The sequence below is a fragment of the Lonchura striata genome, chromosome 11, assembly GCF_046129695.1.
Source record: "Lonchura striata isolate bLonStr1 chromosome 11, bLonStr1.mat, whole genome shotgun sequence".
Lineage (NCBI taxonomy): Eukaryota > Metazoa > Chordata > Aves > Passeriformes > Estrildidae > Lonchura > Lonchura striata.
This window is the reverse complement of record NC_134613.1, coordinates 10,997,908-11,058,855: the sequence shown is the minus strand read 5'-3', so window position 1 is coordinate 11,058,855 and position 60,948 is coordinate 10,997,908. Positions and strand designations below refer to the sequence as shown.

General features: G+C 36.6%; 1 protein-coding gene across 6 annotated transcripts; it reads left to right on the top strand.

The window, feature by feature from the left end:
- The first annotated feature begins 3,894 nt into the window (after positions 1 to 3,894).
- CGNL1 (cingulin like 1) lies at positions 3,895 to 56,508 on the top strand. Of its 6 annotated transcripts, none has more exons than XM_021532071.3 (20): positions 3,897 to 3,974; positions 14,151 to 14,214; positions 17,811 to 19,410; positions 19,926 to 20,020; positions 20,927 to 21,020; positions 21,923 to 22,024; positions 22,411 to 22,559; positions 23,055 to 23,190; positions 24,838 to 25,050; positions 39,714 to 39,920; positions 40,209 to 40,313; positions 43,551 to 43,703; positions 44,334 to 44,504; positions 45,597 to 45,758; positions 46,558 to 46,647; positions 52,208 to 52,291; positions 53,460 to 53,584; positions 54,136 to 54,244; positions 55,125 to 55,288; positions 55,851 to 56,508. In XM_021532071.3, exons 3-20 carry the CDS (start codon positions 17,830 to 17,832, stop codon positions 55,990 to 55,992), a joined length of 3,882 nt encoding a protein of 1,293 aa, XP_021387746.1. In that variant the 5' UTR covers positions 3,897 to 3,974; positions 14,151 to 14,214; positions 17,811 to 17,829; the 3' UTR covers positions 55,993 to 56,508. The 6 variants fall into 6 exon arrangements, with proteins under 6 accessions (XP_021387745.1, XP_021387741.1, XP_077642012.1 ...); XM_021532067.3 differs by having other exon boundaries at positions 3,902 to 3,974; positions 14,138 to 14,214; XM_021532070.3 differs by lacking the exon at positions 14,151 to 14,214 and having other exon boundaries at positions 3,895 to 3,974; positions 55,854 to 56,508.
- Positions 56,509 to 60,948: the final 4,440 nt, after the last annotated feature.

Genomic DNA, 60,948 nt, shown 5'->3' with positions numbered 1-60,948 from the left:
AGAGAAATGGGAGAAATGTAAAAGATGGGCTACCACCAACCAGAAAAGGGGGAGGGGGGAAGAAGGGAGGAAGAGAGGAGAGAGAGAAGGTTCCCTGTGAAAAGAGGGGAGTAGGGAGTAAAAGAAAGGTAGAAAACAAAAGGCCTCCTTTTTTGGTTAGTTGTATTTGAAAAAAAACCAGAGATCATACATTAAAAAGCATCTGATAAGAGTGTAAAATTTCATTTCTTCAAATGCCTCATCTCCTTCTCAGAAAGTAAAGACCTGAATTTTTAAGATTGTTTCTTGAAATAAGAAATAGATTAAAATGTCTACTTAATAGTTTACTGAATATAGTAGTAAGGATAACTGCTATTTATTAAGCAACTGACATCTAATCTTTGATAATAAAGAAAAATTCTAAAATATATTGTAAAAGATAAGTCAGAAGCAGTGCTTCAATGGAATTATATACCAGACTTTTTTCCTCTACTTTCTACTGTGATTATTGGATTAGATCCTTTCCTGAAAGAAAATGGGGGATGATAATGAAGAGCCAATACTCAGTTAAGTGTGTAGTGGAAGAGCAGAGAGCTAGAGGTGCATCTTGCTAGGAGCCAAGCACAGCACTGATGCACCAGGCTTTCAACACAGATACTCACTGCACAAGCAGAGCTGGATGCAGGAGCACTGCTCAGCTCCCGAGTGTGCTGGAGTAGCCAGCAGCTGGAATTCATCTACAGCACAGGCTGCTGGGGCATTACTGTTTGTTTTTGCTCGAGCTGCAAACTCCATTTTGTATTGTGTTTCACAAGTGCCTGAACAGAGAGACATCAATCATAGTGTCAGAGCAGTTCTGTAGACAAGGACCAAAACCTTTACTTAAAGGTAAGGAAAAGAAAAATAATTGGCTGAGGAGTGGGAAAGGAAATGGCAGCCTGCACAGAGATGATATTCTGTATATGACCTAAGTCTGTCCTCAGTGCAATTTTAGCTTATTGCTGGGTTTGTATACATTCCTTCAAAAAATTCTTACCTCACTGGATAACCTTGTATTTTTGCAGTATTACAGCTGGACTATGGCTCTTACTGAACAGTTCATGCTTGCAGCATTACAATAACCAAGTACTTGTAAAACTCATGTTCAGAATATGCCAAAGATCTGTAAGAAACTGTTTGACAAAATGTTTGACGTAAACTACAGTTTTAATGAAATATGAAAGGCTCAAAGGTTTAAAATAAACTTCTCTCAGAGACTCAAGAAGTGTAGGATAGAGCTTGTGAAAATCCAGCCAAAACTTCAGTTTGGGATGCTCACAGCCAAGACAAGTAATTTAGTAATTGTACTTGTCCTACCTTTTTCTTTTTTTTTTCATCCCCCCCATCTTTAATACAGAAAAATAGAGTTAAATGAAGGAAAGAAATAATAGAAAGAAAAATGCTTTGGCATATTTTTCTGAAACTCAGTACAGGAGAAAGGTTTTCTGAGCATTTTAATGCTAAACATAACAGATAGCAAGTGAATTGTCTCCTAAGCTGTTACCTGAGAGGTGGATAAGAAAAAAAGTTATAGACTATATAGTAACATCTGGTAGTCATCTAGACTGCTGGTTTTAGCAAGAAATTATTCTTATGTTTTTTCTTTTTTTGGTTTGCATCTAAATTCAATGGAAATGTATTATTATACATCATTGATTAACGCTGTCTTCATTAACCTTTAACAACAACATGAAAATTACAGGTGTATAGACCTCTTTAATTAAGCATTTTGTTTTCTATTAAGTGCAATTCCTTCACATCTTACCAAATGACAATGTGAGGCTGGACAAACTGTCAGCATGTTTCTTAACACTTTTGTTGTAATAAAATACAGCCATTATAAATGTCTGTATAATATCTGTGAGTTCAACTGTAATGTTGCCACACAGCTCATGTAACTGAGAAAAAAAGTTTAATTACTTTCTTTTCTACTCATTGTATCCCAGTTTTTCAGGTAGGGTGAGGGTATAAGCTTCATGTGCTTTCTCAAAAACTACAGGGAAAGGAGCTAAGCAAACTCTATGCATCTTTTACTTAAACAGTTCCAAGATTATGGGGTTATGTGGAAAAAATGCATATGAAAAGCAAATATTAAATGGCAAAGTATGTAAAAGATCAGATGGCAGCACAAGTTTGGGTTGTTCTGTCTCATGAACATATTTTTTGTTAATATTAAGGGCAGAAAACTCCATAAATCTATGCCTTTCTTCTCAATAACCATTTTGAGGGAGAATCAATTTACTGTGTTATGTAGACGTGCAGCAGAAGTCTTTACAGACCCTGTCACACTGAATACTTCCATCCTCTCAGCAAACACTGTCAGTTATCTGCAAATACCTCACTAGCTGCCTCCTTTGAACTGTTCATAATTTGTGCAATTCCTACAGTTTACAGCTCTTCCTACTGATCACCCATCAAAATAGTATTTTATCACAAGTAGTTGTTGCCAGACATTACTGTCTCATTGTTTTGCTTTTGACTGTTTCTTCCAAGACCCAACAGATCCTCATGGAATACTGACTTTTAATACTACCTCATGGAATACTGACTTTTAATACTACCAAAATTCTTAGAATGTATTTAATCTTATGGGGTAGATTTGTGAGCACTTTAGCTTTTTTTCCCCCAACACAGAACCCAAAGCTGAATACAGTGTCTCAGCAGTGTTTAAACTGATGTTGCATTTGGAATACTGCCTTTTCCAGTTGAACCTATTCTGTTTATACATTCTAATGAAGACAGGGCCATTCTCTACAGAAGATCCATACAATTATATAGAATTCCATATATATATATACACACATACAGTAGTCTTTGCTAATTGAGCTTGTTTTCACAGACATGTAACGGGTATCAGAGCAGCTGATAGCAATTTGAGCAGTGACCTCCAGTAGTGACTGTTGGATTTGAGAAGAGGATGTGTTCCTATCCATGCTCCTCCTGTTGAACAACTTTGACATGGCTTCCATGACTCATATACTAAATTCTTCCTTCTCATGTTCACTGCCCAGCATTTTTCTGTTGTAGACAAGGATATATCACATTTTGTTGTGTTTTTTTTTCCTCCCTGTAGATTCACTAGAGCCTTTCTTCTGACTATGGTCCTTGGTTAATGTTGTTCAAACCTTGAGAACAACTTTATAAACATGGAATTGTCTGAGGCCCATTTTTTGCGACACGGTTACAGACAGTGTTTTGGGTTTTTTTGGATGACACCTGAGAACCCCCACCTACCTTTCCTTCACTGATGATCAGGGAAAGAGACATGCCGCAGTACGGCGGCACTTCAGTTCGCACCCTATGTGTAGAATATTCTGGAATCACCTTGTGATATTTCCAGTCTAGCTGAAGTCAGCGTGGCAATCGCCCAAAGTGCCCGAGGCACCGAGGTGTGCCCAGAGGCGCTTGTGCCGCCGTGTGGGAGCAGCACGGCCCCGTCGGAGCGCGGCGGCCCCGCGCTTCCCGCTCCCCTCACGCCCGCCCTGCCCCGTCCCGGCGCTGCCGCAGCCTTTCCCGCCGGGCGGGCGGCTCGCCAGCCGCCCCCACACGGCGAGGGAAAACCAACCCCACTGTCAGGCGCCCTCCAGCCGACAGTACCCGGGCCCGGGGCTGGGTTTCTTCTTCGGAGGGCTGTTGTGGCCGGCCCGTTCCGTCCCGGCGCGGTTCGCCGCAGCCCTCGCTGAGGGGGAGCCGGGCGCCCTCCCCTCAGATTGCGGCGGTCGGTGTCCGTCGGGGGCCGCGCGCTCCCTCAGGAGGCCGAAGGCCGCGGGCGGGACGCCGGGGTCACCTGCGGGAGCGCCCCCCGCCTGGCTCCTCCCCGGCCCGGCCCGGCCCGGCCGCGGCCCCCTCCCCCGCTGGAGGGGGCGGGCAGTGCGCGCTCGGCTCCGGCGGCGAGCGGGGAGAGCGGCGCGGAGCTGGCGGGGATCCCTCTGCAAGGCAGAGGCGGCTCGGGACGGGTGAGGAGAACGGCGGCGGGCGGTCTGGGAGCCGAGGGCGGCACTGAGCGGGCACGTCGCCCACTTTTCCCTGCCGCGATGGCTGGGGCCGGGCGGGCAGAGGACTGTGGCGAGACCGGACCGGACCGCGGCGGGCACGGGAGCCGTCGCCGTGCGGTGCCGCAGGCGCCGTCGCCCGCGGCTGTGGCAGTGGCTCCGGGCGCCGAGGCGTCCTCGGCTCCGTTAAACATACGCCTTTGCAAAGGCCGAGGGCGCCGGGCCCTCCCGGGCGTTTGGGGAGAGCGCGGCGGCTGTCCCGCAGGAGCGGCGGATGACGCGCGGGGAGCTGGCGGAGCGCCGGCCGGGCAGCGCTTCCCCCGGGCGCTCCTCGGGGCTGCGCCGGCGAGCGGAGCGGGGTCGCCCCGGGGCGGGCAGCTCGGCGGTCGAGTTGAGTTGACTGACTCCCGGAGTCCTTCGTTTGCGGCTGCCAGGAGCGGGCGTTTTCCCCCCGAGCGGGCCGGCCGCGGCTGCCCCGGCGCTGCGGAGCCGCAGCTGGAGGTGCTGCTGCCGGCCTTGGGCTCCAGGTGCGCGGGCGGGGCCCGGAGCCCCCGCGGGGCGCCGAGACCGCCTGCTCGCACGCATTCCTCCGGGATTCCTGGCATTCCTGGGCAGAGGGCACTCTTGACTTCTTTATCTCCCCTTTTATCCTGCGAATTAGCGTGTTTTTTGCGAAAGGGTGTGTCCGCGTTGTGTGTGTTCTTTTTCATGGGAAAAGTTTAGAATGGCAGTTCTGCCATTTGTTCTTCTTCCAATTAACTTTGTATCTGATATAATTTATATCCTTCCAATTTGATGACAACTTTATGGGAAGATCAGGGCTGCGATAAAGCTTCTGTGGTGAGTTTGCACTTGATTGGCAATTGACAGAACAGTTCTTGCCGATTTTATCTTCCCCTTTTCTTTAGCATGCAGGTATTTTTTAAAAGCTATTGCAATGCAGGTTGAATGATTATCAGAATAGAAAAAGTGGAAACCTCTTGTTGGAAGTTGTTCTGATTTTCTGAACATCTATACTGTGTTTATCTTGTGCAGACTCCTAGAAGTGAATCCTGTAGGTGAATGGGGAATCCCCTAAGTGTATCCTGACTTCTGGTACTCCCATGGGAACTTGATAGATTAAGTGTCTGACGCCTATGCTGACAACTGTCTTGTAGTTATGAACCTCTTTATATAGCTTGTTTTAGCAGACCCTTAAAACTTATATAAAATATAATTTAAATGGCAAAACCAAGCTACTGTTTACTTTTTAAGGTGCTTGGTAAGAACTTGTTTGACTAGCAATTATATTTTCTAGAAGTGTCATAGTCATTGAATTGTCTTGGGGTTTTTTTCTCATGTTAGACCTAGGAGAAATCTGCTTATGCTCACAGTGTGTTCTAAGCCAGATGTGGTTACAGATGATTAATGTAAAAGTGTAACAAGTTGCTATAAGTTTTTGGTTGGTTGTTTTTTTTAATAATTAGTTTGAACTTGGGTCTTTACTTTTGGAAAAAGACAATAAATTGAAATGAAAACTTTCATACAGTATTGAAGCCTATGATTAACAGTGTAGTAAGCATGTTTTAGAAGTTTGTCATGTTATGGGAGGCAACTAAACTGCTTTTTATTTTATGTTATTAATTTTGAGACACAGTTACATTTTTAAAACAGAAAGCTCTGTAAAACAGGAAAGCAATGCTTCTAGTTTTTGTTAAAATTCTCTTGAGATATTAAGATAATCTTTCACATAAGAGAAGATGGTTGTTTTTAGCACACAGTTGGTTGTTTAATATTCATGGGGTTTTTTAAAATAATCTGAGATAAACAAAAACTGCAGTGCTTCAAATGAACTATCTTACAAAGTGACTGATATTTTTACATGCATGTGTTTACAACTTAGAGGTGTTTCTGAAATGTGTTCATCATAGGAAAAGTATTCCTAGCTGGTTTACATACACCTTGAATTGCAACTGACATTAACTGTTTCTAAATGCTGCCTAAATGCAAATACACACTACAAAGGTAACTAATGTTGTGACAGTGCTAAAAAGGCCTTATATTGCTACCCCCCTTGATTACTGAATTTGTGTTGATATTTCCAAGAACCTCTCTACTCCATGAGTCTATCACACAACTGTTTGGGTATTTTTATTTTATTCTCATTATCTGACTTTTTGCTTTTAAATCTAATGAATCTAGACTGCTTAGGCTGCCTGAATTGCCTCAAAGCAAACCAGCTTGTTTTAATTTCTGTTAATTGCATTATTAGATCACACTGTCATTACTAAAATGTCTGAGAACACACTTAGGTTCCCCTGGCAGGGTTTTTATGGGAGATGGAGAATTTAATTTTCCACAGAAATAGCCTACAGTATGTCCTGTATAAGGAATTTTACCTCAGCGAAAGGATGACAAAGTTGCAGAAAAGAATTGGTGACAGTTCCTTCTTCTGGTCTACATTGTGTAATAGGAAGTTGCTCTTTCTGGGAGTATTGGTGAAACTGGTTTGTCTGGGTTCTGCAGTGTCATCTGAAATGTGCAGGTGAAACAACATGACCTCAAATGTGAGTTTTTAAATATTTTGTCATGGAGTGATGCAAGTTGAACATATATCCTGTGTTTATTAATAAACTGCTGAGTTTATTCAGCCTGGATCATAGTGGTCAGGTTGTTATTTAAAAACAGCTACTGAACTATTTTGAGGCCAAATAATTCTGCAGATGCAAAAATTTAAACAAAAGTAGACCATCACTCTGCTGTTTTACCATTTCTGCTTTTTGAAGTCATCGTGATGATGATGTCATTATTATTGGAGCCTTTTTACTGTGGAAGTAACCTGAAATCTGTATATTAATACCAAGTACACAGGCCTGATTATGCAAAGGAACATTCAGCCCATGGCAGCATCTACCTATGTTGATAGAAAGGAACTGCAAAGAATCTGGTCAAGATGACTGGTACTAATAGATTTCTGAGAAATGGCAATGAACACTAAAATAATTGGGCATTTTTTTCACTTCTGCACCCTCTCTGCAACTCTGAATGGCATCAGAAATGTTGCAGCTACCTGCTGCTCATGTCATCAGCTAAAGCAGGCTTAAGAAATTTTTGTTTCTTCTCTCTGTCCCACTTCATTTTTTTTAGAGGTGGGAGGAGGTTATCTTCTACCTGATCAGTTCAGTGATACCATTGAGAGGCAGGTTTTGCAAGGAATTACATCCTTACAATATTGAGATTATCAAATGTTTTGAATGGTCAGGGTGAGATGAAGGTGTTAGAATTTCTCTGATTTTGTTGCTAGGTCTCGGCAAACTGTGCACAGAGGAAGGTGGTACAGACTTGACATATCTTGAACTTAGTAATTACTTACCAATTACTTCGGTAATTCTGTTTTTAATGCATCTTGAATGATGTGTTGGAAGGATGTACAAAAGCATAATAAATAGGTCGTTTTTGCTATTTCTGTTCTTATTTGGCAGAAGAATGGAGAATCCACTCATTCACTCACCAAGTTAATGTATGAGGGAAGGTGATTCACGTGTCCATGGAATGTTTATTCCAGGCATGTTTATCTGGAAACATGAACACATTTCAGAAACTGCTTTGACCTTGACTCTGAATGGTATTAAATCAAAATGGTATTTTTCAGTATAGCCAAGAATGAAAACTTAATCTTAAACCCAAAAAAATTAACATGTTAAGAATGTATGTGCTAAAGATTTAGTGGGTCAGTAGTCATGGAGTTGCCACTGTTTGGGATTAGAGCTCACTGTATTTTTTGTGATCTTGTACCATCTTTGCCAACACAGCTGGCAGCCTCCTTGGAGGAATTTATCCAAATGTAGGCTTATAGCCTTTCATTTGATATAAAGTGAAATAAAATGGATGACAAGATTCATAACCAGACATTTTAGGTAGATAGTTTCATTTTTCCAGGATCACCTCTACATTTTAGCCAAATGATATGTTTTAATTTCTATTGGCCAATCTTTTCTATTTCTGAGTTTCCTTAACCAGGCTGACAGTATGAGATTTAAAATTAATATTCTGGAATCTTTTCACATTCTTCTTAGTTTTGGTAAAAACAGCAGCAAGGAATAAATGTGATTGGAGGAATGTCTCAGAAAGCACTTAGACTGCAAAAAGCCACCAGGGAGCTTGGTAAGACTGGAAGATGCTGCAATGATTACCACTGTGGCCCCTTTCTTTGAGGGTCCCCAGGCATGCAAGGAGTCATGATCATTCAGATATTCTCAGCAGTCTGAGCGTGACCATATTTTGACTCCAGGCACTTGCAGCAGTTCATAATACTTTCGTTTCATGTGCATTGCATGCACCATTTAAAAGTAGCTAAAATGTGGACATGGAAACTAAATACAAAAAGGAAAAAGAGAAAAAGTGAAAAGGAGATCTATTGTCTAGGCTGCCCATGCTTACATAGCCATACTGACATGTGTTTATGTGTTTCTGTGAGTGTATATATAAACACACTTGCAGAAGCCTGGTAATTACCAGCCTTTAGGAATGTTTTAACTCTATTCTGAATTCTGTTGAAAGATACCTCTAAGAACTGTTGGAGTTCATTAGAATGGGAGATGTATTTCATGTACATAAAGATGTGCAAAAGGTTGTAGTTATTTGCATTCTGCTTCAACAAAAGCATAATGCAGAAGTAGGGTAAAATTTAAGCTTTCATATAGAGATGGGGGAGTGTTTTCAGTGAGTAAATCAAGCTCAGTATATTTTGTTGGCCTTGTTGTAAATGGTTGGGGTATGCCTTCATACATTTATTTGCACACCATTAGCTGCTATATGCAGGGAGTAAACGTTCAGCAGTAGCAGCCTTTATTTACAAGAACAATTGGCATGTAATGTTACATTATAATTCCACAAACACTTCAAGCTTCATAAAGAAGCAGCCCTACCTCTCTCATTTCCCTAGTAATTATGCTATTCCAGTATGAAGGTGAGAAGTGTGGCAGCTTAGGATAGCTAGTTAAACCTGTGCTTGCAGGGCCCACACCAGGTCACTTTGGCTGCATAGGCTTTGTAAGCCCTTCTAAGTGATTCAGACCAGCTCACCATGAAGCTCCTTTCCTCTGAGTTTTCTAACCTCTCTTTTCTATCCTCAGCTCTTTGCTCTCAGACAGTGTGATGATATCATCTTGTCTGGTGGGGCCTGGGCTCAGGGCCTGCAGTTCTGACTGCATATTTAAATTTGAAAACGCATGGCTGAGTTAGTTGAAAGAACCTAGATGGGTATGAAGCCAAGTGTTTAAGGAATACAATGTAATTAAGACAAAGTTTAACAGTAGAAAAATGGAAGGCATAACTAGCTTGAATACACATGAAGCTGTGGCCTGATGTTGGGTGTGTAAATATGACTCCTACAGCCTATTTTACATGTAGTTTTTGTACTTAAATACTTGCATCTCCATAGAGATTAACCCTGCTCTTTGTGTCTTTATATATGTGAGACCTTGGTCTTTGCAAGCAGCTGTACTCATAGTTCATTATTAATTTTGTTCAGGAATAAGTTACACATATATAATCAAGGTCATGCAAGTTCCATCTGTTGTGTTGCTGTAAAAGTAGTTCCTGTAGACAACATATAGTTTTTGCATGGGAACAATGAGAAGAAGGTCCACTGAAACGTCACATTTAAAGTGAAGGAAAAATGTTTGCAGTATAGAAACATTTTATTATTTAATTATGTTAGATAATTTTATAAATAACCTCTTCCTGAAGCCCTTGTAAAAATTCTTAACAAAGGTTGCCCTAGTTGTGTCCATTCCTTTAAGAAGGGCTTTCTAAGAGACTTAACAAACCTGAGATTTTTTGCTCAAGCCTTTAAAAGGATACTCTCTTCTATTTAAACAATAATGATATCATTGGGATGTACTAAGATAATTTCCTTTGGAACAAAATACAGTTTCTAACACTGACAATTGGAGGAAAATGTGATGAAGCAACACAGAATCTCTTGTGGAGTAGATGTATTCATGTCAGATGTTTGGATGCAAACCAGCTATTGTATTTGAAATCACAAATCTCTTTTAGAATCTGAGTATCCTCGTGTCTCTCAGCCATCTTTTCTGTCAATACATAAAGATATGAACATCAAGAATTTGATAAACTAGAAGAGAATATATAATATTTCCCTTTTAGTGACTTCATTACTTTTTTTCCTGTTTTTAACCTTTTTTGCAACTTTTTAGGAAAAGTTGGGGAAATTGAGTATTGTGTGTATATAGTCAACTCTGAAATAAATATTTATAAGGTTTTGTTGTTTGCTTGCTTTTTGTGTTTGAAGTTTGTAAGTATTAATTGTAGTGCAATGCAGTCAGATACAAGATAACCCCAGTAACTGGATCCTGTTAGTGGCAAAAGCCAACTTGTTCAGGAGCTTTATCTGAGCCTGTATGGGAGATGAAAGAGTAGCGTGGCACAAATACACTCAGGCAGGTGTTTGTACCACAGGAACCACGAATGAACAAGTGCAGCTCCCCATCTCCCTCCAGTGACTTAGCTACTGTCACAGTCTGCAGGGCCTGGGGCTACTCACTGCAGATCACATGAATTTATTTCTTGGAACCTTATTTCAGATACAAGTTGATTTCTGTTTTAGTATACTTTGAATATGTTTGATTTTGTTTCTGATTCCCTTTTGTTTATGATTTGGGAAAATCTGAAAATATTACTTCAGTAGAGAAAAAGAGAGCTCTTAAATAATGATACAAAGTATATAATGCAGTGGTAATAGTTTAGAATATTAGATGAGAAATTTGGAGGTTTCTTAGCATTTTCATCATAAACAAAATTAAGGCTTTACTTTGCACTCAGGAAGTTAGTAGGTCATGTGTTCTTTCCTCTGGGGATAAATCCTGTAAAATTATGACTGCATGAATTCATACATAGCAAACAAAGAAAATGGGATATATGTATTATGTCCTTGTTTTCAATAAAACTGAAAATTTTTGAGATCTGAGTATCTGCCAAAATATGTTGTCATTGACTTACAGCCATTGAAGCAGATTTTAATTTGGAAAAAAAACAACCAACCAACAAGTAAGCTGACAAAACCTGCTAGTTGTCACACAGCTCAAGCATTTGGCTGATCTGTCACATACTTTCATAGGACTAACAAGATGTTTTACATTTCAAACACTGAGACTTCCTCACACGCAACATTTTTCAGCCAGAGGGAGTATGAACCCAGTTGTAAGCAAGTGAACAGTATCTTTTGCTCTAACTGCTTTTAATTGTTCCTTCTACTGACAGACTTTATTAAATACAGCCTCTTCCTCTCCTTGAAAAGGTGACTACTAATACTCTGTTTTGCTGGCTGTCTGAATAAGGTTGTTTAATACTTGGGTGGAACTGAAACTGAACTTCTCCTTTCACAGGCAGCAAACCCAAAGATCATCTGCATTTTGGGGAGAAATTAATAAAATAATATCTGTAATGTATATTAACTAAAGCATGGCTCTTGGCTTTTACTAACAGCTATGGAAGAAAAGTATTATTTGGAATTTTCATCCTGCAGGAAGTTCTAACTTGTCATCTATAGGCTGCCATCTGAAATCAGAAGAGAAAGTGGTTTTTTTTCACAGAATAGAAATGAAAGCAATTAATTCAGAAATGTTGAAATACTTCCTATAAAAAGGTATTTCTCTGAGTCAGTGTTCCTGGCTGGACTTCATGTTTCATTCAAGGCTATATGATTCCCATACTTAATCCCAGCTTGGTCAAAGGAGAAAAAAAACCAACTCGTCGTGTTTAGGGAAGGCACAGACGTGCCTGGCTTCTGGTGTGGGGGCTGGAATTCCTGCTCGCAGAGGGAGGCCTGCGTGGCCCACTGGCAGTGTGGGTGGGTGCTCCTGCAGCATTTGCTTTTCTCCATGGCCTGGCAGTGGCTGGGAATCTCCCTGCAGGAGCAGTGCAGGGTTGGATCCACAGCCCTGGAAGTGCAGTGGATGCAGCAGCTCAAACCTGCTTGTCTCCTCTTTGTACTGCACCAGTCACTAATGCATGTGCATGGGGGACTGGAGCTAAGGTGGTGCAGGGCATGGAGTGCTAAGTGCATTTGGGTACAGTGGTTTTGGAAGAATATAACTGCTAGCTTTTTATGAAATATGTAAGGCTAATTCTGCAGTGAGAGGTCAGCCCTGTCTTGGACACTGAAGAGATGCCTTGGTTTGGTCTTGTGTCTGTGATACCAAGCATTAGTCCTTGCAGTCTAACACTGGTATGTGGAGTTTTGAAAAATACATGCTGTGTGGCTTAGGTTCACAGGAACTCCCGATTCTTTTCAAGCATAGAATTTGTCACAGTATCCTTCCTTTCAACAAGTAGGAAGAAGAGATGGGACATGAAGCTTTTGGGCTGGTTTAAAAGGGAATAAATATTTAAAAACTCAATAGTTTGTTTTTTATTTAATTTATAGAAATTTTAGGTAAGTCTTCGATGCTGACATCAGAAACGCCAACAGCAATAATAAAATAAATCTGAGTAGTTTTTTTTCCTCACTGATGCCTGCAGATATAGAATGACACAATATAGTGTAGAAAATCCTTTGTTATAAACTTTTTGAAAGTTTTGGATTTTGATCACTATATAGGGAGTGGCAGTTTGCAGACAGTGCTGGGGAAAAACAAAAAGTGACAGTTTCATTGTATACTGTAACTATCATAATTTTTTTTCTAATGACTGGGAGGAGTAACTGCCACATGTGCTATATAATTTTATATAGACAAAAAAACCTCAAGGAGAAAAAATCTTAAATGGGAATAAGGAATCTGTTGGAAAAACAGCAGACTTTTTTCAGATGTCTTCTGTTGCTGAATATTGTCAGTTTGCTCTTAAATGAGTTCTACTGTCTTTTTTTACAGCCCCATATCTAGCATTTTAAAATTGCACTTTTATCCCTTCTGCTCTCTGTAAGCAGTAGATCAAATACATTTATCCTGCTCCAGAGCTGTCTTCTACCTGGACTAAAAGGGACGGCAACCCAGGCCCACTTTTCTTTGGCAGGAGCAAATAGGATTGACATTGATGAAGTTTCCCCTCATACTTGCGAGGCATGTTTGTGAGAATGTTTTCCATCAAGTGTAAAAACATTACAGTTTTGGTCTTTCCATAAATTATCCTGTCTGCTTCCTTTTCTTTACCCTCACACTATGTAAGTTTTCCTTCCTGTTCTCTCTTGAAGTTATTTCCTGTCCTTTTTCCATAATGCTGTCATTTATTATTGACCTAACACCCACTTTGTGTGATGTTGCTGATACTTTCTGAATAGTCAGCTGCACAGAGAATCTATTATTTAGCTTGGAGGGCAAGCTCAGTGTTATGTAAGGTTGGAGAACAAATTTTATAGTTCCTTCCTGACATTTTGCTGGGCGTGTGAAATATCTGAAGTAAACAATCATAAACTGTTACATCCCATTTTTTGAAAAAAGACACTGATTAAATAATGGGGACCATGAGGATTTTTTTTTTTCTTCTGGTAATAAAAATTTTGAAATAAATTACATGGAACCAAATATAATTTGTAATTTAGCTTGAAATAGTTTAAAATTCTCAGAATTCTCAAAGTTCTCTCCTCCAAAGAGGACATAACAGGATATTCCCGCATCTTCCTTTAATGAAAAATCTTCAGATAATCCAGTCTTAGGAGACTCAGGATTGTGATATTGGATGTGTGGGAGTTTCTGGTTTTCTGACATTAAGGAAGCCAGGAAGGAGTCCTAGTGCCATAAAACAAGTCAGATCTCTTTTATTCCTCCATATTCCCTCTCATGCAGAGTTTGGCATTTAACAGGATTGGGAAAGCAATTTTTCTGAATAAATCTGCCTTGTAGTTTTGGTTAAAGAAGAACAGAAATGAGTTGTGGAGACAAGTCCATGCCTTTGTGATGGTGTAATGTTAAGAAGGGAAGAGACATGTCTGGCACAGGAGTATGTTTCTCAAAGGCACTCTTTTCTGTCCCTTGTTTTCAGGGAGGGCAGCCAGGATTCCACATGACAGAGGTTTTATTTTTTGTGAGCAGGTCTCACATAGCTCTTGTTAGCTAGCTATAAAATAGCTGTGAAAGGAAATGTTTTCAAGGAATTAAAAAAAAGTTTTTGACTTGTTAAACCTTCAGTGTTCTTTTGTAGAGTATCATATCACCACTGAACAACAAAGTGCTACAGAAGAACATGCAGAGTGTTGGATTTTCAGGTTTGAAAACCTCTGTTGACAAGTTCTCTTTATAAACAACAAATGTCATAGTTTCTATTTTTGGCAAAAAGAAGTTGTTCAGAAAAATGGAACCATTTCTGAGTAATGATAAAATGTGGGACTTCCATACCCACTGAAGTCCATATTTAAAATGAATGTTTTAAATACCTTTATGAAGTCTTACTTTAGGAAGAAATCTCAAAACTGAAAGGCTTGAGCAGCTTGGAGTGCCAGTTTTGTTTATTTGTTCACAGAAGTTTTTAAAGATTGAATTTGTGTTTTAACTTCATTGTCAGGGATAGCAGTTTGAAATTTTCTGCTCACCTGAAGCAGTCCAAGGCCACGTTGCTGACAAAATAGGTGATCCCATCATTCTGTGATACCTTACTTGCTGACCTGATAGCAAGATGCTGATGATTGTATGTCCTTGACTGTATTATCTGTTTTAGCAAGTAGAATATTTTCAAAAGAAAATAATTCTTGAACTAGTCTTTTTTTATGTCTTGATTAATTTGTATGTGATGTTGTAATGACACTTCAAGATAAGAGATAGGAACTGGTTTTATAATAGAATGAAAGTCATTCACCTGTTTAAAACCTTAATAGAGTCATTGCTTCTGTTTTCTGAAAATTGTATTTTTAAACCCTGAGATAGCAAATAAAATTACTAGCAAGACATTAAAGAACTACTTTGGTAGAAAACCTGGAATTAGGACTTATATCACTCTCTGTAAAAAAAAAAAATCTTCTTTATTTTTTTAACTACAAGTATGTAACAAGGAGCCACACAAACAATTACCTTCCCAGCTGCCATTTAAATATCTAACCTCTCTTCATAAGATGAAGAATAAACAGACTCTTTTGTCGTAACTTTTGAGGGCTTCAGCAGCCTTACAGAAGATTAAAACCGGGCAGTTGTAGCTGTCAGGGCCCCCAGCTGTCAGCTCCTGCACTGGATCAGATGTCAGGATTTCAGTCGGTCACAGCATGGAGCACAAGGCTGATTTCATTTACCCGAGAATGCCAATCTGCAGTTTTTCATGGCTGAGGTGTGTACTGAGCCAGCAGAGTTTTCAGATGTTCTCATTTTTGACATGGTGACATCTGTCAGAGGAGTGGGGCAGACAGATGGGAGAGGAACAGCTTCAGTCCTCTTATCCTCCTCTGTTGCTGTAACCCTGCCAGAGCCTGAGATGTGACTGTACAATGTGTGTGCTGGAGAATGACTGTAACTGTAATTAATCAATTAACATAGTTTCAGGATTTCCTCAGAAAGGCTGCATGTGATGAAAGCCAGTAATGTTTTTTCTTTAATTTAAAATTGCTTACAAAATTGCAAAACCACTTTATTGTGTATTGTAAAACAACTGTTTGATATTATGTAGTTCATGTGAGTATTACCCAATGCAGCTTGACATCCTATAAAATAGAAATTCTATGTAAAACCTTCAAATATTTGAATAGTAAGGTCATCTGTCTTGTTTTGTTGTTGATGTCATGGGAACTTATAAATGTAATCTTTTTTTCACAGTTCCAGAAAGTTAAAATGTCATTTAAAAATTTGTTTGTTTAGCCCTTTTATTTCTACAAGGTTTTATCCTTTTGTACAGTAAAAATTTTATTAGTACAGTGCATGTGAAGAAGGCAAATACACATACTTCTTTATGGTTTTAGAGACAAATTAAATATATTAATTTAAGTTAGATTATTAACCTAAATATTCTTTCCCCTATATAGTAGGGGAGTTGGTGTTCTGTTGTTATTTTTGAGGGGATGGGGGTTGTTTGTGGTTTTTTTTCTGGTTATTTAATATTTTTAGCAAATTTGCAACAGGTTTGAAAGCACTGCTTTTGCAGTCACCCCCAAACAGACATATTGTAATTGTATTGTAATGTATTGCTTATCTGCTCCTTATGCTGATTGATGTAAATCCTTTTTAATTTTTAGCTTTTAGGTTTATTTTTATTGACTCCTTTTTATATTTTTAGTTGTTGCCATTGCTGAGAAATTCAGATAAACTGTACTCTTTTTATAGGTCTGCTAATACAGCTTGAAGGCGTAGTGTAAAGTTTCATATACTCCTTAGTTTGTCTTAGTGGCATTTGCTGAGTGCAGAGCTTTTTGTGAAGATGTTCACATATTCATCCACTACACATGAGTGTGACCAACTGTGTGTAAATCAGGGGTTTCTCTCAAATGCTCACATGTGAATATGCCATATGAAATTGGTGAAAATTTATAAGCCTACTGCTGAGGAGGAGCAGGAGTTGGTTTTTAGAGAGGAGCTTTTTTAGAGAGATTTTTGAGGGAAGCTTTCCTGCTTAGGAGGAAGAATTGGATGGAAATTAGTATTTTATGAGTATTGAGCCAAACTTTTTCATTCACTGTCAGGAAAGAATGAGAACTCTGCTCTTGACTAGAGTATCTGAGGGGGGTGGTTCATGCTGAGATAGACAGGAGAGTGAAACTGGCTGCAGAGGGTTGTTTTTCCATGAGACATCCTGTTGTTTTGGTTTCCTCTTGCTGATTACCATCGCTCAGTGATCTTGGGTTTGTCAGGCCACAGTGATGACTCAACTCCCCAGCTAAGTTCAAAAGTTTGTTCTCTCCAGGTTTTGTATCAGACTCACAGTCTTGTGTTCCATTCTTTTATAGACACACTAGTACTGTCACTGCACTGCCTCTGCCTTTAGACAGTTGGCTAATAATCTGCAACAGACTAAAGTAAATCTGCCTGCAAACCCAGCTGTTAGAGAAAGAAAGAATGGCATTTAACATTAAAAACACGGGTAGGGTTGAATTTATTGTTTTCTAGATTGAAGGCTGGAGTTAGCATTCCCATTGGATCTGAAAAAGGCACTGTCAACCTTGGAAATACTAGCAGTGTTTTTCCATTTTTGTTGCTCAGCAAAGTATCTTGTTTTAAAATAGCAACTGTTTTTTTGGAACAAGCTTGCATTGGAAGATTGTTAAATTAATCTGTAGGAAAGTTTATTCTTAGGGGTGACAATGAGATAATAAATAAAAAAATTTATTTTCAGATGTCATTAGAAACAAATGTTGAAACCCAAGTACATAAAAAACACAACTCAAAGGAATGAGGATGTTGATCTTACTTGCAGTGCTTTAGTTACCTGAAACTCATAAAACCTTAAACTGCCTGGTTGTGTTTTGCTGTCCTGGGCTTATGTTTAAATGTTAATATGGCTGGTACAAAAGGCTGTCTTTAAAACGATCACTGGTTAGTGAAGGGTACAGTCTTCAGTAAATATAGTGGAAATACTGAGAAGTCATGCTTTGACTCAAAAAATTGTACCAGAGTTGCTTATATTTAAAGTAATTTGATTGCAAAGCAATGAGCACAATCTCTGTGAAGGTAACATTCATAAAATGACATTACATTGATCAGAATATGTCAGTCTGACATTTGTCTTTGTATCACAATGTATTCACTTTGGGCCTGATAGAGCTTGGGTATTGATTTCCCTGCATTATTGCCATTAGTCTTTATCATCACATTGAATGGTAGAATAAAGTAATTAATGAAATAATCTAACTTAAAACAATGAGAATTTTGTAATTTTTCTTCTGTTCAGATATAATCTTCTGATAGACATGGAGCCATATTTTGCTGGTTTTAAGCACATGCAGCAAGACTATGAAGTCACTCTTGAACTCGCAAGTGAAGAGACTCAAAAAACTAAAAATGTGCAAAATTCTAGGACAGGGTCTTATGGTGTCAGCATTAGAGTCCAAGGAATCGATGGACATCCTTACATAGTACTGAACAATACGGAAGGATGTTTGCCAGAAAATCCTCCTCCTCCTGGAAAAGAACAGCATGTCATTCCTCAGACTGTAACCAAGCCAGCCATGGACTCCAGTACTGCTTTTAAGTTGGAGGACAAAATCAGTGAACATACAAAATTTGCTGGAACACAGCACATGCAACCCTCTATGCCTAAAAAAATGCAGATAACCGATGTGAATGAAAAGGAAAGCGGATTGCCAGATTTTAAAGATGAAACAATGAAATACTCAAATTTGTTGAATTTTCAGAGACATCCTGAACTTTTGCAGCCTTATGATCCTGCAAAAAATAATTTGAACTTGGATAATTACCAGTCTTCTGTATGCAATAAATCTAAGTCTTTTGCAGATGAAAAAACTGAAGCAAAGCCTTGGATTTCCTCATCAAAAGTAGTGTCCCTACAAAAAACAAATACGCACCTTGCAGAGTCAACCAAAGCAAATTCAAAAAAAATACATCTGAACAGGTCAGTGGAAGATCCAAATAAGCAGCTGCAGGATTGTCCGAGCAGCACAACCAGCCCAGGTGATGTGTGTGTTTCAGAGTCATTTTCATCTGCAGGAGGATCCCCCTGTGTTAGTCCCCCTGCTTATCCTGAGACAAAGAAACCTAGACCAGATGTTCTTCCCTTCCGCAGGCAAGATTCCACTGGGCCAGTATTGAATGACTCCCGAAGATCCTCGTCCTCATCAACTACTCCCACTTCTGCAAATTCCTTATACAGATTTTTACTGGATGACCAAGAGTATGCCATCTATGCAGACAATGTTAACCGCCATGAAAACAGGAGATACATTCCATTCTTGCCAGGAACCGGTCGTGATATTGACACTGGTTCACTTCCAGCAGTAGATCAGCTAATTGAAAAGTTTGATAAGAAAGTTGATGCTCACAGAAGAGGCAGGTCAGGAAAAAGGAACAGAATTCATCCAGATGATCGTAAAAGATCAAGAAGCGTTGATAGTGCCTTGTCATTAGGACTTGATGTAAATTCAGATTATTTAGGTGAATTCAGTAAAAGCTTGGGTAAGTCAACTGAACACTTGCTGAGACCATCTAAAGTTTGCCTTCACAAGCAGTTATCCAGAGATCAAAAGTCACCTTCCAAAGAGATGAAGATGTCTGCTCGAAGTATTGGAAAACTGCAAATGCCCAACAAAGACACTCAGAGTAGCAGTTTCAGCTCTTTGCAACACCATAAACAGAATGGAATAGATACAGACAGCTTGATGGGTAGATCAGCTACACTCCCAGGACAGAGTAAGAGAGAGGAAGTTAAAACAGTAACTTCTACTTTGTTGTTGCCAAACCGAATTACAATTACCCCTGAATCAGGAGCCAAGAAGATTTCTGTAAAAACATGTTCATCTGTCCCTAATATACAGGTAATTTTGAATTCATTCTTTAACCTGTTCTTTGCACTGTAGCATATGAAAGCTGCCATATTGTTAATTGTGTATTTTTCTGGTCTTCATTAGAACAAATTCCCATCATACAATACTTCCAAAAGGGGTTGTTCTGGAGAAATGTAAATATAATTTTTTGTTGTTGTTATAAGTATAGAAAACCTGATCTGTAAAACAACTGTTTTTTATATGGGCAAAGGAAGATGGTGAGGCCAAACAGGTTCTCATAAATGATGTTACGAAGATTCTTAAGCATAGATGCACAAAAGTAGAATGTGAAAAGGTATGTATGCAAAATCAAGTTGTTTTCTTTTGGTGTGGAGTATGGTTTCTTATTACAGTAAGGCAAAACTCCAGTGGATCTTTAGGAACTTCAGATCCATAGCACATAAAAGTTTTCACTAATAGGATAGAATGGGAAATTCCAATTATACTTGTTCTGTTTACAACTATCACAGGATTTTTATATTTTGACTTTTATCTTTATCTTTTAGTCAACTCCTGATCTGCTAAAGGGCCAGCAAGATCTTGCACAGCAAACAAATGAAGAGACTGCTAAGCAGATTCTTTACAATTACCTTAAGGAAGGGTCAGTAAACATACTTAACTTTTGGATAAGAGACTGCATTTTCTCAATATTTGTCTTCTATTAAATTTGAAATGTGAAACAGTAAAGTGAAAGCTATAATTAGATGAAACATCTCTTTCACAATTCTGTATCTCAGCTGTGTCCTCTAAGCCATTATCTGATCTCAAAATACCCAGGTTTCTGTACTTACATAAGGTGTTGTAAGGATATGATTAAATGCACTTGAAACTTGTGAATCAGAATATGGTTTGTCTTTTAAAGACATCTGGGATTAAACTTCATATAATATAGAGGTTACTGGAGAATACAAATAGTACCTCATGGAACCTTAAGCCTTCGGCTTTTTTAAACAGCAACAACAATGAATTGTTATTTCCTAAGGTTTGACAGAAACCCTCTGTGCTTTTAATACTTTGTATTTTCTACTGATAACTTATTGAAATGTAAAGGAAGGTTAAATTATCTAAAAATACATGATGCATTTAAATTTCTTTTAATTCCTGATATAGCAGGTTCTGGGACCTGTTCAAGTGTTGTTTTATGGTGCAGTAGTCAGGACTTCTAAAACTTAGAACTAACTACTTCTTATTTCAATATGTCTGAGTAATACACATGCTGAATATCTGTCTTTCCACAGCCATAATCTTGCAGAAGAGATTTGCACTTCAAGAGTTCAGAGGTCTTTTCTTGTTTGGTTGACTTTTTAGAAAACATTTGGAATACAAATTTTCCATTCCTCTCTTTGAAGATTTTAGCAAATCATAGTTAAGATAATTTCTGATTTGTTTGTATTATTTTGGGGTTTTTTGTGGAGATTTTTATTCATTTGGACAGTCTGAATTTGGTTGGATGTTAACAAAATAGTAACTTTGATCATATCATTGCTTATTTGTACTGTCTGTTTAGAAGTCCTGATAACGACGATGCAACAAAGCGGAAAGTGAACTTGGTTTTTGAGAAAATTCAGACTTTAAAGTCAAGAGCTGCTGGAAAAACACAGGTAAAGAATTTTTCATTTGCTTTGGCTTGTTTCAAAGTAGTGCAATATTCAGGCAGGGCCTTAAGAATCTGAATCTGACTTCTACTAGGCTATTCATGTAGTCCCTCAGGAATATAGCTTAATTTTGATGGCATGAGAAGGATTAAATGCTTATTGCCTATTATTTTATCCTGGAGTATAATTAGTAAACATTATTTTTTTTTTCTTCATATTCTTCTTAATCTAGATATGCATGTGCTTTTTCAGAAGATTTTAAGTGTAGTTGCTCACAGCTCAGTTAACATTTTTAAGAAATCTCTTAGTGTTTGAGAAAGAGTTTGGAGCAATGAAGAAAAATGCTAGGTATATTCATATGAAATTTCTTGGGTAAAGATAAAATTTTATCTGCAGAAATAAATGTTAATCTTTTGATTGCAGTGAGACAGACATAGCATGAGAGACTCATGTAGCTTTGGTTATTAATCACAGCATTATTTATTTGCAAAATACGTCCTAGGAAATGACCTAAAAATGTATCTGAAAACCTGTCTTAACGTATGGTCATGCTTTCCTTTGATGTCCATTTTGCATAATTAGTGATATCTCAGTAAAATTGGCGCGAAGTACACGTGATTTGAGTAATATGTTGCCTAATTTGAATTTTTCTTTATGTTTGTATATTTTCTGTTTTATTGTCAACATGCCTTGAGCAATTACCAAGAAGTTTTATGAAAACCAAATCATGGTTCCTTTGAAAATCTTAGCTTGGCCTGACCCATATGAAAAATCCCTGGTGAGCTCAGGCAGTTGATGCTATGCTTTGTTAGTCTTGCTTGTAGCTTTGCTTTAGATGAAAAAAATAAGAAGCTATTCTCAAGGAACATCTTGGCTTTGTGGGAATAAATGTCTCTATTTAATTGCAGGTTTTGGATTCTTCGGCTGAAGTAAAAGCATTGGTGGAACAAAAAGCAGAACTTGAAAGGAAAGTGGAAGAGTTAGAGAAAAAACTGGATCTGGAAATTAGGGTATGGAACTTTATTGTTATAAAGCTTCTGATTATTTCAGATACACTTTTTAAAATAAGTGACAACTGATCCTCCAGCTGAATCCCTTTTGCTTCATATTCTTCTTAATCCAGGTATACCTGTGCTTTTTCAGAAGACTTTATTTAAGGGGTAGCTGGTCACAGCGTTGTTACCCTTTGTAACAAATCCATTCTTAGTATATGAGAAGGAGTTTGGAGCAGTCAATAAAAGTGTTAAGCACATGCACAATGCACTTCCTAGGTGTCTGCTGAGGTAAATGTCAATCTGTTGATTGCAGTGAGACAGACATAGACTGAGAGACAAACTGTATTAATCATGTAGCTTCTGTCTGTTATTTTGCTTAACTTCTGGTGTACAAAATTCAGAATCAGCAAAATTCCAAAGAAGAGAGAGATGCTACACGAGCAAGTCTGAAAGACCTTCAGTTGCAGCTTGATCAAAGTATATGTGAAAAGGAAGCCTTAAAAAAGCAGCTGGAAGAAAATGAGAAGGAACTCAGGCAAAACCTGGAGGAGTGAGTTAATTCTAGCAAAGTTATTATTGAAATGTGTACCTTTTCTTAAATCTTTTAGATTAAAAGTACCTGTGTCTCCAGAATATGTTGATGGAACCAGACAAGTGGCATTTTGTTACTGTAGGAAATGTTTCTACCATTTAGAATAGTCATGTCTTTAGAATATCTGTAAGGAAGAGAAAGATTGCTGAATTTATCATCTTCCTCTTAGTGCAAATTGCTTTTAATATTTCACAGTCCAAATATATTGTTCAAGTCTTTGAAATGTGGGAACAGTTCAATGACTGGAGTACCAGGTCTGAAATAAAATACAGCTTCTCTCTTAAATACCTGGTTAGAAGATTTCTCATTTTTACCCCTCTGACATTTAATTTTTCTGCCTCATTTTATCCCATTCTCTTGTGGCAACATGTGAATGTGTATCTTTTTAGTACTTGAATGAACAAGTTAGTATTTCTACAAATTAAAAAATTCTATCTGATTTTTACTGATGAGGCTTTTTCAAGTGAAGATGGAGCAGGAAAAACACCAGACTGAGATCAGAGATCTTCAAGACCAACTCTCTGAGATGCATGATGAACTGGATAACGCAAAACACACTGATGAAGGGGAGAAAGAGATTCTGATTGAGGTTAGTTACGAAATATCAGAAGTGGGATCAAAAATTGCATGAAAAGAGGAGACTAAGATACAGAAATACATGCCTTTGCTTTTTTCTGCTATTAATCCAAAACAATGTAGCATTATTAGGGATCCTAAGAAAGCATGTTGCTATTAACCCCAAAAGGAATACAGAGTGTAAGTACCAATGTTTTATGGAGCAGGAGAACAGGTATCTTAATGGTTGACAGACAGGTGAGTTATCTGCTATTATCAGATAATAATCTCAGTCAGTTTTAGCAATTAGGAGTTGGGGTCAGAGCAGGGAAGATTAGTTTAAAGAAGATGTATATCTTATCAAAGCCACATGAGATTCACGTAAAAAAATTAAAATAACTCAACAAAGGAGCCTCTAAACTGTTTACTTTCTATTGGTGGGACCAGGGAGAGAAGGGATGAGTCTGGAGAGGAACAAAAGAATTACAGGGTTTCTGTCATCTTGGGATGAAAGAGTGAAGCTGTGGCCCTGGTTATAATAAAATGATGAAATAAACAACATAACTACCTTGTTTTGTATGGGTGATATTTGATTACTCTTAAATGAGTGTCTTAAAGGTCAGACACTGTAACTGAAAGTTGAAAGTAAGTAGGGAAATATCACAAATGATGATGATAGTACTGAAAAACATTATCTTTGAAGAACTTCAATCTGAATAGAGAAGTGAGGGAAGAGTCAAGAATACATCTTACAGAATGTTACTGTAAAGGTGATAGTGATAAATTTTTCTATGTTGTGTGGAGATAGAGTAAGAAATGAGAGATTTAGCTTCAGAGAGGCAAAGATTAAGTGTTAGAAAAAGTTTCTGTTAATATTGATAATTAAATGGAGGAAGATGCTGTCTGAGATGGTGGTAGGATCTCTTCCATTGTAGGCTTTTAATGGCAGAGTAGGTGATGTGTGTCAGAAGTGGTTTAGATGTCCTGATCCTCTTTCAGTGGAGGGGAAGCCTGCATTCTCTTTGAAAGTACAATTATTCACAGTTGGAGAAATACCAAATTAGAGAATTCTTGAAGTGATACATTTTGGATTGTTTCTGTTATTCTGTGTTTTTGTATGCATCTTTAGTCTTCAGATTCACTGACTCTCCAGTTCCTTCTCACAGATTTGTAGAAGGAAAATTACTTCTAGCGTTACCCTGGTGGGAGGAGAAAGGGTGTGAAGACACGGACTTGGTTGGGAAGCACTTGTTTTGTCTTCAGACTTGAAGAAGCAACTTTATTTATTTTTTCCAGCAGAAAAGAAAGCAAAGAATTATCACTCAGTTTATTTCTCTTGCACCTGGGGGAAAGTGCTTTATCTTTGTTCTTATCTACCTTATTGCTAGTGCAAGCACAATATAGGAGTGACTCATGCATTATTTGCAGATAGCATAACATACACCATTAAAATATTTTGGTAGTTTTGCAGCATCAGTTATGTTGACCTATTATATAAAACATCAGCTATATGTTATACTTCTAATAATATTAGTGTTGAGCAAATTTTCAGCTTACTATATGTCAATCATATGAAACAAAGGTGTCCTTGGGGAGCTTAAGTGCTTTCTTTCTGTGAGACATAAACAGAACATCCACAGGGGCTATTTGACACACAGCTGTGTTTCATTTTGGGCTTTAGGAGCTGATGCAAATAAAGCAGGATCTGCAAGAAGTATTGATAGCAAAAGATCAACAAGAAGAGATTTTGAGAAAGAGAGAGAGAGAGCTCACAGCTTTGAAAGGAGCACTTAAAGAAGAAGTGTCCAGCCATGACACAGAGATGGATAAACTTAAAGAGCAGCACGATAAAGAATTGCTGGATCTTCGACAGAGCCTGGAGAAAGCAACAGAGGTAGATAAGTGCTAACAATAACCTCTACAGGGGAAGATTCTACCTCTCTCAGATGCTGTGTACAACATACTTTCAGATATTACTATTTTGTTAGCAAAATAGGCAAAGATTTAGGCCAGGAGATTCTTGGCTGCTGAGATTAAGTTTAGTTTCATACACATCTCATGTTTTGATTGTTTGTCACAGCTGAAGTTGTGGTCCTTTCTTCAAGCACTTATTTACTGCATTGGCTTAATTGCAAATTTTGAGGGAGAATAGATGGGAGTACAGTGCAGAGAACCATTTGCTTGTCCTGGGTTAAAGAGAGTCACCAAGACCTTGAGGATGCCCTTGAAGAACACTGGTGTGCTTTGCCAGTCATACTGTTGAAATAACTTCTAGCAGTTCTCTGTAGTTCTTTGCAGGTCACTGTTCCTACATTCAGCTTCTTGTGTCATATCCTGTTCTATGGCTACATTGTTCCACCTTTCCCATTCAGATTCTCAATATCAGTGTGGGGGTTTGTGTTTTATTTTGTGTCCTTTTCATTTATTGAACTTAAGCTTGTTTACTGAATGGTCAAAGGTATGTGAGCACAAAAAAACAGCAGGGGTTTGGGTGTTTTGAATCAGACAGGAAGAAAACAGAATTGAAGGAATTGCCTCTTCCAGCATCTGCAGGAAGTCTTTGTGAGAGGGAGAATAGGAACAGGTTTCAGACATGTGTATTATTGTTTTCCAAAAGATGTCCTTTGTGAAATTTTCTTTGTAGAGACAGCAGGTAGGAATATCTTGAAAGATTTTCTTGGTATGAGGACAGTTCTCTTAAACTTTTGAGCATTCTTTTTACAGTGACAGCTTTTTGTGTCTTTTTTATTCCTTCATTTTATTTCTCAAATGTTTGAGAAAATTTCTGCAGGCAAATGAGGCTTGACCAATATGTCAGAACTGTAGGCCTAGTTTTATGCTTAGAGATATCCATGCTAATTTATGTCTGTTACCTACACTGGTCTTAGGTGGGTTGTAGTTATCCTGCTGGTTGTGACCTAAAACATAACACGGAACTGAAGGAAAATTAAGCTTGAAGCTGGAAATAAGTTTCCAAAGCTTTGTAAGTCCTATGAGCAAAGTAGGAGCTCATGTGGAAGATGCTGGATGGGTATTGTATGAGTGAATTCTGACAAAAGATTATCCTTTTAAAGGTTTGTTTTAAATGTGACATTTTCTTCAGAGGTTAGAAAATTTTATAAATGCTAGTTTGTTTATGCAGCCTAGGACTTGTACTTGAGGTTGTTCTGCTTTGCTTAAATGTGTTGCTTCACTTTTTTTTATATAATCATGATGATATTTGACTTGTCTGAGCTGCATGAACTGAATTCGTTTTTTTTCTTTGAGAGAAAAGTAGAACATTTAAATTATAATTTTTTATTACACAGTAATCGTAGTGACAGCTCAACTTCAATGAACCATCTTTTCAAAGTTAGTGCATGGTAATTTACTGTATTTCAATTATGGAGCTGTAATTACAACTGACAAGAAATGAAAGAGTAGTCTGTTTGGCATAACAATAACACAGCCTGGGAAATCACTCTATGACTGGGTTGCTGTGGCTTAGAGATATTTATAAATAGCATTTATTTACTTGCATGACATAGTCTGTATACTGGTAAACTTAATAAAACGTACAAAAGTGAAATTTATTTGTTTAATTTTGGTCTAAGTACCAGTTCTCTTCCCATTTGAGTAGAAATTTTTATTTCTATTTGAAGTAAAACTTTTGACATGTTTAATTGGAAGGTGATTTTTTTTTTTTTTGAATCTTGCTAGTATTTGTACTCAATGATTTCTTGAAGCACAGCATTATCTTCATTATCTTTATGCCTGCTAGCTGAGATTTGTTGTTGATTTTGATATATCATTTATCAGGAAAGTATAACCATTTTCTGCAGGAAGTTTCCTGACTGATCTGCTGTGATTTTATATATATTGTTAATTATTTGATTTAAAATTAATCTGCAATACCCAGGAGACATATACAATTGAAGCTACTTGGTCTGTTAATTTTTTTTCATATATTACTGCAAGCTGGAAAATACCTGATGGTAGGACACAAGAAACCTACATCAAAGATGAGTGGGAAGGGCCATTCTGTTGTTTTTGATGAGCAAAACAGGAGTGTAAATGCTGTAATAGTGGTTTGTCATACAAAAACTATGGATACAGATGTTTGATGGATCAGGTTGTGTCAGGACCTCTATGTACGAGAGTGCTTGTACTTGTGTTGCCTCTAAATCATCCAGATTGGTACAATGAATAAAGGTGTTTTGTGATATATAGGCTGTTAAGGAAATTTTAGCATGGAGAAAGGAAATAGTTTTTATGCCAGTGTTAAATCAACAGAACTTTCATCTGCTGGAGGCGTCAGATAAGTTGGCAAGTAATGTGAAGTGCATTTAGTCTGTGATTCAAATGCCATATAGATCTGTTTGCAAATAATGTTAGAGACATACTCAAGTTTATCTGATAGCAGAACAGAGCAGGGTTGTTTGTCATCATGATTCTGTTCTCATGCTCACTAACATGGTAATAGTTTGGGGTTTTTTTGTTGGGTTTTTATTTTTGTCATTATCTGGTTTCCATTTTTTTAAATAGAGAATTTAAAATTAAGTCACAAATATTAAGATATTATTTTTATTTGCTACAGTTTACCTTTTTAACTTACTTTTGTGTTGTGTCTTTTACTTGTGGTGGTCTTGAGATGGCTGTGACTATTCTTGACTTCATTGCTCGTTTCTTGAGACTGAGACCGGACTATTTCCATTTAACAATAGGAAAGGTTTTGTTCTTCCGTGACATACCTCTCTGGGATAACAATTACCTTTAATTTAGTAATAAATTTGAAAAATAATGTCTTTCTGATTAAGAATATATTTCTCCATAACTGCAAGTGCTAGAACAGAGATTAATATGAATTCCACTCCAGTTTTAATATTGTAGAAAAATTTCTATTCTTTCATCTGACTCTACAACACAACAGTCCAGGATTATACTGTTTTAACCATGAGTGCTCTCTCACTGTAGATGAAGTGCCACTGTTTCAGTAAAATTTGAAAATAGCTTTTGGAATGTAATGCTGCAGGTAAAAGATTGTAGCACGTTTCAACTAATATGATTGTAATTTCTCTGAAATTGTAGCGGTTCAGAAGGGCAGTTGCAAACTTCAAATTTAGTTGCACAGCACTTCAAATTTGCATCTGTATTTAGAGAAGCTGTCTGAACAAATGATGTTGTTCGGAAAAAGCTGTAATCATCATGTTTGGAAGAGGCTTATCTGAACCTGACCTTGACTGATTTATTTGGCAGGTCATATGTCTGACCTTGTTCTCAGAACGGTAATACAGACACTCAGAGTTTAGAGCTGATTCATTTATCAACGCATTTAAGAATGCAATGAAGCTGGTGATCACGTTACCATTAACACATGTATGTGTTACATATGATTATGTTATAATTAAAGAGAAGAAGGAATTTTACCAGAGCAAATGTAGGAACAGCAAAAGACAGTGGTTGCCTTCTGCACATGTTACAAACTCAAATGTTCCTCTTTTAAGATAAGAAAAAAATATAAATCTCTGGTATTGCACATGAGAAGAATTTTTGATTTTGGTTTTTTTACCATCTTGTTAATTTAGATGAATCTAGCACAAACTGTAAAGACCTTTGAAATGAAAAGTAATTATTGAACCTTTTCCTACTTAATCTGATAATATGATGTGTCTTCCTCAATGCTAATAAAAATCTCCCATGTAGAGCCAAAACTTAAAAACTAGATTAAGCATTCCAAATTATGCTGAGATATACTCTGTATACCTTTTTTTGTAGAAATGGCTTGGAATTAGTTGAAATGTAAAACAAAACATAATTAAATCTAGTTTATTCTGAGAACCTGTTTTGGAATAATACTGTACAGTGAACAGTGGTTAGCCAAGTTATTCAGGGAAAAGTGAAGATACAAGTATGGAGCATTGCAAAACCACTTTGGTACTTTAAGTGATTTAATGTATATAATGGTAAAACTATATATATATATATATATATATATCTGAAAAAAACCGAATGCCTTGTTTCACACTGAAGTGAAATCTCAGGGCTATAATGAATCATGCCAAAAGCTCATGGTCTTTGTAGCAGTAAAAGAAACAAATGATATAATAATAATTACTTGGGCATGGAAATCATTAGCGCTCTTATCCATACATATGCAATTCATCTGAATCTGCATCCTGAATGCTGTGTCTGAGGCTGGTATGTTCACCTCAAGCAAGACACATAACAATTGAAAAAGATTTAGAGAAGGTGATCTAGGATTAGAAATGCCACTGGTGGGTATTTTCTTTCTTCTGCCTGCTTGAGGCAGCTTTTATCATGTTGAAATAACACTTTTTTGTTTCAGTTCTAGAAGCTGGTTGGTAATGGATCTAAACTGTGTACAGAGTCAAAAGGTAGAGTGAATGGTCCAAGTCAATATTTCATCTTTCCTGATGTAACCCCTCTTCCTCTTTCATTTTCTGCCCCTTTTACCAGCCTTCTAAAAGACTAGTACGATTCTGGTTGATTTTCAGTGTGGTACAAACATAGATGGAGTGGGGGAAAGAGAGGGAGGGTAAGCAGACAGAAGTGTGATGGTGGAAGGAAAGCTGCAGACACTCCTTCAATAGGTATCATTATTGGAAACATCTATTTCAGAACTGTATATGAAAAGTTTGGAAGACATTTGATTTCTTTTGCCCATCCTGTCTGTTCTGTGTGTGGAAAGGAAGTTGGTAATAGCATCATGCATGTTTTAAGGACCCATTTAATGAAGTACCAAACAAATGATGGAATATTAGTGTTGTCAACACGAATATAAAATGTACCTCTAAAGCACTCTGAATACCTAAGTTGGTGACTGTGTCTTTAAGTTCCACCTCCTCTAGTCCTTCATTTCCATGCAATGGAGGAGTTTACTCCTCCATTTATTTGGTTGATATGTGTGTGGGTTTGGGTGCAGACAGTACCATGAAACTACAGCTATTCTGTATGTAGAGTCAAGAAAGCCTGTAAGCAAAATTGTCCTGCAAAGTTCTGTTTGAGTTGGATTGGACCACATCTATAGGATAATAAAATAATAGTCCTGTTTATCTGAAATAGTAATTGTCAGTATTGTGGACCTTCCTCTGCTAGATCTATTTCAGTAAGACTGGGTTAGGAAGGGGGGTTGTTTGCATGATTTTTCATTTTCTTTGTTTCTGAAGCTTTGCAAGAGCTTGTACAGCTAGTTTCTTCTTTAATGCCATCAGGAGAATCTCTAATCCTTGTTAGAAGAAGCCAGTTTGTGTATTCAGGTGATTTTTCTCGTGACAGTGTATGTTTGTTTGTGTATGTATGGGAAGTATTTGACTCTGTCAAACTGGAGAGAACAATGTGAACACAGAGTTAGTTAATATTTTACTCCAGTCTATCCAACAGCTTCTGACCTTCAAAAGACTGTTGGTATAAGCCAATCTGAGTATGTCATGATACATAGCCAGGGGGATAACATGACATTGATGCAGGTACTGGTTAAGAGCTTAATACTTTCCTGGCCCTAGATTTTATAACTTATATAAACGTTAGGTCATGGAAAAATTGGAAAAATTAGTTTAATATGCTCTGTGTAAAAGAGGGCTGCATTCTCAGTCTTCAAATATAGGTATTTAAATATTTCATTACATCTCATAAATGAAAACCTAAATAGTTTTGGAATTAATATTAAAGACATGGTACCATTTCAAGCAATGAAAATGACCTTGTAAGAAAACAAACCTTTTCTCTAAGCTGTCACCAGTGAATTTTTAACGAATTAGTAGAGTGGTTCTAGCTGAAATGAAATAAGAGACCAGTCTGATTCACTTGTAAATTTGTGCACTTGCTTACTGAATAATCTCTTGAAGTACAGCAGAGAATTTAAGCTGGTTTCAGTGTACCTTGTGAAGAGAGGGAAAAAAATCACTGACCCTTTTAATAGGTAACTAATAATAGTTTACTTCCAAAGGCATAGCCATGTGTTAAAAGTTGGCTAGGCCTCAGTTTGAGATTATGGGAAGAATTAATATAATCAGTGTCACGTAGAAAATCAGTAAATGCAGCCATTTAGGCTTTTTTTCTAGAAGTTCTGTTGGTTTTGTTGTTACCTTTTTTGGGGGAGTAGGTAGGATGGGTTGGGTGTTAGCCTAACAATCCGTTTGTAAGGAATTTTCATACTCCTTTTGTAGAGATAGGAGATTGTAGAGATAGGAACCATGCTATCCTATGTTACTCTATTATTCATCCCAAGGCTTCCAACTGCTTTAAGAAATAGTGTCTGGGGTTAGAAGAATTGCCTAAAGGTAAACAGTGGTAAAAATGCTGGAACTACAAGCAGAGGTACAAGCAGAAATAAAGACTTGTTATTTTCATTCATGAACTTTGAAAACCAGATGACTTTAGCTGAATAATACTGATTTCAGAAGCTCCCTTTACAGAAGAGCTAATAATGATTAAAATTAAAGTCTTATCCCTATGTGGAGACTCACTATGCTTGTCTTTCTTTTTCCTTGGTGTTAATCTTTGGGTGTAGAATGGTTTTGGGTTTTTTCCTTTCTTTGGAAGTCACCTGCATCTTACCTAAGGAAATGAGTGTCTAGCTTTATTTAAACTATTTTGTTTATATAGAAAAAGAAATAGAAAGGTGTTTGATATCTCTGTCACTGCTCACTGCTACCCCCCCCGGATCATCTGAGGGAGTTGGGTAGATATGAATCCCTTAAGCTACATGAAACTTCTTACATGTAGTTCAAGAAACTATATTAGTCCAGCATCAACCTAAAAAGGTGGCCCATGAGTCTTCAGAGCTAGTTTCAACAGCCAGTATCTTGGTACCTGAAGTGTTCTAAACCAGGAATAGGATGAAGTGAGCAGCAACACCATTTCCTTTTTCCAGAAGATTATGGAAAATTACCCTGTCATTTACTTAGATTGCACAATTATGAATATATATTAAAAAAAATGGAAATCTGTTACTTTCATTAAAAAGCTCCAATTTGTGCCCCAGCTCATTTTGAATGGAGATTTATTCTTCAAGTGTGGCTGTTAAAGAAAAAACAGTTAATTGGTTGAAACAGTTTTCACAGAATAACAGAATCAATTAGGTTGGAAAAGGCCTCTGAGATTGAGCCCACCCTATGACTGAACACCATGATGTCAGCTTGGACCATGGCACCAAGTGGCACGTCCAGTCTTTCCTTAACCGCCTTCAGGGACAGTGACCACAGCCTCTCTGGGCAGCCCATTCCAGTGTCTAGTAACGATGGCTGAGAAGAAATTCTTTCTAAAGTCAAACCTAAACCTCCCCATGTGCAGCTTGAGGCCACAACCTCCCGTCCTGCCACCGTTCCCCGGGAGAAGGGACCGACCCCCACCCGGCTGCACGCTCCTGTCAGGGAGCTGCGGAGTGGTGAGGTGACCCCTGAGTGCTCTCTCCTGCAGGCTGAGCCCCCCAGCGCCCTCAGACTTACGGTCTAGACCCTTCCTCAGCTCTGCTGCCCTTCTCTGGACCTGCTCCAGCCTTTCAGTGTCCTTCCTGGATTGGGGAGCCTAGAACTGGACATGCAATTCCTGATATTCAGTTGAACTGGATTCTGAAAAGAAATGTAAAGGTTTTTAGAAGAATTTGCTGACTTTTGCCCGATCAACATTGGATTTAGCCAAAATGTAATTATTCTAATACATGGCAAATGATGATACTTAATTTCCATGCACTTTAAGTCTTCCTTTATTTTGTAAAAGGCCTCTAAGGATCCCGTAGTGTGTAGTCACTGCCAAAGGGCAGTTTCACCAGCTAAAACACCGAAGTCAGCCAAAACTATTTTTTAATGATCAGTTACACAACCTCTCTCAAGTCTTTGCCAGTGTTGAGGGTGTGGTAGGAAAAAAAATGGTGTGGAGCCACAGAATATTTTCTGCATTCCTATCCAAAAAGTATTTTTTTCTGTATTCAGGTTGAAACTGAACATTTCATTGCATCTCAAAGACCTTGATGGATGTTCTATTCAGTTTCTTGGGGTTTACACAATAATGAGTAGTTGGAAAGATTTTGATGCCTTTTATACTATCTGTTCACTGCTTGAAACAAAGATCAGAGTAGAAGGCTGTATAAATATATTTGCTTTACTGAGATTTTTGCAACAAAGGAGTTGGAACAATATTTATTGCTTTATTTTAACTTGGTCTTGACTAAATTTAATATGTTTAAAAATACTTCCGGACACATATATAACTATATACAAGGACACAAACCCAAGCTTAGATTAATTTCTTGTTAGGCAAAATGCCTGAAAGGAGTAGGATGAAAGGTGAGGGAAATGTACTTTACTGTTGCTGTTCCCTTCTGTGTTCCATAGGCCTAGAGCTGAAAACGAAATGCCACATGCATATAAACTCTAGCAGCTGTGACTGCATGGCTCAGATAAGCAGACCTATGCTAGGTAAAACTTTATAGATCAGGTGTACCTGCCAAATAAAACAATACACATACATATATATGTATGTAAATATATGTGTGCTCACTTTCTTCTCATCTGTTAGGAGTTAAATGGAGCTTGTACATACTATTAAAAATCTTCTGGAGAAAGAATTATAGACTTTTTTTCATACCTTAATAATTTTTCTCAACATTCCTTTTCCCTGCCATCTTTTAAGTAATGTTATTCCCTGTATTAAATACAGGAAAGTAAAAGGTAGAGAGATTGCTGTTGAGAGGATCCTTAAGTTGTGCATGTCCAAACAAAAGTACCTAGGTTAACATTGTTAGTCATTATAAAGTCTTTGATATATTCAGGGTACAATTTTTACTGACTTCAGTTGCAACTGTGCACTCAAATCTATGGAAACCAAACCCCAGTGTCTCAAGCACCAGGGAAGTTAAAGGAGCAAGTAGTTAGTGATCCTCTGGAAAGATTTGGTTGAATGACTTGCCTCCAGAGGTCTTTCACAGAGACAACAACAGACTCCAGATTCCCTAGGACTGGTTTTTGGTACCTTAGCTATGAAACTGTCCTTTCTCTTTATTGCCACTTATTTATAAATGAGTGCATTTCTGCTGTAAACTCTTAAGTTATATGATTAATCCTTTAAGCTTTAGTATTAAAATATATGAGAACTATTAAAAATAAGTGGTTATTGAACAGCATGGATTATATTCTGCCATGTATGATCTATTTTTGTGGTCAGAAATTGATTTTTTCAATGAATCTTTCTTCTAGGATTTGACAACTTGGTTTATTTGGTTTGAGTCCACTGCTGGACTAATAAGTAAATTTGCTGCATGTGTACTGTGGCACAATGACAACATCAAAATGCAGAAGCTTATCTTCAGTCAGTCACAGAGGACTTTGCATTGTGGGAGCTTCTGTACAACTGTGTTTTTTTTTCTTTTAGACAAGCTTCTTTGTCTTTATTCTCAGCTTTTTCCAGAAATTCACAACCCATTTCCAGCTCCTTTTCCCTAATCTCTGTAGCTTAATGTTGCTGATAAGGCTCACATAGTCTTAATTGGGAGTTTAAACATGATCAAATTTGAGAAAGTGAAAATAAAATAAAGAAAGAAAATAAAATAGTCTATTCAAAGGTAATAAATAAGAAGGTGATAGGAGTGTGGTTAAGAAGTGTTTGAATGATGCGGTTATTAAATCTCTGTTCCTTTAGAGATTGAGGAGATGAGTATCTGAATGTAAAACGGTACAGATGTAGGGACTAGAAGGCACCGAATGCCCTGGAAGACACAGCAAGGACAGGCAGATTGAAAGGAAAGACAAAACAAATGCAAGTAAATAAGCGTAATAAGCAAAATGCTATAGGGTATTTACTTAAATATAATTCTGTAATACAATGCAGTAGATAGTAACACTAAAACACGCTGCCCCAACTAGTGAGACTGAAAAGAAATAAATGTTTTCTATATCAGAGGGGAGAAACTGCAAAAGTGGAATTCACATATGTTAATTTTAAGATCCAAAAGAGCCCACTTCAATTTTTGATAAAATTTCCCCCCCTCTACTCTTGTTTTTTGAGGAGCTTCAGATTTTGCAGAGGTGTTTTGGTTTTTTGTATTTGGTGTTTTTTTTCTCTTTTTTGCTTTGTTTGGCAAATATGTCTGAATATACAGTATTTCATTCCAGGTTTTGTTGACAAGAATCTTGTTTAACCAGTTTTGTCTGTTTTGTGCTCTGTATGTTTATGTGCATAATCTCCTTTAAACTTTCTGAAGAGACTGATCCACAATTCTTTGAACTAAAGTTCTTATATTAACCATGTCTGTTAATGTTTTATATGCAACTTAAATCATTACTCTGTGACCTTCTGTTACCATGGGTTAAATTATATAAACTTAGCTAAAATAATTGCCAAAACTTTTCCAACATCCCCAAATAAATAAATGTAAAGGATTTATGAATGGGCACTAACAGAAGTCATTAATTTATGTCATGTCATTAATCCTTGAGGACCATTAGATAACTAACACTGTTTATGTGCAGCACCATTACAAACAAGTCACATGTGGACTGGGGGAAATGGATCCACAGCACAATCTCTCCCTGTCTGGCTTTTTCCTCATTTGTACTTACTATTTCTTTAATTTTCAATTTTCCTTTTTCTTTCACCCTCATTACTCTAACCCATTAATTGAATGCTTTTGCAAACAGCCTTCAACTCCTTTTTTTGAATGTGTAAGCCAGTTCCTGAATTTTCAGTGAAAACATGCTTCTTTGCTCATTTAGGCAGAACCACAGAGATTACCCCTGGCTGTTGGTAAATACTGTTGGACAGTTTAAACTGTCCTTGTTCTTGCTACTTTCAGTTTTAGTCTATGAAGGACAGCAAAATCCAGACTTTATCAACATACATAGTAATTTCACTGTCATTTCAATGCAGTGGTTTTCATATCTTTTACTTCTGTGTTTTGTTAGGGAAATTCTATGCAGAGCAGAGCGAGCCATCCCTAATGACAATGTTAAATTGTACCTGTGGTGTGTACACGAGTAATCTGCCTGCTGGCTGTGGGGCACTGCGGGAGCACGCTGCCTGTGTGCAGGGGCTCCATTGGCAAAGGGCACAGCGATCCTTTTGTGCGTCAGCAGTGGCTGTGTATGGTGTCATGGCTGCTGGCCTGAGCCTTATGTAAGTGTTCAATATATGGACAGGGATCTCTCTCCACCAGGTTCTCCCCTAATGTTGCTACAAGGTCTGTCAGAATTGCATTTCAAAGTTTGTATGCTTTGTGTATACTCTCCAGTGATCCTTAGGCTTTTTGCTGTCGTGTTCATGTGTCTTCCCAACAGCAGGCCTGGAGGGGAGGTGGAAGGTAATGTGGGGTGCCAGAGAGGACTAACAATGGAGAATACAAGGCAAGAGTTGTGGAGACTTTTGATACCTTAACTTTCTGTGGAAATCTGCTATAGGATATGGCATACATTGCTAAAAGCTCTTATAATCCAGAAACTTCATTTGTGCCAGTGAAGAAGCTCTGCATGAAATTCTCAGTACTCTAGGGAAAAATAAATATAAGCTTTTTACTGTCTAAACTCAGCTGTGTAATTTGACTCCTGGAGAAATTATTCTGTGTGCTTTTTCTTATACAAGAAACATCTAAACTGTATTTGTATAGCTTGACTTTATTTAAACTTCACTATCAAATTGAAGATACTTTTGGATTGTTTTGTCTAGTATTATTCTGAACAATATCCTCAGAATGATCTTCCATGCCTTATGTGTATAGTACAGTTGTGAAAAGTAAACTGCTAAGATAGATACTTCTATGTTTCTTTTCAGTCTTGTCTGAAACAACTTGAAAAGATGTTGAAACAATGTATACAGTGAAACCACCTTGTAAAGAAAATTCCTTGTAGTCTCCCCAGATTATAAGAAAAGCATTCATTCTCCAGCTACAATACAGTGCAGTTCTCCATATATACCAAAAGAGTTTTCTACCATAGAAGTATGTGTGTGTCAAAGAAAGGAATTTTGTCCCTAACATGTTAGAGAATTTGCTTTGGTAGGTATAACCTTTATAATGATGCCAAGGTCATTTGAGACCTGTGAAGATCTGCTGGTTAAGTGCTGATCACTCAATCAGCTGGAACTTTAGCAAGGTTTATTTATATATCCAATTTATTTCCAAGATTTTAAATCAGGTTAATAAAGACAATACTTGCTTCTTTATGTTTCTCTACATTTTACATGTATTCACCTAACTTCTTGCTAATTTACTGAAATATATAGTGAAAAATGAGAGAAAATAATAGTTTAGTTTAATGTTTGGGTCTGTATCCTAAGATATATAGTACAAAAAGCAGGCTGGAGCAGATCTCTAGATATCATGGCATCAGTGTAATCTGAACTTAATTTTGAACCTTTTAGGTTAAATAACATATACGGATAGATAGTACTTCTGTGTTTATTTATGTATATGGACTGGGGGGGTGGGGGTGGTTGTTTGCTTTTGTGCATGTGTGCATCCACTTTTAAGTAAATACTGCTTCCTGTTGGGAAAGTAAAGCAAACCATGGTTGATGTAGTGCAATCTCCAGGTCTGATGTGGGTCTACTGCACTCCTCTCTTACTGTGCAGCCAGCCCCATGTAGGCAGTTGGATGAAAAAGAACAGACAAATCAACATTCCTTTCCCTCAACTCCCCAGCATGCCTCAGCTGCTTTCACTCGGCTCCAGAAAGGAGAAATGAGACTAAAAGAGCCACTGGTGGAGTGCTTGCTAATTAGTCAAACTTTGCTGCATGCAGAAAGCAAAAATTAAAGGAATATATAAATGCTATTGAAATTCCAGTATGTGAAATCTTAAAGCATTGACAGAGATTTATTTCAGAGCTTTTAACTAGTTGTGTATTTAGAAGAACAAGTTTTTTCAGGATTTTCAAAAGACCAGAACTTGTCAGCCTGCTTATGCTGCCAGTTTTTGTATAATAAGTTCATTGACCCTGTAGACAGTCTGAGTGTTTTCTGAGTTACTGCTTTATCTAATTTGCATGATTTTAAAGCTGCTGCTTGCTAGAAAACAGTCTAGTGAGGGCACTCTTTGTAAACACCCTTTTATATAACTTTGCTTACTCGTTCTGGGTAAGGAGAGAGGAAGATCAGGAGTGACAATCAAAAATAGTGTAAATGAAAAGTGATTTTCATGCTTTCATAAAATATTTCACAAAATAGTTTCTGAGTAGTTTGATAGGATTTCTTTTGTTTTCACCCAGATAAACACAATTTCACATGCAAAAAAATGTTATGCTTCAGTAATGAATGTGTAATTACTTATTGTTACCAGATAATGTAGAGGCCAACAGTATAAATGGACTTGAGAAGGATTAGAGAAATTAATGGATGATACATTCATGGAAAAAAAACAAGTGAGAGCTGGGAGTATATAATGATGAAAGGCTTGCCTCATAGTTGTTATTCTTGTTGCCTGTAAGCATCAGCCATGGCCATGAGAGAAAATCCTGGTCTAGATTGATGCCTATATTTGTTCTGATTTTCTTGCTGTTGTTTAAGCATCAGCCATGAGAGGGAATTCTGGCCTGGATTGATTCCTGTGTTTGTTCTGATGTTCTTGCTGTTGTTTAAGGTGTTGGTGTAGAGGACAGTGTGGCTGTACTTGGGAACCAGATCTTTTTACAGAGTATTGTTTTGTATCAGCCCCTGAATACCCAGAAACAAGAATCATCCTGGGTTCTTCTAAGTTCTTTGGAGCGGATGCTGAATGAGAAGTTAGTGAAGAGCAAAGATTAAATCTTCCTGCTCTTTAGATTTAAATGTTTATGAGTGCATACCTGGTCTGTGTTACAGGAGTGTAGATGGTATAATAATATAGACAGATCCTTCCACTCATGGTTTCCACAGTAAATGGTAGGGTGTTTTAGAGGGTAAGTGGTAAGGTCATGATTAGCTCTGAAAATTAACATGCTGCAGCCAGCTGCCCTGCAAAAAAAAGTCAAAAATCCAGTGCCAGAAGTTGTGATGCTTTGTTCATTATTATTATTTGTGTTTGTGCTATGTATTGAGTTTCTAGAAAAAAAGTGTATATTTTTGAATACAAATTGAACTCAATATTCAATACAAATTGAACCACCACTGTTTATTTAGTATGAAGATCTCTTTATATTATGTGTCATTTACTCTGCAGCCTCACCAGTGTGTTGCATGTTAGTGCTTGGAATCATCAGTGGTGTGAGGCTGCCTAAATTTTGTGTTGCTGTGGAAGACTCTTTTCATAAATATGTTCTTCCTTAAAGGTCCATATGGCTTTTTCTATCTGTTAAATTTTTTAGTTTACTTGAAATTACCTAACAATGGGATTTGGTAATGAAATATTTTAGTGTAATAAAGAGGAAGATGTTAAGGTGAACATATGAGATGACAAGCATGAGACTATTCAGGTATCATATATTACTTTATCTGTTCATACGCCCAAGGAGAAAAAAATGCTAAATATTAAAGTCTCTGTTGATATTTTAATGTTATATCCTAGCTGTATTTGCTGTGATGCCTTATGGAACTCCTGTTGGAAAACAGCATAAATTCTTCTTTTTTTTCTTAACATGACATAATTTGTTTTCACTAGAGTGCTGCTGTCCTTGCAAGTGAAAAAAATGCTGCACAAGAGAAGCAAAATAGTGTAGAAAATCAAGTCAAAGAGCTGATTGAGGAAAATAAACAATTGAAGAGAACACTTACTGAGCTAGAGAGTAAAATTGAGGAGCTGCACAAACAAATTGATAATATGAAAGGAGAAGAAAATTCATTGAAGGAAAAATTAAAGACATATGAGGTAAGTTAAGAAAAGCCCCTTAAGTAGTCTTCCTCTTTGCAATGTACTGACCAAGAGGAGGATGGACAATGCCATAGGAAAGGGTGAGGAAAACCAAGTTGTCAAGAATCAGTTTGCTGACATGTGTAGGAAAGATTTTCCCATCGAAAACCAGAGTAAAACCAAGTCACACCTTGGGACTGGGAAAATCAGCTACAGGCCAGAGTGAAAAGACTTAACAGCTCGGTTTACTTGCCAGATAAAAGACCTGGCCACTGTTTCTGAATGTATCAAATTGCATCATTGCAGAAAGAGAAGCAACAATTAGAAGAAGCTTTGAAACATGCTGAAATGGAGGGAAAAGAATTGTTAGTGTTAAAAGCAGCTTTGGAAAGCCAGCTAGAAGATATGCAGGTAAGAACAAGAAAAATTTGGATAATTTAAATTTTAAATTTTCTATTTACCTGAGTCACTATAGCTTTCTGTAGAGTTACATCTCATTCTTTTTGAAGTACACTTGGTTGTAAAGTTTAAACCTCTCTTCAGTGTTCAAATGTGTAATGAAACCATAGCATCAACAAATTCGAGTTGTTGAGTTTTTTTTTTTTCTATTTCTATGCATCTAGCAAAATTTTGGGGAAATGAACTGCCAAATAAGCTGCCTAAGGTTTCACAAATCTATTATCTTTAGTGATCATGCAACTTATGAAGGTATTTACATGTAAAAGAATAAAAAGCTGTACTTGAATATCAATAAAAATATTGTTAATGGACAAATCAGGACGTTTTCTTCTCTCATTTTATGTGCTTGCCTTATTTGCAAATGTTGTATGGAACTGGAATATTTAATCACCAAACCAGAGATTTTTAACATGTATCACTAGGATTTGCAGCCTCTTAAATTTGGAATGAAGTCCTCTTTCCACCTTGCTCCACCCAGTGTCCAGGAAGGGTTATGCTTTCTTCCAGATTAGCCCAGAAATTAAACGTGGAGAATGCATCTACTTCAGAGCAGTGGAGAGAGATGTTGGCAGTGTTGTGTATGAGTCAAGACTGGGTGATTCATATGGCATGAAAATTCAGATCTATTTATTAATGAGTGGAATGTGTATACATCTTGAAATTTCTTATTTACCTCATATTTTGTGTCTGCAAAAGCTACAAACCTTATTTTTCTTCCCTGTGATTCATCTTTTACATGAACCAAAGAAGGATTGATTTCAACAGTATCAGTTTAGAATTCTCTCAGTTTTGCTTCTAGAAGCTAAAGTTTCAAGGGGTTCTATCAAACAAATCAGACTCAAAAGTGAGGTACATGTAAATTGCTAGTGCCGCTTTTTTAATTGAATGGATGTTTTCCCCTGTTGTCTTCAACATAAATTTTGCATTTCTGTTCTGAACATCTAAAAAGGAAACTAGTCTCTAAGTGAATTAAAAGCCAAGGAAAGACTGTGTTAACCAGCATGTTCTCATGATTCAGTTAATTATGGTAAAAAGAAAAAATAATGACAGCAAGGAAATACTTCTATATCTTTAAAAGTGAATGTGCTTCAAGAATATAAGGTTTGAACAATATGGGTGAGTTTTGTTTCCACAAAATGATGTTTTTAAGCTGATGTTTCTCATAACTTCATGAATGTTTCCTCTGAGGCTTTTGGTCAGGCTTGATTTTTGGTGATTTTTTTTTTTTATGGTCTTTTTTTGTGTTTGTTTGTTTGTTCATTTTAAATCTGTTTACCTGCTCTCCCTCACTGATTCTCCTCGATTGCTTGTCTGTATCACTGATAGTCTGCACAATCACTGTAGGGGCACATTGCTCATCACTGGCTTGCATTTAGCACACTCCCCTAAGAACTCCCTTCTGTCACAGGCTGACTTGACCTTGCTGTGTAACATGGATCAATGCACCATACACATCTCCTGCATCTTGATTAGCTTTGGGTCAAGATGCTTGAAAAATGTGTTCTTTTTTTTCTTGTTTATGCATCCTTCAGGGCACTGTGCCAAATAATGCTGCCTCCAAGAAGGATCTCCAAATGAAAGAATTCTAGGGAAGGTGACAGCAGAGTTTGTCGTGATGTTTTATTCACAATTTATGTCTAAATTCTGGCACATTAAATTTAATCCTCTTTCTGATTCTACATTCTTGTCCACCGGATATGAGGACTAACAGACCTCAGGATGTAATCAGCAGGCCTTTTGTTTAGAACAATTCAGCCTTTCTGTCTTTAGAGTTGTTCTAATGAATAATGTTGTGCAGTAAGTTGATTTGGCCTTGTGTTACCATTGACAGTTTAGAAGACAAACTCTGGCACTGTAATAATGCGTATCTGAGTGGAAATGTAATTCCTGACTATCCCATCTTGCTTTTTTACATAATACAAATTACTTGTAATGGTATCTAGTATAAGAAAGACAATACCAATAGAACTGTAACACTTACTGGAAACAGCCAAGTCTGTTCCTCCTCCATTCTGGATTTCTAGTCAGAAAAGTTAAAGCTGGTATGCACTTAATTGTAATAGACAGTTTACCTTAGTGCTTTCATCTAAAATCATCCTCTGTATTGAAATTTTGTTTATGGATGCACAAGTGAAGAGTATTTTTGTAGCATTTTGTGCTGTGTTCTAACCTCTGTTTTAGGGTAGCCACCTCTGTGTAGAGCAGTGTTTCAGGAAATGAAATACATTTCAACATTTTTGTACCATTGAGAAGGGAAATTACCTAATTATTATGCCCTTTAACCATATCATATATGGTACTGTGAGATCTTAAAAACTAATAATTATACCAACATTATGGATGGCAGCATCAAGTAATCTGTGCTTTTTAAATGAAACAATCAGAACATGGGGTCCTTTCAATGGGTGGAAAAACAGGAAGTTTATCTTTTCATTGTGGTAGATAATGGCAGGCTTCTAGAATTAGCATTGCAGAGCATTATAAATTGAAATACATTCTTAATTTAAAGTTATCATCTGAGATGAATTACTGATTTTGTAAAGAACATTCAACTAGTATTGTTTGGAAAAAATAGAGAAATATCAGAATAATCTTTTAGGTTAGTATGAAAACAAATTACTCCTTTTCATTTCCCCCATTTTGTTCTCTTTTCATATAATAACACTTTAGCTTCTTCACAAAGTAATTAATTGCCACTAAAGATTGGCTTTAAATTGGCAACTGACAGACTGTTTGCCTGACTTGCAGTTACACTGTGACAGGCCAGCCAATTCCACTGAAAAGTGCTCAAGGATTTTTGTACATGGAGGGCACTCAAATTAGAGATTATACTTAAATTGGCCATTGAAGCTGTCATATAAGGCATCCAGATTTCAAATACTGAAATACAGTACAGTGTACTGAGCAGGCAGACACTGAGGAAACTGCAGCCTTTGGATAATTGGTAGCAACATTCCCACTGCATCATGGTTTTATTACTTGAATTAAGAAAAGAGGTATAAATGGACATTCAGTTGTTTCTAGCATGATATATCAGTGCTTGTCCTATACTAGCTAGCAAACTGTAAAACCTGAAATTTGTCTTAATTTTACAACAGCTGTTGGTATTACTGAGAGAAGTAACATACCTTTAAGGCACTAGAAAAGATGGTCTACATTTAATGATATGTATTTTTTAATCTACTGCAGGAGAACATCCGTTGCATTTTACAGGAACGACAGCAGTTAAGTCAGCAATTAAAAGATGAAACTCAACAGAAGGAGCAATTAAAGCAGATAAAGAATGAAATGGAGAATGAGCGATTGCAACTGAACAAGACTGTTGAGAAGTTACAGGAGGAGGTATGAGTTCATGCCCAAAGAGGCTGCAGGGATCTATATTTACCAGATAGAAGTAATTGAATGGGCAAATTGTAAAGAATTATATATTTTTAAATGAGTTAAAAAAAAAAAAAATGAAAAGTTTACTATTATTTTCTTTAACCTAGAGGCTCTTATTAAAAGCTTTCAGGGCTGGAACAATGATTGGAACCCCACTCTTGTAAAATGGCATTGTAAACCAGTTCTGTACAAACCAGATCCCATATATGAGTTCAGTTCTCATGTACAGTACAGTGATATTTCAGAGTTTTACAGCTGATTCTCAAAATTTCTGCATCAGATTTATTGTGCTATCTGTGTGTAAACTGTACAGACAACACTGACATACTAAAGTGTGACTGTGCAGTTCATTGTGTCACTCAGCTGGAAGAACTGCTGACAGACAAAAAGAATAGACTTGCCACACATGCTATTAGAAGCTAACTTGACTCTTTTGTGTTTTCCCACTTCTGTGTAGAAACTAATTTATTTGAGAACGTTTGATAAATTTTCTGTTTGAAAATACTGAGCTGAATACTGAAGCTGGAGGAAAAAAACCCATTTGTTTTATTAAGCACAGCAGAACCTTTTATATATGTTCTTTTTGCCCAGATGTCTGAAATGGTGGAGATCTCAAGAACATCAACTCTGGAGCTTCAGAGCCAGCTTGATGAATACAAGGAGAAAAACCGCAGGGAATGTGTAGATCTGCAGAGGCAATTAAAGGAGAAAAACATTGAGGTAGAAAAATCACGCCTGATGAACATAAGAATGCAAGATGAGGTAATGACTCATAAGTTCAGTGAGAAATTCTCAACTTTGACCTAGAATTCAGTGCAGGTAGTTTTCAAGATAATGAATGTTTGCTATCATGCTTTTGTACTCTAATGTACATCAGGAGAGGCTGATCTCAGCATGCTTTTGAGTTTGATTTTCCACGGTGGTGATCAGCATGTTATTTCTGCGGGGGAAATGGGGGTTCCTGTTTAGGACAAATAAATGCAGTGTTTGTCATTTGACAAGGATTCCATTGATGATCTCCTCCTCTTTAATGCCTGCTACTGAAGGAGTTGAGAAATTAGAAGTATTCTTGATACCGCCAGTTATTTAGGAAAAACAAGCAAACATACAAACATACATTCTCCTCTTCTTTCATATGAGCCAAGGTGCAGCTTTAAATGATAAAGGTTTCTGTGCAACCAAGAATCAACCAGTCTTGAGTGTCTGCTTCATAGTATGTAAATTTTTCCATAAAGACAATCCTGTCTTATAAAAATCTGCATATACCTGTTTTCCAGTTGAAAAAATGTTGAGAACACATTGGTCACAGATGTTTTCTCTGCATGGAATATTTTAGTAGTAGGATTTCTCCAGTTTAGAACTCTTACATTGTCCTCTCCCCTTAGAAAACTTGTTTCAAATTAAATTCAAAAGAACAACAATAGAAGAAAGAATAGTTCCTGTATATTGTTGTGTCTTCCTTCTATATTTATTCCATTCTCCAGGGATGGAGAGCCTTTGTAAGGGGATGAACACTCATGATGAAAAATTAAAGATAAAACATTGATTTTGAGAACATAGTTCTTGAGTTGAATGGAGTTGTATGTAGATACCTACACTAATACATACATCAAATATGTAAATGTATCTTTACACAACTATGTTTGCAGTTATCACATTAAAGGTCATAATCCAAGTTTATTTTCTTGGTGCCATCTTGTGGATAAAACAAAAATTACTGTGAAAAGTCGGTAACTCAGTGGAATTCCTGTCATGCTTCCAGATCTGTCATGTTTGCAGGGAGCCCCCTTGCTGCCATCCCTTGTTTATAGGAAGTACAGTGTCAAGTGTATTCCCATGATCTTGTCGCTTCAGATGCGTCTGATGGAAGAAAACCTGAGGGACCACCAGAGAGCCCAGGATGAGGCAATAACAAAAACTCAGTTACTGGAACAGACTGTGAAAAGCTTGGAGTATGAACTGGAAGCCAAAAATCACTTAAAAGATGATCGGGCAAGACAAATCAAACTAATGGAGGTAAAAAACATTCTTAAGGGTTTGTTTCTTTTTAGAAGAGATGAAAATAAGTTTTTTTCACATGGATTCTGCTTGGAAGGAATCAAAATAGCTTCATGTTTTTGAAAATCCTTGTAGTATTACTGCAGGAATTAATGTAGTATATTTTAAAGGTAATTTGTTAGCATATCTATTGTAACATTATATGTTCTAAATTAGAATTTTCTCTCATACTTTTAATTAACTTCTTTTTAATTAATTTTGTTTAGAGCTTATCATACAAATTTGCACAATTTTCATTTATAGGTCCATCATTCAGAACTTCAAAAATATTTAGTAGTGTAAGTTTTGTTTAGCCTTTGATATCAGTTTGTTTCAGGAGTCTGAATAACATTGTGACTCTAACTTCTTACAGGGTTCATAACTGTTCAGTTTAACTAGGCTGTCATTTGACTTTCATAAACATTTCTATGTCATTGTACTCAGATAAAAAGAAATTTGTCTTCCAAATGTATAATGTAATCCAGATAGTCAAAAAAGTTTCTAGAAACATATAGAATTTATCTTATATTCTTGAAATTGTTGAGAGTGATTTAAAAAAAGGAAACAAAATTTTTATATTACTTCTGCCAAACAAATTCACTCTAAAGGCTTATCTACCTGCCACCTCTTTTGCTGTGTGTTTTAAGAGGCATTTCAGCTTCCAAGCTTAGTCTCTCAGACACTTTGGGTTCTTGAAGTTTAATGAGGAATGCCCTGATAGCAATCTGAAGAGGATGGAAAGTAGTATGTTGAGGTTGCTTTTCGTTGTTTCACTTAGGACAAGTTGTCTCACTTGGAACTTGAGCTTGATGAAGAAAAGAATAATTCGGATTTGTTGTCTGAGAGAATCAGCAGGTGCAGAGAACAGGTACTTGAATAAATTTTCCAGCTTTTGTTTAATGATTCTATGAAAAATTGTTATTAGGATCACAATCAATATTGATCAAATAAATAATGATTTGCAATATGATTTATATGCAGAGCATGTAAATCCAGGAAACCCAAGGTTCACAAACATGATGAAATATGTTCCCTTCATATCATCACAGACCATTTTTTTCCTGTTTCTCTAACTGGAAAACAGACACAGAATGTATATAAAGACTGAAGAACAGTAAGCCTGTTGTGAAGTCTCTTATATTGAAATTTTAATAATACTGAAAAGTAATTCAGCATAATAGACTCTTAAGCTTTAGGAAATTGTGGGATTATTTAATGAAATCAGCTGAACCAAGAATGCTAGCCAGTTTCAATAGAGAGAAAGATTTATTTTCTTTACAAGTGTAAAAGCTGATTAAGATATATCAAAGGCAAGACAATTGGAAAGTATTTTCCTCATAAAAACGTCAGTCTTTTGTTCCAGAAGTGTAATATAAGTTGATAGCCCAGAAAGAGGGGAAGAAGTATTTATTAGTGAGGTTGTGTCTCATGGGGCAGAAAATGTAAAGATAAAGTAATACTTGCCAAGCTAAGTGACACTTATCACAGTAACTCAAACAAGTAACAAAAAGGTTTTTATCTGTGTAAGTAGAGGGAAGAAGTTGTGGAGACTGTAGGATGAGGCTTCAGTCAAGATAAAAAGTAATCAAAGTATGCCCTGTCTTCACTAAAGCCTGTGAATGTGCAGGTGGGGGGAATTGGAGTGACTGTATCAGAAGTGAGACCATCCAGTTGGAAATAACCAAGTCTTAGCAGAATTAGGAATTAATTGGTTTGAAGGCAGAGGCCTTAATAATGTTATTCAAGATTTCTGAAAGAACTGACATAAGAAATTATAGGTCCTACAACAAAGATTTATAATAAACTAGTAAAGTAGAGTATAGGGCCTAATTACTGTAAAAGTAGCCAGACATCCATGAGTAGTCAGGATCATGCAAATGTTGTAATAGTTCATGGAAAGAAATACAGTGATATGGCTGTCTTGGCATATCATGGCCTAGATAATGTTCTTAGTCTTATTTTTGCTTTCTGAAAGATGTGAAACTGATGCGTAACTCCTTACAGCACATCTGCTGCTGTAAGTCTCCATATAGTACTACAGCTCATAGTAATTTCCTAGAAGCTCAGGGGACAATTGGCTTTGAGGTACCCACAATAATCTGTTCTGTTCTCATTTCTCTTTCTCCAAAAAAAAAAAAAAAAAAAAACAAACCCAAAAAAACTACTGGCATTCTTTTGAATAGCTGTAGCTTCAGAGGGAGAACGGAAAGTAAAATCATAGTTTCTGTGTCTTTTCAATGAAATTGTGTGTTCCACTGAGACAGCTGGAAAGTTTAAAGTGAGGTATAGCTCAGCTTTCTCTCATGCATCCTTGAAGCACCAAGGCACCATTACTTCTTTGTTTCAACTCAGCCTACTGAAATTCTATTTGATTGTAATAAAGACTTTCTGCTATTGTTCCATTGATATTGTTCAGACTCAGAGTCAGTGGGTGAAATAGAATATAAAGGACCTATAATAATGTGGGGGTCATGCTGTTGTTAAATCAGGAAGCCTTTAATACTGGAGTCTGTGCCTGTGTTGTAAACCTGGGATAAAAGTACTTTTCTTTAGTCATAGCTGCCATGGAAGTTAATTTGCTAACTGAATGGAAACCTAAAATACAGTTTGGTGACTAAAATGTTACATAATGGGTAAAAGACGTTTATTTTGAGGTCTGGAATTTCTCATTTCACACATGAGTTATAAAGATTGCTTTGTTTTGATTTTATGCCAGAATGACTAAGTAGTCAAATAATTACTAAGAGTATTTCAGGGTCTGCTAAGCGTTTATAATGACATGAGAAATTATAATGGATTTATTTTGGTAGTATTTGTATTCCTCTACATTTTTAAAACTATTATAAATATGCTATTTTAACACACCTATTATGAACTATAATACTGAAATTTCTAGTAAAAACAAATTTAAACAACTGGTTCTATTTTATATAAAGCTGAATGGTTGAACACACATTCACAAGAATAATAGTTCACATTTCACCTGCCATGAAATGTTATTCTTTTTTAATTCGAACACCCTTTTGAATCTGAATGGCTTCATGACACACTGTTCTCATCTCCTTTTGCCTTGTTCTAAGAAATACCACAGCAGAGTGGAATCAGAAAAAAATGTTAGGGAAAAGTGGGTCAAATCCTATTAGTTTTTAAATGTATTAGCAACTCTAGAAAGACCAAAATGCTCAAACCACACTAACACAGACACAAATGGAAAGCTGGAGCACTCAGCTGCTAAAGAGTCCCCTGGGCAGGGACAACTGAAGTTATATTTTAATAAATTATTTTTTTTCCTGTGAACAAGTGAAATGGAGTATCTCTTGTCATACTTACTTCACAAACATATTTGAAAAATCCTCACAATACCCTCACCAATTCTTGTGTTCTGTGAAAATGCAAGTAAGAGTCTATTGATTTCAGAGTTGTTTCCAATAAGGGTGGAAAATGGACTTACTAGTTTTCATGGCAATTTTAGAATAAATAGATAAGGATAAAATTGCACTGACCTGCATAATCTGCTTCCTTTTGGTAGAGTGTTCCCTGTGGAGAGCTGTATACCTGCTCTTTAGCTGGCATTGGCTGTGGGTAGCAAAGAAATGAAAATCTGGATATGAAGGTTGTTTTTCAGTTTTGAAGCATCAAATAGAATGTTTAGCTTTAGCTTTCTTCTTGAATAATCATTGGGATTTTTGGTCACATACTTGGAAATTGTCTAATGCATATATTATATATATGTGTATATATATATATATATATATATATATATATATATATATATATACAAAACTTAGGAATTAACAAGAAACATAGACTGTGAACCTGTGAGATGATGAATACTGATGGCATTTAAATTATTGTTAGAAATCAGATTGCTTTCACTATATTGAACTCAACAGCTACTTTCAACTCTAATGCTGGCACAAAATGATAAAACTTTGTAAAATCTGATACAGTTCCTTTTTTCAATTCTTTCTTGTTAGCATTCTTTAAATCCAGCTGTGATAAGTGTTGCCTTAAGCTGCAGAAATAGTTTATTCTTTTAACACAGTTACAATATATTAGACATAGGAAGGGTAGAACATGGAACATGAGTCCCACGTGGTACATACACAGAAGATGGCCATGGAATTGGTACATCTTACTGCTGTGAAATAAGTGGAACTTCAAGCACATTTTGGCAGATAACTGCTTTTCTCCTTTGTGCATGTTAATTTTGTGTTTACTGTTGAAAAACACAAGAAGATAAAACAGTTTATGTCTCCTCCAGCAAGAATTCTATCTGCTGCCCTTTTCTTCTAACAAGCTCTTGTATGTATTTGCACATAGCTTAATGATCCCAATCAGATACAGATATTTTTCTCTCTCCCACTACCTTTCTGTGAGGTTACTTTTACCAATAGGTGTCCAACAACAGTAGCAGTCATCTTGGAAATAGAATAATTGTCCTCTAAATAATTACTTAGTTTAATCTTGGGAAGGCTGCACAAATTTGTTACAGCCTCTGAGCACAGTAAGAGCACAGTGGAACCCCAGAGTGGTCCATTAAGCAAGTTCCTACATAAAACAAAACCTTTTTCTTTAGTTAACAGCTACATTTTTAATTAGTCATTCATTTTACTACAAATTTAGCTGTATTTTTTCCTGTGTCTATCTTGCTAAAGCAATTACAGGAGAACAAAGTCTACTTTTTAAATATATTTAATTAATAAATACAGCTATTGTACACATGTGATTCTAATTTGTGTCTATAAAGTAATACTTTATAATATTTTACTATATAACATACAAAACTTTGTTATTATTAGGCTCCCATGTGACAATAAGAGCTTTTAAGAAATTACCCAGCTGTTGAGAACACAGCCACGTGCTGCCATAGGTATTCTAGGAGCTGTTATGACCTTAGTTTTCAGGAATGCTTTCTACTCTTCTGTCCCCATCCTGTGACATAACATATGCAATTGCATGTGTTGCTGCCATTATTTGTATTAATAAATGAATTTCCAAGCTCCAGTAGCAGTGCAAATTACTTCCTTTAACCATGATTAACTAAAAATGTATCTTTTAATATTATGATGTGGTTAAAAAAATAAGGCCTAGGGCAAGTTTTCATCTGCTGTACTTATTTAGCATTCACATTCTTAACATTGCTTTTGGATTTTTTAATGCAAGAATTCCCAATGACTTTTGAAAGTCCTTTACTGAGATAAATCTGTAACTGAGAGTTGCTTAACTGGGATGGTGTGTTCATGCAAGTTCATATCTAACTGATGCAAAGCAGGGAAGAATGCTGTGGCCGCTGAACTTATCAGTTTGTTTTTTGCAGGGACAGCAATTGATACAGATATTCACTGTGTTCCCCAGATGATATCATCACAAAAAACCCTGTGTAGTGTAAAAACCACAAATGCTGTGGTAACATTTGCTGTCATGTAAAAGCATTTTTAGAGATTTGCAGGGAGTCTCAGAAAGACTGGAAGCAAGATAAGTATTTCAATAGCCCTACAAACTTTGTTCTTTAGCACCAAAGTTTCAGTAGCAGCTGCTAGGCAGTTTGGAGTTTTTCTTGGAGCTCAATTTTTTTTTCCAATCAAGTCCAATAGTGAAGTAAAACAAACTAATTTTTATCTTGAGTCTGTATTTATTAGGTAGCTTTTTAACATCTTTACACATGCAGAATATATCTTTCTTGTTGTTGTTGAATGTGGAACAGAAATATTAACAGAAACTGTAGAAAAAGTTGTCTTTCAACAAAACAAGCAAAGCCCACTCCCTCTCCAAATCTAGAAGTTGGTGCCCCTCCAGTACAAAAGACATAAAATTGACTGAAGGAGGGGAGCAATGTTTGTATCCATCATGCAGGAGAGGCTGTTAAAAAAGAGCTTTTACTACTCCCATACATACAGAAAACTGCAGTTCTCTGTGGAGTGTTTCACTGAGTTCTGGGCACTTGTCTGCAGGTACCAGTTTGTATTTAATAAAGAGAAACTTAGACTAGTCAGCAGCTTAAAAGTAAGGTACTATTTCAGAGGTTCAGACTTAAGTATGAAGAAAACAACTGGAAAAGATGTTTGAAGATGGATGTGATGTTCCAGAACTCAGTGTCCTGCCACATGATGTGTCTCTTATACAAAAGCTTAGAGTTGAGTTCCTTGCTACAGAACGTATATGATAAAAAACAACAATATCCAATGTGGGTATGAAATGCCTAGAATGAGTACTGGGAATAACACGGACTGCCTGAAGCAGAAATTTTTGTCCAAGATTGTAGCTGTAAAGCTCATCTGAAATCATGCATGTGTCTTGAGTTCGGAGAAAGAACACATTGCTTATTGCATAGGTATATGTAGTTTATATATATACATACACACAGTATAATATAGATAAATAAAATTTAAGTATCTTATTAAAAGTTCTGTCTTTTTTCTCTATAGATTGAACAAATGAGGACAGAGCTGCTTCAGGAAAGATCTATAAAGCAAGACTTGGAGTGTGACAAAATTTCGTTGGAAAGACAGGTAATTATGTCTGGTTGTAAATGACCACTTTCAGAGGAGCTGTTCTGCCAAGGCTGAAAAGTTCTTTAGGAGCACTGTTGAAGATATAATTTGAAGTAATTGTGATTTCAGTTGAGTGTTTTCTTCTGTAGTAGTAAACAATTCTTCTGCAGTTCAGTGGTCTTTGAAAGCAGCATTACTTATCATAGCCCTTAGGCGAGATCATGGGGAAAGATACCTCAATAAGTCATAGTATTATTTAAAAACTCAAGAACATAAAACAGATTGTAATGGGAATTTAGAGAACATGTTAGTACAACACACCTCATTAGGTGCCTTCAATTATGTGACATTGATCTCATCTTAATTGAGACAAAAGAATGCCACCTACTGGTATATACTATGTACATTCTTGTACTTTAGTTCTGATCTTCCTGTTATAGTCCTTTTTTCTGTGTTTGAAACCTGAGATCACGCTTTGAATTTCTGTAACCAAGAGCTTTATTTTTCTGTTCATCATGCAATTCTTTATTTGTTGGGGATTTTTTTTCTGCCAACTCTTTGACTAGGTCCCCATTGAATACCTATATTACCTAGCCTCAGAAAAATGTAAATGTAAATCTTAGCAAAAAGTCTCCTTTTACAAATCTTTTCAAGCTATTTTTGTAGTAAGAATAGCATTGGAGAGTTAAGAAAGGCAGGGGGACACCCCAGTAATAGCTTTGATAAAGTAAAGCGGTAGTGGATGTTAATAATTTCTTTGTCTGTTTGTTCTAGCATATGCCAGTGATTTACAGGGCAAGAACACAAAATTTTACAAAAGAATTGGGTGGAGCATAAGACAGATCTGACAGAGTATTTGAAAAAAAAAATTGCCACTTTAAAAAGTATTGGTGGACGGGGCTTGCAACTATCTGAGGTTTAAGGAAGGGGCTTGCAGCTATCTGAGGTTTAAGTGTCCATTTAATCCTAAAACTTGAACTGAAGCTGAACTGTAAATTGTTTTCAATAAGCCACAGTAGTAGAAAATTTGTTTGTAGTAAACAGTGAAATCTCAATGATTTTCCACGTTCACTAAATACTGTACTGATCACTGTACATACTGATTCCTGGAGACATGAATTTGGTGTTAGGGTGATATTTGTCAATCTGAGTAAGTGTGTATTAACCAAGTGTGTTCCAACCACAGAACAAGGACTTGAAGAGCCGAATCCTTCACCTGGAGGGTTCTTACAGATCTAGTAAGGAGGGACTCGTTGCTCAGATGGAGGCAAGGATCACAGAGCTGGAAGAACGACTTGCAAATGAAGAGAGGTAAAACCAGTGATGTTAAGATCAAAACATGCACATTTATACTTGTTATTATGGCCTCTTGCTAATATTAAATCTCTATTGCAATTAACCTGTTTTTTTTTACCAAATAAAAATTGTCACTGTTTCATAAAAGTATTGCAAATTTTCTTTTTTACTGCAAGCACAGTAGAAGTTTGTCTTAAAATTTAAAACTGGGCACAGTGCTAACATGGTTCCATAGCTCCTTATTTTATAAAAGTCTAATATCGGGAACAGGCTTAGAAATATTAACTGTACTGTAACATTCACTTTCGTGTTTGATTTTTTTGTTTAATCTTGGAGTATACTTTTGTTGCTAAATATTGCTATGGTGTCAGAAGAAATTCTCCTTAGTCATTTCTGCTTATGAACAAATTTCTCAATATGTTGCATGGAATCAGTAAATCCAAGCAGGGAGCCCAAGTATTTATTTAATTCTTATAAAATTGTTAAGGAATGAAATTATCAGGACTGGGAGCATTTTAGTTCCTTTTTTAAAAAACTGTCTTTTCTTGGTTTTGGTTTTTTACTAGGGATAGAGTCAATTTCCAGCTAAGTAACCGCAGACTTGAGAGAAAAGTAAAGGAGTTAATGTTGCAAGTAGATGATGAACATCTGTCATTGACTGATCAGAAGGACCAGGTAGGGGAAAGACTAATATGCAGATATCTGATATTAATCTTACTAGTATAAACCATCATATATAAAAGATACAAGATAATTAGGGGTAGATTCTGATTACTCGGTTGTTTATGAACTCCCATTTAGTGATATTTGCAGCTGCCATTGCATCATGTGCTTTTGTCTAGTACTAAATTGTTATTAATTTTGAAAATTATGAAAAGAAAGTTACAGAAGCAATGCTAATTTTAGAAATAAAGCAAATAACAGACAGTAATTGATCCTATAAATATACCAACAATTTTATGTTTTGCCACCATAAAATTTTGTTTAAAGAAAAAAGCTGTTTACTGTTAAATATAGGCTGTAAGTCTAAATACACACTGATGTTTCAATAGCAATGTGCTCTACCATTCCTGTGGTCTTTGTTGGCTCACGTGCTGAAAGAAACCATGTTTTAATCAACAGTTAATATTCTACCTGGAGAATGAACAGTGCATTTCAAATTGCAGACATCCATTACAGGAATGATCTTAAACAATCCTCTGGGTTTTTGAAATGTATTTTATGGTATCTGTCTGTTAAAGTTGCTTAACTTAGACAACTTCTAACTCTACTCTGTTGTAATTGATAACCAGTTCTTGCTATCACATAATACTGTCTTACTCTGCCAAAACTCTCTTTGCTTGCTGCTGGCTTTTCTTTGTAAAAAAACAGTATCAGGTTATTTTTCTTTAAGTTGAAGAAAATACTCAAATATTTCAAATATTTCTGAAGCAGAGGATTACAGTGTCACTACACTGGCAAAGTTTTGTCTTTATTCTCCCTCTCATAGATGCTGGAAGAATAAAATTCCTTTGTTAAAATAGTCCTCTAATCAGATGACATGTAAATATTGCAGTTGAGTTTGCGTTTGAAAGCAATGAAACGTCAAGTTGAAGAAGCTGAAGAAGAAATAGACAGACTGGAAAATGCTAAAAAGAAACTTCAGAGAGAACTTGAAGAGCAACTAGACATAAATGAACAATTGCAAGGACAGCTTAACACTGCAAAAAAAGAATTAAGGTAGGATGAGTTATCAGACCTTCCAGTTCTGTATCACACCACTTCTCACACATTTGACCACTTGCTCCTGTAGTCCATAAACTGAGGGCTTCCTCTACAAGTTTGTCATCAGCACACACAGTTTGACACAGACCTGTGAAACTCTGTAGGTGTCCCAGCCTTCTTTCCAAGATCTCCCTGCTGGTTGAAGTCATTGAGGCAGGGAGTATAAAATGGAAAAAAGTGGTGGGACTTGACACTCTTACCATTTGTAGCAGTAAAAATTTCCCTAATGGCTGAGAGGTACAGTCATCCTGTGTTAGTTTTCCTTGGCCATCTGTGAACATCCCAGTGTGCAATGTTCACAGTTTCCTCTCTCTGCCACTTTAGTTAGAGATGCTTGAAAATGTGATTGCTCGATCTTGTGCATGTTTCCTTCACATAAGATGTAGTCTAAGATAACGTCTGCCACAGCACTTTGACATTCTTCAAAAATGTAAATCCTGCCTGTCAATGCTTAAAGCTTTCTGTGTGTTGTGTGTAGATGTGCTCTTTTATTAGCAAATGCGTATTTTTGTTTTAGTAGACTGAAGAAGTCACCAAGTAAAATGTTGGCTGATTCTGATGATGACGACGATGATGATGATTTCAGCACGGATGGTGATAGTCTCTGTGAAGTACCTTCAGGAAATAATTTCTCAAAAGACGATGACACAAAAATCTAAATAAGTATGGATGCAATTCCTTGAAAGTACTGGAAGAATAACATAAATTATTGAGAAACTGGATATTCTAGAAACCAAATGACAAAGGGATTTAAGAGTTGGGAATATAATGTTTCCATCTATATTGTGCCATTTTCTTATTTAGATCTCCACTGTTTATTATAGAAATCAGGATTGCATTATAAAACACCTATAAAACTATATATATATCTATAAACTGCTACTAAAAACATGGGAATAATGTTTCACATTGGAGATGGGATTTTGCTAAAATTCTGTTCAAGTAAAAAGCCATCTGATATTAATTCAAAATTAGTTTTTAGTTATTAAAAGCTTTTCCCTAAAATTAAGGAAACTATGGAAGATTATTTAATAATTGTAAGTAAGGGGAAATTATGTATAAAATGTAAATATTTTAAATTTGATCTTTTTATTGACTACTTTAGTACTATTTTGTAAAGTTTCAAATATTATATAAATCAGTTTGATATATAAAATCTTTAAGTTTATATTGAATACTATGTTTGGGTTTTTACTAAGAGAAAAACAAATGAAAATGAGTACATTTCATGCATTACAGAACATATTCATAGTTCCTGGGCCAGGAAGTACATTTAAAAACCAGTGTAAGTTTTATCGTATGTGTTCTGTATATTAGAGGTCAAGTGTTAATCCTGCCTATTGACTTTAAAAGGACCATCACATCTGCATGATGAGAGAGGCTTGGCTTCAACTTCCTTGTAAACTTTATTTGGGAAGCTTTCTGTTCTTAGTAGGGAAGGTTGAGAATGATGTCAATCATTACTTGGTATCTTTCATCTCCTGAAAGGAATTCAATTCTGCCAGAGCCAGAATGTTATAGACCTGCTGATCTGAGGACATTGGGACAGTCTTATCTTGCAAGTTTCTAAAGAGTCCCACTTGTTACAGTAAAATTACTTGTGGTCTTTAAATTAAGTACATGCTTAAATCTATTAATTGGTACAAAAATTTTATGCTGCTGGCAAGAAATTGCACCAAGGAAACAGAAAGCATGTAATCTGATTTTTCTTTCTAGGTTCTTCTTGACCATCTACTAGTGATATATTGCAGCACATGGTCATATCTGCAGATATATATTGGTATTTCAGTATCTGTATTTTGGGTTATCCATCTATTCAACAAACTTAATGAGAAATTTAAAAGAAAGAGCATTGAAGATTTTATTTTAAAAACATTTTCTATTTTGTTGCTAAAAATATTTTTTGCTATGTATATTACACTAGACTGGTTTTGCTTCTTTGTAAATCTAGAATTCCAAGGAAAGGGCATTACTACAAAATTTTATTAATAAACAAAAATAGTTAGGTCCTGTCTATTTATCATAATTTTCCTCAGTTACAGGTTAGCGAGCACTTGTTCATTGATTTGATCAAGTAATCATGGAATTGTAAAAAATACCTTGAACTGAAGTTGCTGGGAGCTTCCATTATTCCCACAAAGGAATCTGCTGCAGAAAACAAATTTAACAGCTCTGACAGTGAGGCTGGCAGATGTGGTTAAGGCAAAAATCCTGACAATGGCAGTATCCATTTTCATACAGTTACATGAAATGAAACTCCTGCCTGCGAGGTCAGAAATGTATTCCTGTATAGCAGATCACAGACTCTTTGCCATGTAATTCCCTTCAACTTGCTTTTGATCATTTGAATTATACAGGAAATAATAGGAATGGCAAAGTCGTAATACTGTGTCTCTGAATCTTGTATCTTTTCCAGTACCATACACATGGAATATTTTGCAGTATTGGCATTACTATTTTGACATCATAGGAATGGCCTTTTATCCAAGAAGACCTGTGCTATACTGTACTGACAATCATAATTGAAACTGCTGTGATTTATTTGTTGTGTCATTTGCATGTTTATGTCGACTTAACTTCAAGCAACTGGTTGCAATCCCCAGTACTCTATCCTATAATGTTCATAGATTACTTATTTCAAACCACTGGAAAAAAAATCAATTAATATTGCATCTACCTCCAGTTACACTAAAATGTAAAAAAAAAAAAAAAAATTAACTTAAAATAAACAGTCAGTGCTCTCAGCTCTACTTTGTGCATATACCTTGATATGATAATTGAATTTCTTATAAAATACATGTTTAAAACACAAAAAGAAAATAATGACCTGGGAAATATTTATGCTATAAACAAATTTCTGCATTTTCTTCTCTTTAGATAGCTACTTTCTTTTTAACTTGTAAAGCAGGTGGCAGATGTACCATCTAGAAGACTCCTTATTTGATCTTAATAGGAGGAAGACAATATTTTTGCAGACTCCTACTGACAGCAATTCTTAGTAAGCCTCCTCTTTTTCAGAAAAAGAACTCGTCTTTAGTTTGTTTGCTTGGATTTGCCAGTGGCATTTCCTCTTTAGTGTTCTCAAATAATATGACTAAAACACACTGAAAAGGATATTTCAATTCATTCACCAAGAAGTTGGTAGCTCTGTTTCTCAATACTTGTTAACTATGGTGATAGTAAAATCATCTTCATTGCCACAAGCAAAATTTATAATATTTTACGGTCATCTTATTTGTTCACTCCACCTGCTGTTTGCTCTCATCAAAGCTCATCTTCAGTCAAAATTTAGTTTGGAAAAATTTTCCTGATTTTTTTCATGTAATCTATTTTTAAATGAATTTCAGAAGAAACTCTTGACCCATAAAAGGAAGCAAGAGGGAGGTATATGTAAAGAAACAAAGACATTTTGTGCCAAGAAGTTTGCATAAACATCAGAGTTTCACATGGCTTGAATTCTGACCTGTAGAGACCTTCAGTTTTCTTCCACAGTACTACAGTATCTCTTAAACAAACAGACTCGAGCTAAATCATGTTTTCTATAAACCTAAACTGATGACTTTTATAGTGGATGCTTGTCTCTCAGTGTAAGTAATCTATAGTGAAAGGTTTAACTTTTTGTCCTTTCTGGGATTAATGGCCTTGATTTTCTGAGTCTGTTATTGTAGATAGGAGAAGACAAATTACTTCTACAAGAGTTTTTTTGTTTTAAATCACCAACATTCAGCAAGTGCTCCAATATCTTTACGTGGCAGCTTCTGTACAGTGCAAAATATGTAAATGTTAAACAAATGAAGAAAATCCTCCTGTCCTCCATAGACTCCTCACTCACTAAGTAGAGAAATTAAAGGTACTCATCAGAGTAATGGATTTTAATGCCCTTGAGTTTGGAAGACATCCCTTTTCATAAAAGCATTGAGATCTTTAGATATCGTATCTCTCATTGGTGCCTGAAGAAATAAAAAGGGAAAGTTGGTATCTTCTTGCTGTCCCCTGTACCTGTTGCCCTGCACTGCACTTCATTTAAGGAAACTCCTGTACTATGCAAATACTTTAATTCATCACTGTGCTTTTTACTGTTCAATCACCAGGCACGTTTTCCCCCCACAACTCTTGATGATGAGCCTGTAACTTTTTGATTAATCTGTATATTCCTCTGATTTATCCTATTTCTTCTCAATTTAATTAATCCCTTTTCCTGATTAAATAATCTGTTCTGATTTATAAATTATTTTCTAAAGTGTTCCAGAAGCCATGTGTTTTCCTAATGTTTTACAGACCAGCTGTGTGCTTTGCTGAGTGAGCTACATAGTGCAATAGCTTCAGCTTTTAAGCCTTTTCTGGATCACACAGCATATTTTAGTAATTAAATGTTGATTCTTTTAGCTTACTGGAGCTTCCTATCCTGTGAGTAGAGCTACACATTTCAGCTGCTTAATTTCTACCAACTGCACTTCTCAAGTAACATTGCGTAATGTTCAAAGACTTTGCTGAAAGAGCAACATTCTTTAGAAATTGCCAGGGTTTCATACACATTTAATTTCTTTTTTTGCATAAGGTTCTGACTAGGTCACATGTTTAACCCCTTGACCCTACTACATTATAGTGAGGGAAATTTCACTGGCATCTCAAAAGTTACTCAGGAACACTGGGCTATTGAGAAAAAGGTATATAATTAATAGAAAGGTATTTTTCTATTACAGGTTTTTCATTTAACATGTAAGAAAGGAAAGCCTTAAGAAGAAGGGGAGTGAAGTTCAGCAGACAAGGCCAAGTGCAGTAGTCAGTTTGCCTCACCTACCTCAGTAGCAGCATGACAGCCCTTTAATGGTTGGTACCAGTGACCCTTACATGAGGTCAGCAGGGACTGTTTTATGTAAGATGGAACATTTGATCTTTTTTCCATTTCTAATAGCAATTTACTGCTTTATTTAGATCCTGAAGCTTCACTCCATTAGCAGAAGAGCAGGCAATAAAAAAATTTACTTAAATTCAGAGCACAGGTGGAGGATGAGAGTTCAAGCTCTCCAAATTCTCAGTAGGAAAACTGTAAGAACACTTCTATGTGAGTGCAAAGGAGGAACTCACTACAGGTAACTCCATTACAGGTAACCTGAGTTTTGCATTGACTTCTGTGTACTTCTACTTTCCAGCAGAATGGGCTTTCTGAACAGTGCTTCATGTGTTATGTTACAAAGCTATTTTCACTAGTTTCAAGTACTCCTTTCATCTCGGTTGTATGCAGGGTGGCTAGGACAGACCCTACCAAAAGGCATAATGGGAAGTAAGGAAAAAATACAGACAGCAGGAAAGATTCAGCTCAGGATCCAGTTCTGATTATTTTTATTTTGACCTTCCCTTCACACCTAAGGATCCTGGCACACATCTGAGATTGAAGGTCTGGCTCCCCAGTAACCAGCAGGCTCTATGGAGTTTCTTTTCTGCAGAACAACAGCCTTAAGCATAGATTTCCTTGCTTTATGGGGAGTTTCACATCTGGTTTTCTTCAAACAAGAAAATGGTTTATTGTGAAACAGGTAGAATGGCTATGAAAAGTGGAAAGGAAGAGGTAATAAAGTGAGTCCATTAAAACTATGTGAAAGCAGTAAAATCAG

Bases quoted from the DNA above. Each gene is read 5' to 3' on its own strand.
- CGNL1 (XM_021532066.3), top strand. From the start codon at position 17,830: ATGGAGCCATATTTTGCTGGTTTTAAGCACATGCAGCAAGACTATGAA. The intron at 46,648-52,207 runs GTACTTGAATAA...TTTTCTCTATAG, and splicing joins TCAGCAGGTGCAGAGAACAG to ATTGAACAAATGAGGACAGA. The intron at 53,585-54,135 runs GTAAAACCAGTG...GTTTTTTACTAG, and splicing joins CGACTTGCAAATGAAGAGAG to GGATAGAGTCAATTTCCAGC.